This window comes from Pinus tabuliformis, chromosome 7 (genome assembly GCF_031772625.1).
Source record: "Pinus tabuliformis cultivar Carrire ecotype Pingquan chromosome 7, CPIR1, whole genome shotgun sequence".
Classification (NCBI taxonomy): Eukaryota; Viridiplantae; Streptophyta; class Pinopsida; order Pinales; family Pinaceae; genus Pinus; species Pinus tabuliformis.
The window spans coordinates 713,702,399-713,774,487 of record NC_142293.1 but is presented as its reverse complement, the minus strand read 5'-3'; the positions used below and the strand labels follow the sequence as shown (position 1 = coordinate 713,774,487).

Here is a 72,089-nt window from a genome sequence, read left to right as displayed (position 1 = left end):
TATGAATTATTAAAGCATCGGTTTCATGCTTGGGTCATCATGTTTTAGGTATGTCTTAGACTATAAGCTTTGGTACATTCATTCATTCTAAATAAATTTCTTTACATTACCAACAAGTGTTATGTCTAGGTCCTTTGAATGTTAAAGATTCTTGTTTGGGTGATTAAACATTATATTAAATCTACCCTCATTAAAACATCTTGTTTGTGGAACCCTAATAGGTTCTATGTAAAACCTTAACCTAAGGGTATGCTAATGTGAAAAGCCTAGTCTACTTAGGGTTACTGATGAAATCTAGAAAATACTTTTATTTTGATGTTTGGGGTTTTGTTGGTAATGTCATTATGGAAACCCTAGTCCTTTAGGGTTGAATGGTAATGTCTATGTTTTGAATTCATAAACCTTGAGGATTTGGTAAATTAGGGTTTATGAGAAAAACCCTTATATATCTAGAATAAGCTCCTAGGAATGAAACCATAGGTGTAACGATTTGTCTATCTGATCAAAACCCTATCCCAATCAAGAATGTTATATGTCTAGCTTTAAATGTATTGATATTTGTGTCTTGGGCTTACCTAATAGATATTGATATGTTTGTGCATGAAATCTGAGATATGAATATGTGTTAACTTAATTGTTGGTAGTGTGTAAATTCTAGGGTTTGTAACTAAGCCCTAGTAGAAGTTTGATATTCTAGGATATGATGATATTGCTTCCATTATGATGATAAATATAGGGTTCACTACAAACCCTAGTAGAAGTTGGTCATATCATTGAAACTATATATAATGTTGTGCTTGGTTTTATTTGTTGACATCTAAGGCTTAGTATCTTCAGGATGGAATCTAGGGTTTGCATTAAATCCTAGTAGAAGTCTAACATATGATTTCTAAAGTTATTGGATATATTTTAGAACTATACTTGTTTGAATTGCTTCTAGGGTTTGCAAAATATTATAGTAGATTTTGTCATAACTCTGAAAGAAATATTGAGGCCCTAGATATAATGAGACTGGTATCTTGATTGAGTGATCTAGGGGTTATAACCAAACCCAAGCAAGAAGTTGAAGTTTAAAAGTATGTGTCTTTTGTTGATTATGAACCTAACTAAGTTTAGGTATTTGATTTGTAAAGTCTAATGCTTCCATGATTTTTATGTAGTTAAAACCATGCTTCTATATATGTATTTTGGTTGTACTTATTGTTTACGTTGTGCAGATACATAATCTTCAAGAGGTTGAAGATATTTGTAAGCAAAGTTGATTTGATAAGAATTATGAAGGAATTTATATGAATGATGATGATCAAGATGACTTTAATAAGAAGGATTGAAGTCATGAAAGATTCTCTGATGTTATGGAAAAGAAGTTGATCTCCCTATGTTAAGAGGGAGCATAGGTAAAAGAAAGGGTATATCTCCCAAGTTGAGAGGAAGGAAATATTATAGTGATGATGGATACCTTGAAGAAGAAATTGGAGAATGTATATTGGGATGCTATTGAAAGAAGGAAAGCATGATCTGATTGTAGCATATGTTGCTGCATGTAAAGTAGGAAATGAAGTTGTATGGTTGACGAAACCTTTGTCAAGATTCAGGTCCTACTGTGATAAATTGTGAAGCAGAATCAGGATGTTTGAAGACCTAGAAGGTTTGTGTTTACTTATGTGTATTGTAAAGGTTGTTACTAATTGGGGTTGTGAGATTATTCAGGTAAATCTCACGAAGTTTTGGAAGCATGTTTGATGTTACCGATTGTTTTGATTGGGAGAGATTTAGAGTGTTGAGGCTTTGTGTGTACTACACATTGTCTGGGAGAACATTTGGTCAGCCTATGTGTTGATGTCTAGTTCCCAATGTATGGAGGGTGTCGTTGGTCATAGAGATTTGACCTTGCATTACACAACTAGTACCCTGGGTTGATGGTTAGCAAGCAAGTTTGATTGTACCTAGAGAGGCTTAAAGCTTTAGTCCAACTTAATCCCACTCGGATAGAATTCCCTGGTATGGAATATAGTATGTGGCACTGTGAGTGCCTAAACTCTTCATGGTTCATGTGTTTTGAGATCTTCCATGTACTTGTATATATATGAATACCTCCCTAGTTAAGAGGTAGTGTTGAAGAATGTAACTAGGTTCGGTCTTCATAAATTATATTTGAGTCATAATTAAATGTGTTTATCAAAAGAAAGAAAAAGAATTTATTATTATTATTATTATGAATTATTAAAGCATGGGTTTCATGCTTGGGTCATCATGTTTTAGTTCAAAGCCTCCATTGAGGACTTCTAAGTTTTGTACTGAGTCCTTAGAGTCATTATCCATTTTGTGAGACCCTTCTTGGGCTTTTGAATCATGTAAAAAGAATTTATATTGAGTCAAATAAGTCATTTATCACCTCCACACCAAATCGGCCCTTACCTGATCAAGTCAGCCTACATGAAGGTAATTCGAACTCCATAAGAGGCTATATATACAGTGCAATTCGATTCATTTGGAGGATCCACTCTCACAAGTTTGATACACAAGGAGCAGTAGAAAAAGTGTGAAATTGTAGAAGAAGGAGGAGAATTGTTGGGAAAGACAAGGTCAAGTTTTTGGGCTATCTCTCTCTCACACGTGTGAAGATATTGGGCTACAGTTGAGGCCGAAATTATGAATTCCACTACAAGTCGAAGTTCTGTTGTTGGGTCGAATTTTTGTTGCTTGGGAAGTCGAAAATCTGCTATTAGTGCTAGGTTGAAGTTGTTGTTGAAAGGTTACCATCTGCAGAAGAATGGAAGGGCTAACTTGGCAGTTGGAGGAAGTCTGTGTATAGGTCAAGGAGTCTTGGATTATGTCGTGAAACTATTGAAGGAATAATTGTTGACTGGGTTTTCCCCTAGATAGGGGTTTTTCCCTGGTTGTCCACCTACATCTGGTGTCTTTGATCTTCGTGTTATGGTTATTGATACTTGTTTGATGAACTAAGTTAAAAGAATAACACAAGAAATTTAATAAGAACATAAGAATATCACAAGTAATTATCAACATAAAGAAGATCTTTTTGCCTTTCTGATTTTCCAAAAACTAGAACACACATCTTGTTGAACATGTCAACTACCATGAACATGTAGTCATGTACATCCCTAGTTGTTGGTAAACCTCCCAAAAATCCATGGAAATGTTTTCCCAAGGATGAGTGGGTGCAATCAAAGGATGATACAGATCCTATTCCATGTTATTAAGCATACTGGTACACCAAAGCATGCATCCACTTATGAACCTACCTAACCTATTTTTTCATTTTTTGCCAATACATATACCTCTGCAAGTTGGCCAATGTCTTCCTTGTAACCTTAGAGTTGTCAGCCTCTATGATCCATTACAATTGCTCACCTATAGGAACACATAACTTATTTATCCTATAGAGTAACCCAATTTCTAGATGGTAGTAAATTGGGTTGTCACCATCTGCACATGAATCTAGATCTGTAACTGTTGAAACACCTCCGTGAATTCCTCATCCTCTGCATATATTTCTCTGTATGCATCATGGGTGAAGGATCCCTGTGCATCAGAGTTCTCAAAGTTGTGATCTTTGATATCGATGGCCTTGAAAGCGTGTCAAACAACTTGTTTGTGGTTCCATTCTTGTACTTGATTACTAAATGAAACTATTGTAGCAATCCCATCCACTTGTAATGCATCATTTGTTGTGGCTTACTTTAGGCCTACAAGGACTATAGTGGTTGGTGATTTGAGTGGATTACTATCTCCTTCCCCATCAAATAGTGTTTCCACTTCTTCATAGCTTATATTTCCTTGCATAGGTAGGGTAGTTAATAACCACCCCATTAAATACTTCAAAATGGTAGCATGCAGGTCTTCATCCCTGCATCAAGATTTCTATTATGAAACCAGCTCACAAAAAGATAGATCAACGCCTTAGAATTCAGCCTCTTAGAGGGGGAAACCTCCTTTACATTACACAAATGAACAATTCTTAGATGATACAAATGACAAGACCTCCTTTCTATATATAGGAGTCTAAGGGGTCATAATATAATCAGAGCCGAGATAATAATAATAATGTAAGGGCACAATAATAACAATAGTGGGCTTCTATGGGGCACAATAATAATAATATGTGGACTACATGGGTACAACAATATAATAAGGGGGTTGTACTAATAACAATAAGGGGTTACACTAGTAGTATAGGGGCCTAACATGCCCTTCTCCTTCAAAAAGTGTTTTCCTCAATGCTTGAGTAGTTCTTGATGCTTATGTATAAAATTCTTGTCCTCCCATGTGGAATCTTCAGTGGGTAAGTTCTTCCACTTGACGAGATACTCTGAAATTGATTGATTTCGTAGTTGGCGGGTTCTTGTTTCTGTGACTGCTCCAGGTTCCAATATGATTTTTCCTTCCTCTTCAAGTTTTGGCAATATTGTTTGAATTGGGATGCTTTGCAACTTTTGAATGAGCAGCAGACTTCTTCGTCCTTCTTCCATTCATCCCTTGCTTCATTATCCAATCTGGTTGGATAATAGAAATAGCACAAAACAATGCTTCCACATCCTCATCCTTTCTGGAGAGTGCATCTGCAACAAAATTTTGCTTCCCTTTTCTGTAGATGATGTCAAATTCATAACCCAACATATTTGTGACCCATTTTTTCTGTTCTTCTAAAGATAATATTTGTTCTAAAAAGTATTTAAGACTATCATGATCCATTTTTACCTTGAAGTGTCTTCCCATTGGGTAAGGTTGTCATTTCTTAAGTGCATGTAATATTTCCAACATTTCCTTCTCATAAATAGCTTGCTTGAGATATAGCCGTAAAAATACCCAATCACCTACATCAAAACTTTTTTCACTGCGATGTTGATCTACCTGTTGTTTCGTTCGATTCTACACCAAAGTGGTGTTATCCTTTAAAAGTTGGAGAACTTGTTGTTGATGCTCGATGTGATCTTTCACTGCTTGAACGTTTTTCTTCTTGATATGTCCTTCTATCTTGAGAGTTTGAGGAGTGGTAATTTCTTCCAATGCTTTACAAAATATGGTCAGATTCATTTCTTGATGCTCGATGTGATCTTTCATTTCTTGAACATTTTTCTTCTTGATATGTCCTTCTATCTTGATAGTTTTAGGAGTGGTAATTCCGGCCAATGCATTACAAGATATGGTTGGATTCATTTCTTCTTTCTCGGTGTGATCTTTCACTTCTTGAACCTTTTTCTTCTTGATATGCCCTTCTATCTTGAGAGTTTGAGGAGTGGTAATTCTTGCCAATGATTTACAAGATATGGTCAAATTCATTTCTTCTTTCTCTGGGGTTGGTTCCTGGTGTATATCCTCTTCTTTTGATTTTTCTTGATCCTTTTCTTCCTCCTCTTCATAATCTACGTAAAATAATTTCTTTAGATAGGAGGAACGACCTGTTGTAGAGTTTTAGTGAACCCAACGTGTCGGACTACCAAGTGAGTCCATCATCAGGGGATGCGTCAATAGATATTCTTCAGATCTTAATGATGTATCCAGGAGCTAGATTTAGGTTATATATATAGGAAATTGAAGAAAAGATGTAAGAAAATAGGTCGGCTAGATTTTCATTTAATTAATTAATTATTATTCTTTATTTAATTTATTTATTATGATTTATTTTATTTTTTTTAATTAACTAATTAATAGGTCTATAAATTAATTGATTTTATTATTTACTTACTATGTTTATTAATTTTATTTAAATATATGGTTTAATTGATTTATTAATTTATTTATTAATTTGATTGATTAATTAATTTATTAATTTGATTGATTAATTAATTAATTAAATTAATTAGTTAATTAATTAATTAAGGTTGATTAATTAATTAAAGGGGTTGATTGATTAATTAATTTTATTAATTATTCTTTATTAATTTATTGTATTATTCACTTGTTAGTTTGATTAATTAATTAATTTTTAGTTTGTTGATTAATTGTTATGTTTATTTCTTTAATGTAAAATTAGTTGATTAATTATTATTATTATTATTATTATTATTATTATATATATATATATATATATATATATATATATATATATATATATTAATAATTAGATTAATTACTTTTATTAATGTTTTTAACTACTAATCTAATTTGTTAGTTTTAATCATTTGTTATTTGTTAATATGTCTCTAATTTTATGTATTTATTTCGTGTTTGATTATTTATTGATTTTATTTACTTGATAAATTTATTTAATTTTTAATTAATAAATCCTAATAGGTTTGGTGAGTTAATGCTATAATATTATCTGTCAATCCTAGATGTAATTTTCATTGATTAATGTTATCAATTGATTATGGGTGAATTAATCACTACTAATTTATGTTTATGATGATGATGATATGAGAATTGATGTTTTTGGAGATTATTATATTGATATTTTTAAGAGAGGAGGGAATATGTTAATTTAAGGGATAAGGGTTAATTATTGATTTTTAAGATTTTCAAGTAAAGGTTTCCATGTGTTACTTAGTTTTAGTCCATCGTCCCGGTTCAAATTGTTCTTCCTTTTTTCTATTTCTATGGCTTCTTTGATTTTCCTTCTAAGATAGTGGTCCTCTTTTCTAACCAGTTTGACCTCTTCCATGCAGATGTAATGAGAGGAAGAGTGAACATGTTCTGCTAAGGCTGATTTAGAGGTCCTATCTCTTCTTAGGTCGGCCGCATGTTCTTTAATCCTAATATTAAGAGACCTACCAGTTTCACCTATATATTCCTTACCGCATGAGCAAGGAATCACATAAACACCTTTTTGTAGATTAGGGTTTATGGGATCCTTGACTGAGCTGATTAATTGACTGATGGTGTTAGTAGGGGTGAATGCTACATTGATGTTATGTTTATTAAGAATTTTAGTGATTTTATCAGTGGTGCCTTTTATGTAAGGCAGGGAGACCTTAGGAGTTGATAAATTTTGATTTTTCATGTCCTTGTTATTCTTGATTAGAGATAGGTGCATGGCTTTCTTAATGGTATTTCTATTGTAGCCATTTAGTTCAAACACTTTGTGTAGATGGTTGAGTTCATCATTTAAATGGTCATGATCAGATATTCTGGCAGCCCTAGTGGTTAGGGTCCTAATGATGCCAATCTTCTGTTTAGGGTGGTGATGGGAATTTGCATGAAGATATCTTTCTGTATGGGTTTTCTTTCTATAAACTTGGAAACCAAGAGACCCATTTCTTTTTGTTAGAAGGATATCAAGAAAGGGAAGCTGGTTGTTCTTTTCAATTTCAATAGTGAATTTTATATGGTCAGATAGGCTATTTAGATGATCAAGGAACAGGTCAAGTTTTTCTTTTCCATGACTCCACTTGGAAAATATGTCATCTACAAACCTTTTCCATTCAGCAAGGGTGTATGGAAATGACCTAAGAGCCTTTTGTTCGAAGTGCTCCATAAAGATGTTGGCAATTATGGGGGATAGAGGAGAGCCCATAGCCACACCATGTGTTTGTTCATAAATTTTTCCTTTGAAACTGAAGTAAGAAGATTTCAAGCACAGCTCCAATAGGTCCACAGTTTCTTTATCAGTGATGTTTCTCATGATCTCAATAGCTTCGTCAATAGGAATCATGGTATAAAGGGATACAATGTCAAAGCTAACCATAAGATCTTCGTCTTTCATTTCTATGTTATTAATCCATTGAACAAAAGAATAGGAGTCTTTAATATAAGAAGGGGTATTTCCAGACAGGGGTCTAAGTTTTTTTGCTAGGTATTTGGCGAGAAGGTAAGTGGGGGAACCTATGGTATTCACTATAGGTCTGAGGGGTATGTTAGGTTTATGGACTTTAGGCGCCCCATAAATTCTAGGAGTAATGGAACTATTAGGGATGATTTTCTTTTTTGTGACATCATCTAAAGATGATTCTTTAATTCTCTTAATAACTTCGCACATTATTTTTTCACTAGGATCCTTCTTAATAATTTTATAGCATCCACTATTGTTTAGATGTTCTTCCATTTTAATGTCATAACTGATTCTATTCATAATTACAGTTGCGTTGCCCTTATCAGCCTTTAGGATGACTATGCTTTTATTTTTTCTGAGGTTGTTTAGAGCTCTTTTTTCTTCTACGGAAATGTTAGATGCAGGAGGTTTAGAAGTTCTTAGAATTTTAGCAATATCTTGTCTGATTTCTTCACTTTCTGCTATATTTAGGTTTTTAATAGCTACTTCAACATTACTGATGACTTCTTCCACAGGTATTTTGTTTGGGGTTATGGCAAAATTTAGACCTTTTTTCAAGATGGATTCAGTTGCATAATCAAGGGTTATATCTGATAAGTTAATGACCTGAGCTTTTTCTGCTATCTTACTTTGATTGGGATGAGTGGTTAGAGTTTTTAAGTTGGTAGATGGGCTGTTTGGCAAGCTCTTTATATTATCCATGCTTATATTTATGTCTGCCCTGTTTTCTTTTAGAGTTGTATGCCCTTGAACTATTGCTGTGTTGTTTATAGGCCCCATGTTTGCTGTCACATCAGGCGGAATTGTGATGACATGAGATGAGGAGCTGGTGCTGGAATGAGTTGGATTCGACTGCGTTCTAGAGAGATTCGGAGATCTGGCGATTCTGTTCATGCTGCTTACATTTTGTGTCATCACCACATAATTTATGCCATCAAATTAGATTAGTAGTTAAAAACATTAATAAAAGTAATTAATATAATTATTAATAAAATATATATATATATATATATATATATATATATATATATATATATATATATATATATATATATAATCAACTAATTTTACATTAAAGAAATAAACATAACAATTAATCAACAAACTAAAAATTAATTAATTAATCAAACTAACAAGTGAATAATACAATAAATTAATAAAGAATAATTAATATAATTAATTAATCAATCAACCCCTTTAATTAATTAATCAACCCTTAATTAATTGATTAACTAATTAATTTAATTAATTGATTAATCAATCAAATTAATCAATTAATTAATCAATCAAATTAATAAATCAATTAAACCATATTTAAATAAAATTAATAAACATAGTAAGTAAATAATAAAATCAATTAATTTATAAACCTATTAATTAGTTAATTTAAAAATAAAAATAAAAAATCATAATAAATAAATTAAATAAAGAATAATAATTAATTAATTAAATGAAAATCTAGCCGACCTATTTTCTTACATCTTTTCTTCAATTTCCTATATATATAACCTAAATCTAGCTCCTGGATACATCATTAAGATCTGAAGAATATCTATTGACGCATCCCCTGATGATGGACTCACTTGGTAGTGTGAAACGTTGGGTTCACTAAAACTCTACAACAGGTCGTTCCTCCTATCTAAAAACTATCCTCACCTGTATGGATTCATTAAATAATTTCTTCTCAACACACTTATGACCTTTAGTGCATTTGCTATCACAATTGTAACAAAGCCCTTTTTCTCTTTTTTCTCCCAATTGTTGTGGTGTAAACCTTGTAGGTTGTGGAAGGATAGGAGAAAAAGCACTTCCATAATTATAGTCATGAGTGGTGGGATTCCTTGTTTCCATAATTTCACTTTCAAATTTTCTTGCCCACTTGAATGCCTTCTCCAATGAATTAGGTTCCCAAACATGAACCTCAAGTTGAATGTTATCCTTTAAAGTACCTATGAAGACATCAATCCTTTGCTTCTCTAGAATATCTTTTACCCTTATATTCAATTTTTGAAATTCCTCAATGTGCTCTGCCATTGAACACTTTTGTTTGAGATTTATCAATTGGTTAAAGAATGTGTTTCTCTTTGTATCTTCATAATGTGCTATCATTTCCTCCCTGAAAATTGACCACACAACAAGTCGTTTACGAGAACAAATCCCTTTATACCGTAAAAATTGATCTGATTCTAAATATGAAGATGCAATACGTACCTTTTATAACAGTTGCACCTCATGTAGATCAAAATATTGCTCCATATGTAGTATCCAATTTACCGGATCCTTTCCATCAAACTTCCTCATATCGCCTTTTCTTGATTTTAGGATCTCGATCTTGAAACAACTGTAACTCTGTAATTTAGGATCTTCCAATTCTGAAATTGTGACCTGCAGTAGCCCTCTGCATCCTCTTTCCAATGATACCAGTCTGATCGAAATTGGATTCTCAAGAAAGAGTTATGCACAATCTCCCAAGATGACCTAACTATATACCTTTTTAGAAGAGTGAACTTGTATTAAGTGCCACGTGTCACTGTTTTGACCTTTGGATCTGAACAATATACACAAGAAACTACAGTCCGTCCTCGTTCTGTAACTTCTTACGAAATTTCAATCTAATGCTCAAAGAGACAGTTATGACGATTTTCCCCAGGTCACATGTTTGGGATGTAATTCGTGAGCCTGTAGAAACCCTAAATTCCTCAGATCATATATCCAAAACTATAGCGAGAAAAGATCTGAAATTCGGACCCGAGGTTCAGCGACATTTCGTCTCAAATGGGGGTTTTTTTTAGCTTTTGAAACATCGTAGAAAAATAGTTATAGCGAAAATTCCAGAACGACCTATTTGGAGCAGCGAAACCATAGAATCCAAAGCTCTGATACCAAATGTTATGAAACCAGCTCACAAAAAGATAGAAAAGATAGATCAACGCCTTAGAATTCAGCCTCTTCGAGGGGGAAACCTCCTTTACATTACACAAATGAACAATTCTTAGATGATACAAATGACAAGACCTCCTTTCTATATATAGGAGTCTAAGGGGTCATAATATAATCAAAGCCGACATAACAATAATAATGTAAGGGCACAATAATAAAAATATTGGGCTTCTATGGGGCACAATAATAACAATATGGGGACTACATGGGTACAACAATATAATAAATGGGTTGTAATAATAACAACAAGGGGTTACACTAGTATTATAGGGGCCTACCAATTTCTCCCATGGCATACCCACTTGTATCAGTCTCCACTTCGAAGGCCCTACAAGTTCAATAATCCTAGAGCTAATGCTTGACTAATATTCTTCTTTAACCCCTCAAAGGCCCTCTACTAAGTCTTTTTCCACTAAAAAATCTTGTCACTTACTCTTACAGCATAGAGTGGTGTTGCTACTATTGAAAACGAGGCTATGAATTTCCTAAGGCATTGTGCTACCCTAATGAAACTCCTAACTTTAGAAATATTAGTAGGCACTAGCCACTTCATGATGGCATCAATCTTAGTAGTATCTATCTTAAACTCTCCTCCACCTATCACATACACCAAATACACCAATACTGTTGTGAAAAAACAGCTAGTGCTTCTTTAATGTCTCTAGCACTTGCATCAAGTGTGAGATGTGCTCCTCCAAAGTAGCATTGTATATCAATAAATCATCCAAATATACAATAACAAATGAATCTATAAAAAGGGCATAGTATATCATTCATTAATTCCATAAACATAGTTGGTGCATTACATAGGCCAAATGGCATGACTAACTACTCATACAAACCTTGTCTGGTTTTGAAGACGGTCTTCCAGGTATCTTCTTATTTGACTCAATCATGATGATATCCAAACTTTAACTCCATCTTGGTGAAGTATTTGGCTTGTTGCAACTAATCCAACAAATCATCTATCATAGGCAGGTGGTACATATTCTTGAGCATAATTCTATTTAACACCCTCTAACCGATACAAATCTGCCAAGTCCCATCGTTCTTTGGCACAATGATCATGGGTGACCCACATGGTTGATACTTTTTCAAATGACATGATGTTCCAGTAATTGTTGCAATTGATTCTTCACCTTACATCTATAATTAATTGTGGGTACAACCCAATGTTTGGCAACGAGGGGTCCATCCACAGCTAAATCTTATGCTCCACTTCCCTCTTAGGTGGTATCCTTTTTAGGCTCCTAGAAGACATCCATATATGCTTGTAGAAACTCTACTAGTTGTTTATGTTTCTCAGTACACCCTCTAGGGATGATTTTTCTCTCACTAACTCTTTTATTGTTGATTATCTTAAAAATAGTAAAATATACTTCTTGCTAGAACTCACCAGTATCTTGGCTTATTGGCACTTACCAGTGAGATTTTAGACTTGCTTTTGTGTGCATTGATGGTGAAAGATTTTTCATCCTTGATGAAGCAGTCTCGCTTGGCTCTTCGCATGAAGATTGCATCTCGCATGTACATACAGAGAAATCCAAACGCCACTCCACATGCATCAAGTGGAACTACATCTAGTTCTACGTTATCAATAAAATCAACATTGATAGAAAATTTGATTTTGCATTGTTTGGTTCCCTTTATTTTTGCATCCTCATTTACCCATCCAAATGGATATGGGCTTGGATGATCACGAAATTCCAATCCCAATTTTTTGACTATCTCTATTGCAATGAGATTTTCTTGTGATCCTAAGTTGAACAGAGCATCAATCTTTGTCTTCTTGACTTGTATCATTATATGGAAGAGTTTGATCTTTTTGTTTTTTCCTTTTGTTGAAGGCTACTCAAATTCACCTACTTTTGCAACAATTTATAGGTAATCTTCTCATCCACATTTGATTTGTTTTTCACCTAGTTACTCAAATATGTGGCCATAAGATTTTTCTTCTTAGTATCTTTCTTTTTTTCTTCAAGTTGAGCTATGGATGCAACTTTCATCACTTCTTCTTTGTATGATCGTCAATGGCATAGTGATTGCAGCGGTTGCAGTGGTCATTGGGATATTTGTGTTGATGTGTTGTAGTTATTGTCCTTTTGTATTTTCACTCCTTCCATTTATTCTTCCCCTCTTTGGAAGCTTCCTAGTGCTCCTTCTACTTTGAACCACTTGATTATCCTTTCTTCACACTTAAGTTCTCCAATTATTGTAACTATACACAAGCCTCATCCACCAATCAAATATTGAACAACATCACTTACTTACATAGATGGCAGTATAGACCCCACAGATGTTTCAGGAGTACGTATGGGTTCTTTGGACAAATAGCCAACATTTTCTAAATTCAGTGGTGTACTCATGTACATTTTTCCCTTATTTTTGCCTAAATTAATGTCATTGGATCCATTAGCCCTGTACATACTCAATAAGGTAAAATTATGATTTTATGAGTTTACAAATCCTCCCACTTAGTCACTAGAGGATATCCCTCCAAGGTCAGGGTCTCCATATGGATTTCCTACCAGGTCAAGGCATGGCTCTTTATTTTCGACCAACCAAATGAAATGTTTTTCGCCTTTTATATCATGAATGCTAAAATAAACTTATAATTGTTACAACTAGTGATTTAACTTTGGAGCATCGATCTCACCTTGATATGGCTTGAAGTCGAACTTTGCTTCCATTTTAAATAGGGAATTTGAATGGGTCGTGACATTGGAACTAGGTTATTCCTTTTTGAGTTCTTTCTTAGATTTTCTCTTTGGTTTTTCTCGATCTATCTATTTACCCTCCAATCCAACCTCCGAATTATAACCTCCATCTTCTCTAAATGACTTGAGCTTATTGGCTAGAGCCATCATGAGTAGGGTCACATTACAGTTTATATCTGCGACTTGTGCTTTCAACTATGCAAACCTCTCCTCTGTGCTACAACTTGTCAGCCATGGCTAGATTTTTATGACTTTTAACTTAGCCAATTTGGATCCCTTGCAAATCCCCTCAATATACCCAAATAAACTTGATTTGATATCAATAGGATTTATACATTTTCGTGGATATTCCACTAGACAATTCATCACAATATTCTAATGAGATTATACTTAAATCGAAAATCTACGCTATGAGGGTTAACTTGTCCTTATATTTTTGGATTATTTAATTGTTGTGTTATGCATACAATAGATAAAATACGCAAAAAAAAAAAAGAGAATAGAGAAATAAAACTCACAAACCAAAATTAACACAACATATATCCTAGAAAACTCTTTTAAGAGAAACCTCGGTTGGAAAGTGAGGGTGCCCTGCTCTTTCTCTAAAGGGAAAATGGATGCAAGTACAAAGAGGTGAGACATGTAGCATATGGGATGCTACATTGCACAAACCCTCTCTATTTTCTCTCACTCTATTGACTCTCAACTACTCTAAACATTTATGGAACAAAATGTACTCGAATAGAATAAAACCTCTTTTCCTCCTAGTGGCCCAAACACAGCCTGATAGTCTACTAGTGGTTAAGTTTGACTCATTTGACTCTTAACTGGAGTTACAATATTGACTCATTTAGAGTCTTCTTCATCATGATCATGTTTCTAGCCCCCTTTCCATGTATTATTGGGGTTGAAGTGAAATCCTCTAAAATCTATGGTGGTCAAAACAAAAAGGTCAACTTCTGTGTGGCATAAATTTTGCATGTAGACTCCATTTGAGGCAATTATTGCATTGTTGGAAAGGTATATGTGTGTAAAATAACAATAAAAAGTTTTGCAAAAAAAAAAATAGCCCCCAAAAAATGTCATTTGATGCCTCAAATTGCTTCGGGAAGGTTTCAAACCTCAATTTTCCAAACTGAATCCACCAAATAAAATGGTCATGTAAGTTGATTCCTCCACTTTTTCCACTCTAAAAGCATCGAGATGGATGAAAAATAATATAAGTGATCCAACCCAAATCGTTTGCAAAGAAAACTAATATTTCGACTTTCTTCACACAAAATATAAATTATGTGGAGGACTACAAAATTATAGTTTCACACTGATCATCATTATTTTATTGCAAAATCATTTCAACGTCAACTAAATGTTACATTAAATCTTGACTTGGATAAAGTTTGTCTTTTAGAGTCACTAAGCTTTTGTTTTTTCTGTTGCAAAATTAATTTCGAGAGAGGAGAGTAGTTTGCATAAATACATGAGAGTGCGAAGTGTTACATTTTCTGTTATATACATAGATTTGTTTTCATTTAGAATTTTACCCCATGTTTTAGCTTCTTAATTTATAAGCATCTAGGTTTGGTAAATGCAAATTTCATCTTATTGTTTTACTCTTTCATGAATGTTTTTCTTTAAAGTTTACCCTTTGAATAGAATCAATCTAAAACATCACATTGTTGAATGAGTCATCAACTTAATATTTTTTCACTAAAATCCCCTTTCCTTTTTGTTATTAATCTATTTTTCCTTTTTTTGGTTGCCTTCTCAATTCCTATAGCTACCGAGTGTGTTGCCCTTTTATCCTTTGATGTGAAAGAAATTATTTATACAGACAACTTATTGGTAAATGCTTCATCCCTTACAATGTTGTAACCACCATTATATTTCAATATCTTGAATGTCAAATATAAGAGAGCTAGAGTCTTTAGTAAAAATTCTAAACATATTGTAAGAGTTGTAAATTCCTTCCAACTTCAACATTTAAAATCTACTGACCTTTATTTGAAGGTCCATTTAAAATCTCTATTGACCTTTAATTGAAGGTCATTTAAAATTCATTAAACTAATTTGATTCAAACTTGCATATACGTAAATTGTTGGCATAGCATATGTGAACTCTTGATGACAAGGAGATTGACAAGACTCTTCACACAAAATATAAATTGTTTGGACAACCATGACGTCGTAACTTCACCTAAATAAACATTATTTTATTGCAAAATGCTTCAAGCATCAACTAAAATACCCTATATGAACAAGGTAACTTACTAAAATTGAATTTGTGGAATTCATACCATAGTAATAAGGTAAGCCAATTACTACTTATGAGGTGTAGATCAATTGGTTTGTGCGGGGTTTAGTTCCCACAAGGGCACAGGTTCAAATCTCATGGGAGGGGTTGACGATGGGTGTAACACCCCTACTCGTTTTGACATGTAAATATATGTAATTTTGATATTAGGTTGTTGAATCGGATACCCTTGACTCTTAGGTTGGTGAACCGATGTTTTATTATGTGGTATGTGTGCCCATATAGTTATTTTTATGGCATGTTTTTGGGGTCATCATGCTAATTATTGTGAATTTGTACATATTATGATATTAATAAAATAATATTGGCTACGGAGCCCACTCCATAGAAAGAGTATGGGGGACGCAACTCCATGGACAAAGCAACAATCTTGTATTTTGGGTGAAAAGTGTATCGGGCCCACGTGGATTCTAGAGGGTGCCAGATGGCAAGTTAGGGTCATGCATACATAAAGAAGTGTAGTTGTTTCTAAGAGGGGAATTCAATCAGCTAATCATTCAGTTGGTTACTGATTATTCAGTGAGTCATGGGGTGGACTATGAAACTAGTTAAGGTGTGATTATTCAGTTAACTGTATTTTCATAATGCAACTTTTTTATGATATGAGCCCCTTTACTAGATATGAGAGCTTGGTGGCTCCAAGGGTTTGTTGGACCTATTTATGGCTTGGTGGCCATGGAGTTCTGGTTGGGGAACTAGGTTCGGAGCTTGCTGATGATTCTGGGATGGGGCTTTGGCATCGACTATGGGGTTAATTTGGTTTGATTATTGGTACTTGGACACCCGGACAATAGAAAATCTCCTAGAGCTGCGAGCTAAGATCGTCCTAACTGACTGTAAGTTGCTTTGGAAGGTGGGCGTCGTCGAGAGACTCAAGTTGCGCCATTTGGATGTCGGTCAAGGGGGCATGAGCATGTGGCTGGAGATTGAGGATGCTAGGTTTGGTGCCTCAGCCAGGGTTTTGTATTGATTTTGCAATTGTTTCCTATGGAGTTGTTGTCGCAACTCGAGGGTGATCGGTGGTTGAGCTTATGAACCATTAGGTTTATGGCCGGGAGGAACGTGGAGAGCTTGTAGCCAGTCGGCTCTTATTTCTCATATAAGTAACCACATTCTTATGTATGGAAGTTTATTTATGTGTTGTGTTTAGTTAATATTTTTACTTTTAAACATTAGATTTTGGGTTCAGACTTATTGATGTTAATGCGAATTTATATTCCATTGTGTTATATAAATTACATTGTATGTGATGCATAATGCTTGTACGGCATGTAGAACTGCATTCATGCTATATTTATTTTCCAAGTGCGGGATATAAATTAAGACAGATTTTAGTGTTTACATACTCCCACAAATTAAATTAATTATAATTATGGAGTTATGGATGAGTGGTGTTGTCTAGTTGAGGGGCCAGGGACATTACAAACTGGTATCAAAGCCCAATTTCAACATAGATTTTGAAATTGGGCCAAAATTACAAGTTGTCCACCAGGTGTTTGACGAAAGTGTCAAAGGTGGAATTAACAAGAATTTTTATAAATTCGATAACAAATTGCCAAAAAAAAGATATCACGCAGATTAAAAGGGAGTAACAGTTCAAATCCATGGGTTTTGGGCTTGAATGAGACAAATTCAAGTTAAATTTAAAGAAATACAGGTAGCTTTTCAAATGTTTAGAAAAATCCCAAGGGTGGGAATGGTGAAAATCCTCCTCTGAATCAGATTACAAGGGACAAAACGAAAGGGCTTTGTGATCATTAAATTGATTCATTTATAAGACCAACTAGGTACAATCGACTAATTTTAACCTCAGACAGAGAAATTTTGTGTAAATTGGGGTTTTAATTATTTTATATATATATATATATATATATATATATATATATATATATATATATAGTGAAACATGAAATGATATGTGGCATTAGAAGGTGGGATAGTCCGTGTGGCAATGTGTTGCATATATAAGGTCAAATATGAAACGAAAATATAGAAAGAAAGAAAGAAATTATTTTAACGTCCACGAGGCTAAAGATAGCCTATGGGACAGATTGCTTCTTCATCTGCTTGATGTATTCGGCCCTTTTTTTGTGAAGCTTCACAATAAATGCTCCCATCTTCCCGACAAACCCCTCGTTAAATAGATTATCCCAAGAGCTAGCTGCCAGCGTATCTGCATAACTTTCCCTGTTGTCTTTGAAGGCCTCACATTCTAAAATGAAATGTTTTTCTGTTTCCACTTTTCCGGAAGAACAAAAAATGCATACCCTTTCCTCCCACACTTCCTTTGGCCTTTTCCAGTGCCCTGTTTCACAACGGAGTTGATGAGAATTAGTCCTTAACTAAGCAATAAGAATTTTGGCTCTCCAAGAGATATTGGCCTCTATGTATGCTTTTGGTTGATGATTATGAGTGGGATTAAACACTTCAATATAGTAATTTTTCTTTCTTCCTAGCTCCTTATCCCAAGTACGTTTGTGGAACTTTTCCATAACAAAAGCTTTTATCTCTTTGCTATTTATGGGACACACATTCAAGCAAATACCCCATTTACTAAACCATTTGTTATTTTGTTGCATCCAAGTTTTTTTGCTCTTGCACAATCTATAATTAAAGACAACCTTAGGCCATCTACCCTCTTCCATTTGCTCAATTTTTTTTAAATACCTTATGACTCGCACCATAGCAATTGCTTCAATAGGAGCAGTCCATGTTTCACTTAACAAGATATCATAAGGAACTGCACTTTTAATCTTAAATTTGTTTGTAATCAAACGCTTCTGAATTTTCTCAATTTGTCTCCACTGCATGTCGAAGGTACTGCTAGCCCACAGTTCACAAACATAGAGAATCACCGGAATCACTAGAAGCCCAAAAAGAGTTTGAGTGGTCTTCCAGTCCCATAACTCTGCCTCTCTACACCTATTTTGAAAAGCATAAAATGCTTTCCAACCCCCCAAAGTTCTTTTCTTTCTACAACCATTCCAGCTTAGGTTTTTGTTGAAGTCAATTCTGAGGTATTTGTAATCCGCAACTTCTTCCAAAATGTTGCCTTCAAAGTAGAACTTATGTTGGTTATGTTTTCTTTTCTTAGAGAAGACCACTACTTTCGTTTTGCTGATATTGACTTGCATCCCCACACTTCTACAAAAATGCTCAAGGGATAGTAAGTGCCCTTGCAAACCAAGAGCCGATTTAGCAATCAGAGTAAGGTCATCTGCATACAAAAGAAGCCTTATAACAGACTTGCACAAATAGATACCATCACCCCCTTACAAATTTAACCACTCCTCAAGCTTGTCGATATATAAACCAAAAAGGGTAGGAGACAGTGGGCAACCTTGCTTGACCCCGATATCGCTTCTAAAACTTTCAGAAATGCCTGCTGAAGTTCTAATTTTGACTTTCACCTCTTCATACAGCCTATGCACAGCTGCTCTCAAATGTTTAGGAACCCCAAGTTCCTCCATTCTTTGCCAAAGTTTATCCTTAGGAACCGATTCAAACGCTTTTCTGAAATCAACAAAGCAACAAAAGACTTCTTCCTTTTTCTCCCAAACTTTTTCAATGATGTGCCTTAAAGTTATGCAATGATCAACTGTGGAATGCTTAGGTCTAAAACCTGCTTGCCCTTTAGCACGCTTATCTCTTTCTTCTGCCCACTTGCTAATTTTGTTTTCTAGCATGCTTCCAAATAGATTTGCAAACAAAGGGTTTATCATGATGGTCCTATAATTGGAGGGATTATTGATGTCGCCGCTCTTGAAAAGAGGTATTGCCAGACTAGTTGTCCAATCTGTGGGGAGCCCTTGTTGTATGATGTTGTTGAAGATTTTTGTAATGTGAGGTGCAAGAATCTTTGAGCCCCACTTTAGATATTCTGCTTGGAGTTCAGCTAAGTCTTTTGCTTTTCCAACACCCAACTTCTTGATACCCATCTCTACCTCTTGTACCGTGAAGAGTTTAGTATCCGTGTTGACCAAGGGGGGAGGGTCAACCTTGGGAACTTGCTCGTAAAGTTGTCTTGCATAGTCAAGCCATTTAGAAGCTGTAATATTATTTCCAATTTGTATCTTTTTCGGTTGGAGCTCCTTCCAAAATAATTTGTATATAAAGTTTTGCAGATCGTGGTCAGGGTTGGACGGGCGATACCCTTTGTCGTGGACATGGGTCTCAGGTCGTGGGAAATGGAGCTTTTCCAAATGGAATAGGTGGCGGAGAAATTGTGTTGACGTGGGGTAGCCTGCATGCCACGAGGGCAATGATGTCGATCCAAGAGTGGGATCGTGACGTGGAAGACAGAACCCCAAACCCATCGAGCAGTGAGGAGCTCATTAACGAGCCAGCAAGTTGTGACCAGAAGGCAAGATCATCCATTGGATGAGGCTAATCTGAGCCATCAAATCCATCGAGTGGCAACTTGGTGCTAATGTCTGTGCAAGTACCGGACCCAATGGTATCTTCGCCGTCGGATTACTAGTGTTCGTCTATTGATTGCTCACGTGCTTAGCGGGTGGGGTGAAGTTTAGTAAAGTTAATTTATGAATTCAAATTTTTGTGATCTATAATGAATTAAGAAAAAAAATTCGATAGAAATCACATAATAGATTTTTGGCCAACAAGTTTCAAACCAACAAATGTGGTTCATCATCAGACCAGAGGAAGAGGCAGAGCATGACAAAAGCTTAAATAAAGAGTAATGTAAAGACAATAATTTCAAGTATGATAATTTTTATTTTTTAAAAGCAATATTAAATGGTTAGTTTTTGAAAAACTTTTTTTAAAAGTTAATTTAATTCCATCATGGCAATATGTGCACATTGTAATGTTGGGTGTCGTGTGATTTACGGGACGCAAGGGAAGGCATGGAAGGGCCCGCGAGAAGGCCCACGTAATTTTTTCTTTAAACATATATGTTATACAATTATTGTGAGAGGGGTCACGGAATTCTGGGTTTTTTAAATATTATTTAAAAATGCAAGCAACCGGATATATATATATATATATATCAATTAGTTAATAAACATGTACATTAATTTAACGTGGGTTTATAAATAATAAAATTTTAATATATAGAAATTTATATAGCTTGAAATGGTATATGTATATAAATATGGATATTTGGAAGTTGGGTTAAAAAAGAAGTTAGCATGTTGATCACATGGAGGAAGAGGCTAGAAAGCTAGTTTACCTTCAATGAGGAACTAGAGGAAGTTTCAGGAGAGCAAATAATTACAAAGATACATAAGTAGAAGCTAGTATGCTAAGTACAAGTACTTATTAGCAAAAGAGAATAGTTACAGGCTTGCGGATAAGAGTAGAATTTTAACTTACAATGATAGAAGAAATTGGGAAAAACGGGTTGACCTTCACCGAGCTCTAATTCTCATCTCGTAATCAGAATTTAGCATATGACCAGTGATTGGAAAGATAATTCCAAGCAAAATACAGCCATCCACCAAGAACTTTGGTTTAAGGCCAAAAATTCTAGGGGAAAAAAAAACTACAATTGTTTTTAAGGGGCAAGAACAGCTTAACAAGCTACAATATTTCAGAGGGTATAACTTTCAACTTGGGTATCAGAATAATGAAAATAGACAGTCAATAGAAATCTATTGATGAGGAGAACAACCTGATGCAGGAGCATTCAACCCAAGTGAAAATCATTGAAATTAAGTAGACATAGGGGGTCATGTATTTTAAAGAAGTTGGATTCCTAAGTGATGAATTAATGTAATATTTAAACTTTTGAGTGCATAGAATAGGAATTAATTAGATGATAATGTGAGGTATCTTGTAAATGCTCTTGAATAAAGGAGAACATGAGTGGTTAGTAATGACAAAAGAGTTAGAAGTCAATTATAACTCTTAAAGCAGTTCATGATTCGAGGAACTAGAGAGAGTTCTTAGGAATTAAATGAAGTTAGAAGTGGACATAGAGGATAGAGGACATTTAGGAGTCAGTTCAGTAGATCTAGGATTTGAACCAAAATTAGTTAAAAGAACCTTTCTGGTATAAATGTAAGCCTACGGGTAGAGTGAAAGGAGGAGGCCACTGATAGTTGAAGATCAGGCCTGTGAGAGACACAAAGTCTCGAATGTAATCATTTGTTTATACTTATGTATACAGAGGTTTATTCCTAGTTGTGTAAATGTGTGAAATGAGTATTTTATGAATGAATTACATATGAATTCGTAGGTTTTGTAACAGGGTTGCAAGCAGAATTCTGCAAAACATGCAGAGGAGAGAATGATTCAGAGGAATCATCACGGGTCTTTGAATCCAATTGAGGAAACAGAGTGAAGCGCTGGAGAGGTAGCGAAGTGAGAATTCACTGAGGAGTTAAGCTCAGAGAAGTTGAACCGCGGAAGCGGAAGAATGAAACCCTTTGAAGAAACTTGAACCACAGAGGAAATGTTGAAGAAACAGTGAAAAACATAAAGAAAAGGACTAAGGAAGAAGTGAGTCATCGAAGCATAAGAACCGTTGGATCTCGAAGATCAACGGCGCAGGCGACAAGGAACGAAACCCATCGATCTCATAGATCGACGGTCTTCGAATGCTAAAGGAGCGCGGAGGATAATTGGCAAAGAGCAGTTCTCAAAGGCAGAGAAGTGGATTTTGGGCAGAAGGAAAGTCATAAGCGGTTTTTACCGTTTGGCTCCGATTCCACTAATCGGAGGACACGTAGCAGCGGAGGAGTGAGGGGAAACCGCTTTATCGGGCGGTTAACCCCCATGCCTGTTGTCTATCTGAATTCATGGTAGACCGTTGGATCTACTAAGTGTAGATCAACGGCGGAGGACTGTCAGGCGACTTTGCATTAGGAAAGGATATCGACCGTTGGATCGAGAACCGATCAACAGTCGCGATCTAATTGCAATCGCATTAGACAGAGGTCAAAGGTTGGTGGACTGTGAAATGTCGATGTGCCGATAGCGATAAAGCGTTGATCGACGATCGGAGGTGGTCAGAGATCAAGAGTGTAAAAGAGCAGCGCAGCGGACCCGACAATTTTATGAACGTTGGTTTAATGAATTTGAAGTCCGGCTTTATGGTTCGAAGTAGGTTTCCCATGTAATCCTTTGTATTGCATTAAAGTGCAAAGGAGCGATAAGAAGCGGACCCGAGAAGGTTTCTATGGGCGTGTTTGTTATATTTGAAGTCCGATAGTTTAATCACATATCGGATGCGGAGGGGATGTGTGTTAAGGTGACCGCGGAGAGCCCGATTGCAATCAGCGATAAAGGGAAAACCTCGAGAATTGTGCTGATGCTTTAAAAAGGCGGATAAGGTAAGTTATGCATGTTTGTGTATATTTCTATTTATAATAAAAATAAAGCGCTGATGGAGGGTTTTTGTGGTTAAGTCCATATTAACCAAAGGTTAAAGAGGGGTTTGTTATATATATGCGGCAACAACGCTGTGAAGGCCTAATGCGCGAATAAGGCTTAAACTAAAGTTTATAAGGGGTGATTGAGTTCCGATATAAAGGAAATGGTGAGTTAAGGGTTAGACTTTATTAGTCTATAAATTATTCCACTTGAGACTATGAAAGGGGCCTAAAACCTTAATAAATGAAGATTGGACTCCTTAGAGAGTTAAATTCCTGGGACTAATGTGCTTATGCATTTTATATGCACACTGTGGGTATAAGCGGGGGTAACCCTGGCATCACAACCTAGTACACCTAGATTTTGGAATTCAACAAGAATTTCAGGAAAATTTTGCAGGTAATTAATGGGGAAAATTGCATAATGGCATATAAAAGTCTAGAAGATGTCCAAGGGGCTTACAATGAAGAAGAAGCAGTCATGGATGCAAACATAAGCATGAGTATTGCTAAAAATGAATCTAATGGTTATGGAATGGACCAACCAGAGGGTGGAGATATGGAAGAAATTTTTAAGAGTCTCAAATTGGAATCGCTTAGCTACAAAACTGAGAATGAAAAGTTGATGAAGGAATAGCAGCTTATTAATAACCAAATTTTCCAAAGTCTGAACAAAATTCAAAGAGAATTGGGTCAACAAACGGAGTCTAGACTAGCACATGAGCATAGTGTCAAAGCTATGGAGAGAGGCGCCAGAATTTTGAGGCATTCCAGGAGTGTTGCTCATCAACACCATTACTTAGCAAGGAGGACCAGTGAAAGGGCTTATTCTACATCTAAGTCCAACAACATCCCTAGTGTATCACTAGTGAAGAAATAAAGCAGAAAATCAGATAGGGAAAATTTGTGAGGTGAGTTGAGGAAAATCAAACCTCCCACCTTTAATGAAGAGGGGTTTGAAGTCTAATTGTTGGAGATGAGAAAATATCTCAATTGTATAATTACTCTTCAAACCTGGAGGCTAGAATCGCCATATATCATCTGAAGGAAAAGGCTAATCTTTGGTGGGGGAAACTCAAGGCAGTTAAGCATTTGGATGAAAGGTGGATCACTTGGAGAAAATTTAAAGAATATTTCCGAAGGAAGTATTTACCATATTGATATTATGAGTGGAAAATGCAGGAATTCTTCGATCTTCAACTAGGACACGTGACCATGGAAGAGTATGATTGGAAACTTGTTGAGTTATTGAGGTATGTCCACTTTATTAAAGATGAGAAACTTAAAATACAAAGATACAGCAGTGCATTGCCATCCTATTATGTTGATAAGTTGAAATATGACAAACTTAAAACCTTGGAGATAGCCATGAGGAAGGTAGAAGAGTTGTATGAGCATAACAAAAATATATTTGTTTTATACAGAACATTGGACAGTAAAAAGAAGCATTTTATGAAACAGAGGAAAAAGGGTTTCAAACCCTTGTCATTAAAGAACAAAGCTCAGGTACGCCAATAGGCTACACAAGCTTCTAACCAGCCACAAGAGGGGGATTTTGCTGACAAAAAACTTTAGTTTTCACCCATCAAATGTTGGGGTTGTAAAGGGGACTATAGATATAGAGATTTTTCTCATAAGGTAGAGAAGATGAACATTGTGCACAACATGCAAGTGTCAACTATTGTGGATGATGCGGGCAAGTACATGCCCAAAATTTATTCAACTTTGAATAATCAACAAGTGGAACATCAAGCTCACATGATAGAGGTTGAAGGTAAGCTAAACAACTAGTCTGTTATTATTTTAATTTATTCTAGAGCCAGGCATAGTGATATTAATGCAAATCTAGTTGAAATTTTTAATTTGAATAAAATTAAACATTCCGAACCTTGGTTACTACCACTAGCTACAGGGAGGAAGATAAAAGTTACAAAATTAATCAAAGAATGTCCAATTGAAATGAATGGGTTGAGAACAACAGTTGGCTTGAATGTAATTTAATGGGTACATATGGTTGTTTGATTGGAATAGATTAGCCACAAAAGCACCATGTAATACTTGTTTTCTATAGCAAGTAATTTAATTGTATTGATGATGAGGGACAGCGGAAGCAAGTCCAAGGAATTCCTAGGTCGATATCCATCGGAGAGATATCAGCCATGCAATTGAAAAAGAATTTTAAGAAAGGATGCCAGATTCTTGTAACTCATTTTCATAGAAAACTACCCAATGCTACAAGAATTCGTTGATGTATTTGCAAAAATACTTGGATTACCTCCAAGAAAGGATATTGATTTTTCTATTGACCTAGTGCCAAGAGTTGTTCCGGTATCTAAGGCACCATACAAGATGAGTACTCTGAATCTTAAAGAATTACAAATGCAACTGGAGGAATTATTAAAGAAAGAATATATACGCCCTAGTGTATCATCGTGGGGTGTTCTGGTTCTTTTTGTTAAAAAGAAAGAAGATATATTGCAGTTATGTATTGACTTCCAGTGATTAAATAAGGTCACGATTGAAAATAAATATTTGTTGTCAAGAATCGATTATCTGTTCGACCAACTCCATAGCAAGAAAAGTATTTTCTAAAATTGAATTAAGATCCAAATATCACCAACTACATATCAAAGAAGAAGACATCAGTGAAACGACATTTCAGAGTTGTTACGAACATTACGAGTTTGTAGTACCTTTCAAATTATCTAATTAATAGAGAGTTTGTATGTGTTTAATGAATGGAGCCTTCACAGGATATTTAGATAAATTTGTCATTGTTTTTCTTGATGACATTTTAATATATTATAAATCTATCATGGAGCATCAGCAACATTTGAGATTGGCTTTGCGAGTACTCTGAGAAAATCAACTATATGCTAAGTTGAGTAAATGTTCATTTTACTAAAATAAAATTCATTATTTGGGTCACATTATTTCAGAGGACAGAATAGTTGTGGACCCAGAGAAAATTAAGACTATCAAAGAATGGCCAACTCTAAAAAATGTTACAAAAGTTAGGTCTTATGGGCGTAGTTGGGTATTACAAAAGATTCATCAAAGGGTTTTCCACAATAGCATATCCAATTATGTCATCACAGAATAAGGGTGTAAAATGTGATTTGACACGTTAGGGTGACGTAGTTTTTCAACAATTAAAAGATTTATTAATTAGAGCTCCAATATTGAAAATTGATGATCCAAATGAGAATTTTCTGGTGTGCACGAATGCATGTAAAGAAGGATTAGGCGAAGAGCTCATGCAAAATGGTCAAGTAATCTGCTACGAGTCTAGAAATTAAAAGAACATGAGAAAAACTATGTTTCACATGACTTGGAACTTGCAGCTATTATTCACACACTTAAAATGTAGAGGCATTATTTCATAGTCCGGAGATTTGAATTGTAGACAGATCATTATGGGTTATGACATTTATTTTAAGAGTCAAATTTAAATGCACGGAAAATTAGCTAGTTGGAATTACTAGCATAATACAATTTGAAAATAAATATATCAAGGGAAAGGAGAATTGAGTGGTTGATGCACTCGCTCGAAGAGTGCATATTATGCATGACGCAACAATTAGCATCCATGAAACAGATTTGATGGGAAGCATTGTACAAACTAGAAAGTTGGACCAGCAATATATGCAAATTAAGAATAATTTACAACAAGGTACAACACATTTAAAATACCAAAATTACGAAATGGGCCCAAAAGATACTCTTTTATATAAAGGTAGAATTTATATGTCAAAAGTGTAAATTGTGGAAGAAATAATTTTATAGGAAATGCACAGGGTGTCGTATGTTGGTCACCCTAGGTACCAGAAAACTTTGACAATAGTCAAGGAGCAATTTCACTGGCCAAGATAAAAAGGGGAAGTGGCTAATTATTTATCCAGCTGTTTAGAATGCCAACGGGTGAAGGTCGAGCATAAACACCTAGTTAGTTTGCTTCAGTCAATTCTCATTCAAGAGTGGAAGTGGGAGGTGGTATCAGTGGATTTTATTCCCAGTTTCCCCTGAATGACAAGAGGGCGTGACTCTATAATGGTGGTTGTGGACAAGCTTACAAAGTCTGCTCATTTTATTCTGGTAAAATTAGTGCAACGCATCAAATATTGCATATACTTTTATGCGGGAAAATTGTCAAGCTTCACCAGTCGCCTAAGGCAATAATTTCATATAGAGATCCAAATTCACATCCAACTTTTATACCATCTTATTTAAAGGACTAGGTAACAATTTAAGCTTTAATACAATGTATCATCCCAATTTAAACTTTAGTACAGCATATCATCCCAAGTTTGATGGACAAACCGCGCAGGTAAATTAAATAATTGAATATATGTTACAAATGTATGTGATGGATAAACCATCCAAATGGGAGGACTTCCTCCATTTGGTGGAATTTTCATATAATAACAGGTATCAGGCACCATTAAAAATGATCCTGTCTTAAGCTTTGTACAACAATGTAATACTCCTATGAGTTGGAGTAACCTAATGGATAGAATTATGGTGGGTTCTTAATTGCTCAAGGATATGGAAGAGCATATGGATAAAATCAAACGAAATTTGAAAGTTGCCCAAGATTGGCAAAAAAGTTAATGTAGAGAGGAACAAAACATACAAAAGGCAAATAATTCAATAAAATTGGGCAATTGTGCCACATTGGCAAACAGAGATTGTGGGGCCAATTGAAATCTTGGAAAAGATCCACCCTATTGCATATAGACTTGTATTGCGTGCATCTCTACATATTTTATGATGTTTTTCACGTTTTATCACTTGAGAAATATGTGTCTAGCATTAATCATGTTATTGATTGGAAAATGGTTCAAGCGGAACCCAAAGGAGACGTGCAAGTTCAGTCGGTGAAGATCTTAGACAAGGTCAAAGTGCTCTAGAATCAAGTTGTATGCATGGTAAAAGTGCAAGAAATTGTGCTCACTCCTAAGGATGTGACTTGGGAGCAAGAGGAACTCATGAGGGTAGACTACCCTCACCTTTGTTACTAACATATTGTATAATTTATATATTTGTATATACGATGCACTAAGGACAGTGCATAAAATAAGTGACGCGGGGACGGACAATGTAATACCCCCACATGTTTTGATGACGTAAATATATGTATTTATATTGGGTTGTTGAGCTAGATACCCTTGACTCTTGGGCTGGTGAGCCGAAATTTTATTATGTCACATGCATGCCCATGTAGTTATTTTTAGCCATATTTTTGGGGCAATCATGCCTGCTATTGTAAATTTGTTCATTTTATGATATTAATAAAATAAGGTTAGCCACAAAGCCCACTCCACGGAAAGAGTATGGGAGACGCAACTCCAAAGACAAGGCCACAGTGAGGCATTTTGGGTGAAAAGTGCACTAGGGCCCACGTGGGTCTTAGAGGGTTTCACATGGAAAGTTAGGGCCATTCATACATAAAGAAGTGTAGTTGTTTGAGAGGGGAATTCAATCAACTAATCATTCAGTTGGTAAATGATTACTCAGTGACTCCTTCGGTGGACTATGAAAATGACTAAAGTGAGATTATTCACTTAACTATGCATCATGTTTATGATGTGAACCCCTTTGTTGGCTTCGGGAACTTGGTGGCTACGAGGGTTTGTTGGCCCTATTTATGACTTAATGGCCATGGAGTTCTAGTTAGGGAACTCAGTGCAGAGATTCCCTGTGAGTCCTAGGTGACGCTTTAGCATTGATTGTGGGGTTAATTCGGATTGGTTGTTGGTACTTAGACGCCCGAATAACAACAAAGCTCCTGGCTCCTGGCGCTATGAGGTGAGGCCATCTTGGCCAACTATAAGTCGCCTTGGAAGGTAGGCACCGTGACAGACTCAAGTTGTGCCACTTGGGTGTCTATCAAGGGGATGTGAGCCAATGGTTAGACACTGAAGTTGCTAGGGTTAGTGCCTCGACTAGGGTTTTGTATTGGTTTTGTGACTATTGCCTATGGAGTTGATGTCCCAACTCGAGGGTGACCAATGGTTGAGCTTATGAACCACCAAGTTTATGGTTGGGGGGGACGTGGAAAGCCCATAGTCAGTGGGTTCTTATTTCTCATAGAAGTAACCACGTTCTTATGTATGGCAATTTATTTGTGTTGTTTTTAGTAAATATCTTTACTTTTAAATCCCAGATTCCAGGTTCAAGCTTATTGATGTTAATGCACATTTATTTCCCTGTGTTATATAAATTACATTGTATGTGATGCATAATGCTTAAACAACGTGTAGAACTGCATTCCATGCTATATTTATTTGCCAGGCACAAGGTATAAATGAAGACATATTTGAGTGTTAATATGTTTTCGCGGACTAAATTATTTATTATTATGTAGTTCTTGATGAGTGGTGTTGCCCATCTAAGGGGGTCAGGGACATTATAATAGGAGCCACCTTTGGGGGAATTAAATTATCCAAAGGGGCATCCAAGCTCAACTAAGCTTCGCACAATCTCAATGAAAGCATCCCACTAGTGGGTAGATCATTCTTTCATCCAACATTGGGGTTAGCCCAACCTAGGCTCAACGAATTTAAAAAAATAGAAATTAAAACCCAAAAAAAAGATAAGCCAACAACTACCACTTAATTCATTAATATGTGAGCACCATTAATTGATCTTGTTCACTCTCTCGATAGCCAGTTGTATAACCCCTTTTATCTCTGCAAAGAGTGCATAATGCATTTATTAAGTTCATTGAGTGAATGTGGTATAGATCATCTCAACTGGAAGGATTTTCATCATCCTTTTATGGGTGGATTTCTTCAACATTATATTTGAGACCTTTCCGTTGAAAATTAATAGATCTTACAAATTATTGGGGTAATGACCCTCTCATGGGCCTGGTTGTCATAAGTGATTTCCAAACTCTAATTGAATTGTACTCATGAGCCATCAAAATATCTTTATAAATAGCATTGACCTACCATTTCCTAATATTCCAATAGTGCTTTGAAGATTAAAAACAACAATTATGGTCGATTTACAATGATTGGTTATTTTAGGACCTCCTATATCACACTCTCTTGCAATACATCCATTCATTTTACCTATTCTAGAACACCTTTTTTTTAAGTTTTCATCTTCCATCCGAAAACAAATCCTTGATCTTTGAATAACATAACCAACTTGACTCACTTCGGCATTCTCTACCCCTAGCTTTGAGGGCATGCTAGTAATATAGTCTATCTAATTAAAATTGAAAGTTTTTAAAAAATAAAATCCAAGTACAAAAGTTTTACGAGTACAAATTTTTCACATGATCAGAAAAATTCAAATAAAATCAAGCATTAAATTTTATTTGTTTGTAAGGTTAGTGTTAATAGGCATAGGAAATATTTCCAAAACTTCAAGTCAACTCCATCATATTTAACTAGGCCTAGTCATAATTGCAATTTTGATTATTCACAAAATCAAACAAGTCTAGCTATAGTTAACTCTTAAGTCTAACATACAAGATTCATTAGTCTAAGTCGAACTAATCCAAGTCTAGTGATCTCTTAAATCTAACTCACAACATTAATTAATCTATATTGTTTATAACAACTAAAATGAGATTGACTTGATAATCTAATTTCATAGTAAACTAGTGAATCTGTTTACTACCCAAGATCCATAATGTTTGTAACATAATGTGTTCTTTGAAATAAATTGTTATTAAAATTAAATGTACATTTTTTATTAATAAATATCTTTACCATCTACAATCCATAGTGTAAAAATTTGCATTATATAAATATTGTACATTTTTATATTCGTGAAAAACGTTAAACTGATATTCTATTTTCTTTAATTTTTTCCCTAATTTTTCTTGCACAGAAACAACTCTTACATTTTTACAAATTTTTTTCAAATCCCAAAATCCAGTAACTTTAGGAGCAACTAACACCTTGACAGCTTAAAAAACAAATACCAATACACACTCTTCTTAAGTCTCATTTTTACAAATTAATTTGGCAACTCTTACATTTTTACAAATTTTTTTCAAATCCCAAAATCCAGTAACTTCAAGAGCAACTAACACCTTGACAGCTTAAAAAGACAAAAATACCCATACACACTCCTCTTAACTCTCATTTTTACAAATTAACTTGTTCCCATTCCCAAAGACCGATATCTTTAAATGCAACTAACACCTAAACAACAAAACAAAAACCCCCATACATCTCTGCTCAATTCTGTTTTTTCAAAACAAAATACCCCGTACAACTCTGCTCAATTCTCTGTTTTCTTTGTCAAAGTTAAATATCACCTCAGTAAAATATCCCCCCATACATCTCTGCTCAATTCTGTTTTTTCAAAACAAAATGCCCCGTACAACTCTGCTCAATTCACTTTTTTCTTTGTCGAAGTTTAATATCACCTCTCAGTGTTAAGAGTGCTGCACCCCAAAAGCGCAACGACCATGGGCCATAGTTACTAATTTTTTCTTCACCTTTCTTACAATGGCGGAGGTGTGGTGACAATTGAGCATATCTACTAATTTTCCCTCAATATTTCTTACAATGGTCTTTCCTAGCCTTTTGAGGAAGATAATATATTTGTTCTTACCAATCAATTTGCTTCTTCAGTAGCTTGACCTCATATTTCACATATATGTGTACAGATTGTATTTCACATAGAAATACATCCCAAATTATGACAGAATTGAAGAACAACTTATAAAGCGTGAAAAAACCTAGAATTATTGAGAACCTTATATATGTAGAGCTTGAGTTCACGTTTCACATGGAAATACATCCCAAATTATGACAAAGAATTGAAGGACAACTTATAAAGCGTGAAAAAACATAGAATTATTGAGAACCTTAGTGTAGTGTATGTAGTGTTTTTTCAATATACACCCACTTTCACCGGGTGAGGGTCAATTCCTCCTGAAGCGTGAAAAAACGACACTAATGACCTTGTTAATGCAAGATATAGGTTGATTTTCATGTATTTTTAGTGATATTTAAATAGTTAAAAGTTACATTTTATATATTTATAGTAAAACTACTTAATCCATGGTTGTGTTTCAAGTTTATATTTGACTAAATTTTCCATTGCATTTCTAAAATTTATTTCTTTAAATAGAGAGAAAGAAAGAAAATTATTTTAACATCCACAAGGCTAAAGATAGCCTATGGGACAGATTGCTCCTTTCTTCTTCATCGGCTTGATGTATTCGATCTTTTTTCTGTGAAGCCTCACAATAAATGCTCTCAGCTTCTCAACAAACCCTCGCTTAATAGATTATTCCCAGCGCTAGCTGTCAGCGTATCTGCATAACTTTCCCTGTTGTCTTTGAAGGCCTCACATTCTAAAATGAAATGCTTTTCTGTTTCCACTTTTCCAGAAAAACAAAAAATGCATACTGTTTCTGAAATATCATTACGTATACCTCGGGTGTATTGGGTTCTGATATGTCAAACATGTCAGTCAGGATTTCCAGTTTTATAATCCAGGATTCACAGTTACATATCCCTCTAAAAATCGAACCTCGACCACTAATGGAAAACCCCCGCTACTTTTGCTAAATTTAATATCTGACCACAAACAAATAAAGCATCCATTCTACATATTAATAAATATAAGGCTGGCGCCCCCAAAATATTGGACAATTTAAGCTGTGGCAGACTGGAAATGTGGCCGTGTTATTGGAAGAAAGCGGGGGAAATAAGCGAGCTAGCGAATTGGATGGGGCCATTAGGATATTCCAGGATCAAAGACGTCTCACAATGGAATAGGCAAGGGCTGTGGAAAGGCTGGAAATATATGCATATCTCCTGGTGATCTTCAGCCTCAATGGGAGATACAAGTTAATTCGCTGAAAGGTTTTGCTCCAATTCACTCCTTCGAATCTGATCAGCGTTCATGGACGGGTAGCCCAAAACAAACGTACACAGTTAAAGCTGACTACAAATTGCTGGTCAAGAAATTGCCGCATCTACTGCTTCAAAGCTGTGGAGTAAACTATGGCACAGAGCCGGTCTCCCCAAAATTAAACATCTTCTGTTGGGGATTGGTTCATTGAAAAAATTTGACAGCACAAGAACTTCATGATGTGTTGCTCAGCAAAAGAATACCCTCGTTTATTCAGCAGGAAATGTCCCTTTACCTTAACAGCGTGGCGGAAAGCATTAAAAAAAAGTCAGACCCATGGAAGGCATCCCGTTTAGTTGGGGACGGAAATGTTTGTTCTATGGGAAAAACAAAATTCCGTGTCCGAGGAAAGCCGCATCAGTGATAATGCGCTGCTGGATGGCTCTTCTTAAATATCTATGTTAGTCAATTTGGATAGCACGGAATAGTGTCATTTTCGAAGGAGAAAACCCTAACTAAACTTCCGTTGCAGTCAAAGCCCTGAATCAATTATTTGAATCCATCTCCGCTCGTGGATACAAATCTTCTGATTTGGAGGATATGTCTTCACAAGAAAAAGATTGGGAACAATTTAGGCTCAAGTTCGTTTTCACGATTCAATACAAAATTGGTCAATTTCAAATCAATTTTCAAATCATTTTGTATTAGAATAGATATTGAAGAATTTTCAAAATGGAGATTAGAAAAGAAATATTACTTTTTTTAATGGACCTTTGAAAAGTAACCCAGGGTGGCAGAAGTGGGAGAGGTTATTTTTCGGCCCTATGAAAGAAGTGGACAGAAGTGGGAGGTTATTTTTCGGCCCTATGACCAAAGTAAGATAAAATATATTTTGGGATTTGGGTTTTTCCACCCATAACCAAACAGAGAATATCTAGCAGAATATCTAGTTTTGTAGCTAGGCCTAGAATTGGGCATTATAAGGAAAAATATACCCAGATCAATCTGGTCTTTAAGGATTCTATGATAATCATTCTAGTTTTGTAGCTAGGCCTCGAATTAGGCATTATAAGAAAAATATACCCAGATCAATCTGGTCTTTAAGGATTCTATGATAATCATTCAACAGAGAAACAAATTTCAAGAAAAAATAAGTCCCCATCAAATCCTATATTGCAAAGAGTTACAACTCAATTGAAAAGCTTTGAAACAATAAAGTTTTACAATGTTAAAAGACATTTGATGTTAACAAATGCTGAAAAGTTTTACCATGTTAAAATACATTTGAACACAAAGGCAGATATGGTAGCTAACAAAGGCGTAAACCTGAATCAAGGCAAGTTGGATCAAGACGATGGCATAACAAAATATCATTCATTACCATGACTATGAGCATCATCTATATGGCAAGGCAAGAGGCACACAATCGGCGAAGGGATATATGCGTTCTCATTTTGCAGTACGGTGCTCTTCCAAGAGCCCCCAGAATGGCAACCCACCAAACTTGACGAACATGCTTTGTCCGTTGCTGTTACAAGGTATTAGCATGCGGGACATCTGGACGATTGACCACACGCAAATATTGGGAAAGGGGAACATAAATAACTCGACCGGGATGGCATGCACGCTCTGTAGAGTTTTAATGGGAACCAGAGAGATATCAAGGCAACAGTCAAGGAGGAGCTCCATGAATGCGGCAAGGCCAATCATAATTTCCATTGAATAGCCGCCCTGATCGAGGAGAGCCAAAACTCAAAGCTGGTTAATTTATAAGAGCCATTGCTCTGTCTCAATTGAGGAGATGCCAATGGACAGCAATCAATATCAGTCGTGATAGCAGAGCTCGGGACAAGCAGGAGAATGGAGGTAGATATGCAGACTCTTCTGGTCAGGAAGCAGGAGAAAATGAACCGCCATCTGGATCACTTAGAGACAATGGAGTTAACTCTGCTTAATAGACGAAGTGAGATGGAGGCAAAGGAGAAGCAAGCACAGTTGGCTTAACTGTTGTATCACACGTGAAATGCTGCAAAGAAAATATGAGAAACTTCAGGCAATTCTGGAAGCAGAGGTGGCGATTCTAGACCTTAGGCTGAAGAAGTCGGAACCGGACCTGAATAAAGCAGCAAATGACCTTCTAAAGGCATCAAATATTCCAGGAGCATGGAGTGGCAGAGCACTCTAGAGTTCAGAGACAGCAGGAGAAGAGGAAAGCGGCTGCACTAGCCAAGAGCAACTCTAAAGCTGGGCCATCCAAGTAGGCTTAACAGTATGTTTTTGTGGATATATGTATTGCAGATATATTTCGTATTTAGGTGTTTTTTGGAAGTTAATTAGGAGATATCAGTATACATAGTAAATATAAAGCACAGTAGGATGAAAGAGAATTATTGAAAATGTAAGTCGTAACCAGCTCATGTTTACACTATAAGCTTTCCTCATTTTATATATATATATATATATATATACAAGTCTAGCATCTTCCTCTAAAAATTTGAATTGAACCTGGACTAATAATGGAAAACTCCACAAAACTAAATTTACTATCTCACCACAAACCAACAAAGCATTCACTCTACATATTAATAAATATTAGGCTGGCTTCTTCATCTAAAAATTTCACAACTTGCAAAATAATAGTTTTACAATATAGACCTCCATTTCCTTTGGAATCAAGAAAATTTTGCTCTCCTCGTGCATCATACGATTACTTCTCATCTTTGATCTAGTCTTTCTGGTATCAGAGCTAATGTAACAAAATTTATGTTTTCTTTATCAATAGACTTCTCTATTCTCCAAGCAAGTCGTCTGTGATGGCTATAGGAAAACGTTCTCTGCTCTCACATTGCTCCATTTCAATTAATATCAAATTGAAAATGATTTCATTCCCAAGATTGCTTACGAGTAGTTAAGCAGCTTAAGAATGTACTGACTAGGCGTAGGATTGCTTCTAGTTTTACAATTAAACTGAATCGATCGAGTAAAGCAATTGAAGGTAAATTCTTGGTGAAATTTCTATTTTGCTGGAGTCCCCAACTAGGCGGACACGTTGCTTACTTTTAGAATACATGTACTTTACAGCCAACGTCAATCAGATCTGGGTGGCTCTTTACGATGACATTTCAGCTTGCGCCTTCGGTAGAAATACTCTTTAAGTTCTCCAAGTCACTTCTTACATGAATTGAGATTTTTTCTAAGGCTCTACCACGAAAGTCACTCGGCATGGTTACCATGATGCCTCAACCAGTGAAGTCACTCAACATACTTCACATGCTCGCCAGACTCATCTTTAGCGTTCGCACGTGATATATTCAACAGTATAAAAGAACATTTTTATGTAGGAAAACTTACTAAGTTACTAACATTAAAACGATAATTGGCACGTTGTACTCAGAATACGAGCACAGATAGTAGTGACGGGTCAATATTTGGACCAAACTGAGTCTAACAGAGCTCGAGAGCATATTGAGCTGAGCACTTTTGGCAAGGCCATACTTATCATGCTTGGGAGAATTGAAATTAACTTTAAAATGTGTTCAATCAAGCTTCATTTGTAAATGACACTCCTGCTCATTTCATTCACCAAGCCATCTAGTAGTGCTTACTTCAGATTTGTTCAGATAAAGACAGAGGAACTCCTTATCCTCTACAGGGTACACCACATACTAGCATGGGACTGAATGTGGATACGTGTTCACGGAATCATTGAGATTGCTTTCCACAATTATTGCAATCTCAGAGAGCTCTCGGTAGAAAATATTGTGCGAGGAAGGACTCTGTGGGTAGATACAACACTCCTACTGCCATTTTTCAGCCGGTGATCTATAGCACAACATATCAGAAATTCCAAAAACTTGTGCTCTCTGCAAACTTCGTACAATCTATTAGGGAACATTGTACAAGAGCCACTGGAAGTACCTCAATCTTCAATGTTAGCGGAGTTATTAATAGGCATTCCAATAATATTATGCAGACTGTTGGATGCAGATTCCCCTACTATTGATAATCACGAGGCAGAGGGCCTGTTAGTGGAGTTATTAATAGGCGTTCCAATAATATTATGCAGACTGTTGGATGCAGATTGCCCTACTATTGATAATCACGAGGCAGAGGGCCTTACTTTCCAATGCAGAGTGAGTGTTGGATGCAGATTGCCCTACTATTGAAAATAACGAAGCAGAGGGATTTCCTTTCCAGGCTGTGGGTACAAATAATGTATATAATACAGCGGTTGACTCCTTTCCAATTGTACCTTACTATTACAGCGGTTCCATATATTTGCACCCTTAAGCTACACCAGACATGTCGCTTTGTGTAACTCACCAGTGTGTTGTATTGGGACAGAAATCTGTCTTGCTTTTTTCAGATATATAGGTGGTGTGTTCATGTTTAGTCTGGGTGCATGTGCAAGTTGTATATGATGCATTTGTAGCTGCCAGACCATTGAGTCATCTCGATAAATCTAATAAGTTCCTATTCCTCTACCTGTAAAAATATTAAAATCGAATCCAATATTACACATACATCCTCCTTTCGGTGGATGATTGCCCTACTATTGATAATCACGAGGCAGAGGGCCTTGCTTTCCAGGTTGTGGGTACAGATAGTGCATATAATACAGCGGGCGACTCATTTCCAATAGTACCTTACCATTACAGTGGTTCCATATTTGCACCCTTAAGCCACACCAGACATGCCGTTTTGTGTAATTCACCAGTGTGTTGTATTGGGACATAAATGTGTCTTGCTCCTTTCAGATATACAGGTGTGTTCATGTTTTGTCTGGGTGCATGTGCAAGTTGTATATCCTACATTTGTAGCAACCAGTACCATTGATGCATCTACCTACCTGTAAAAATCTTAAATCGAATCCAATATTACATATACATCTCTCCTTTTGGTGGATGATCCCTTCATGTGGATTATGTGCTCTACTGAGCAATCAGGATTCCATATTGCTGGCCTGATGCAAATCGGTCGTGATAAATCGAATCCAATATTACATATACATCCTCCTTTTGGTGGATGATCCCTTCATGTGGATTATGTGCTCTATTGAGCAATCAGGATTCCATATTGCTGATGCAAATCAGTCGTGTTAAATCTAATCCAATATTACATATACATCCTCCTTTTGATGGATAGATCCCTTCATGTGGATTATGTGCTCTATTGAGCAATCAGGATTCCATATTGCTGGCCTGATGCAAATGGGTCGTGTCATCTCCCATGATCCACCAACCCCTCCAACGGAACCAATTTCCATAGTTGAGAAGCTTGGAACTATAATATACAAAATGTAAGTAGCACAGATGGCAGTTATAGAAGTTGATGGTTCTAGTCTATTTCATAGCTTGGAACTACAATATACAAAATGTAAGTAGCGCAGATGGTAGTTATAGAAGTTGATGGTTCTAGTCTATTTCATAGAACTAATCAGGACTAGGACTATGTGCTCTATTCAGCAATCAGGATTCCATATTGCTGGCCTAATGCAAATCGCTCATGTCATCTCACATGATCCACCAACCCCTCCAACGGAACCAATTTCCATAGTTGAGAAGCTTGGAACTATAATATACAAAACGTAAGTAGCGCAGATGGTAGTTATAGAAGTTAATGGTTCTATTCTATTTCTTTGAGAGATGGGTTTCAAGACCTGGATATCCTCGATTTCCTAAAATATTGACAGGAGACAAGGCAGAACTACTTTTCGTGGACAGAATGAAAATAGTGAGTTCTTTGAACCTAATTTAGATATATTTTTGTTGGATTAATTCATTCTCGATATAGTTATCAAAATGTCATACAGGCACTTTCGTTGATACATCAAGATGCTGACAAATTTGCTTGAACAATCTGCAGATCAACGGGAACTGCAAGAAGGAAACCAGAGAGCACTTCACTATATATACCCAGATTTTTGTAGTTTGGATGTTTTTCAACAGTACTTTGTGGTTTACAGTTCTATGTGACCTTCCTCTTGCATCCCTCTTACATCACGATATGAAATCAGTTTGTAGTTAATTTTTTATAATTAATGCACAGAAGATAGTATATGATATATCTAATGATATCCCTATATTTAATGATAGTGCTTAGTAAACGCAAGGGGTTAGCTCAGCTAGTTGCCACTATTGTTGCTGGGCATTTGGCCAGTTCTATGCCAGGTGGCTGGCTGGCTTGAATCCCCGGACTCCCCATGTTACTGGTGATACACCTAAAATGTGGAGAAGCATCACTGTTTCCCCACAATGTTTTCATTGGAAAATATATAATATATGCTTAGTGACGAAACAGGGCTTACTCCATTCACTTCATATATTATCCAGAAGTAAAGAGTGAGGATGACTAATCCTTTGATTCAGAACCATCAAATGAGGATTAAAGATTGAAATCCTTGCAATGATGACTTTTACTGAGGGGAAAAACAAAACGAGCAATAATCATTAAAATCAAATACTTAATAAACTATGGATGTTCAAGTGACAAAAGGGGCATTACAGCCTTTTGAAAGCACGTTTAGAAATAAAACTAAAACAAAATGGCCTATACAAGTTCCATCCATACAACAAGGCAGAGAACATGTTCATCTCTGATGCAACATGGGTTCTCTCGTTGTTGGGAGTCACACGTTCAACTGACTCAATCACCTTGAGGTTAGATGACATAAGCCACACCATTGATTACCCAGTTACAATACATGAATCACGGGAAGTGCTGAGAGGCTTTCACAAGGTTTCCTTGGAAAAATAATATATGAAAATACAGGCCAGCTTTTAAAACTACCAATAGAGTCAAGGAGATACATGGTTTGATACTGTTTTGAATCGTAACAGTGTTAAGAATGCATCTGAAACTAATCCATTACAACACCAAAAAAATGCTTACTTAACTACACTCAACTGCCTAAACATTACAAAAAGAAAATGTTTTAAATGGTTTCTTTGGGAAGTAGAACAATCCACTGACATCTCATCGTTGACTGCTTAAACATATACAAAGATTAAATTTAACTAGCTCCCAATCACATTTAGTGAGCATAGAAGTGTACGGCAGTCCCAGCATATTATCAAAACCCAAATAATTTTCTGGAAGATAATGGAAGACAAGAAACTACAGAGATCAAATTTCACGGACGTCAAGTTTCAACCCAAAGGAAGGTCTTTCATAATGAATGACAGGTAAAATGAAGTAGCAATCTCAACATGTATATGTAAAGGACTGATATGATAAGGATTCTGAAATGATTCAGATGAAAACAAGAGCATTGAGATAAAATAAATCAAGTTCAACTCCAAATATGAACGTCAAATTCTTAATTTGAATACAAAAATGTTAAAATTCTTCAAAAATTGTTTCCTCTCAAAAATAACCACCATGAAAACCATTCCTAACCTCCACAGAGTATAATAGCACTAAATGCCTCTAATAGAAAAAACCCAAAATTTTTCCACCAGCATTCTTTCTCCTGGCTTCATCATGATCCATGATGCCGGCAGATGTTGTCAGCACAATGAACCCAAACTGCAAGCACAAGAGAGGCAAAATGTCTATTGAACATTGAAAATAAATCAAGATGGAAAAACAAAGAGAGAAGAACGCTAGGTTTATTTTATAGATGTGCGTAACTAATTTAAAGGTATTAATTCAACTGTAACACGTAAGACAGCACCTGTCGAGAAGGAAGCAAACGAGCAGTCCAGGATTCAATTTCTTTAACCCCAATATTAAAACGCGGACTGATGACTCCACACTTGTTAAGTCTTCCGTTAAGCTCCACAACAATTTTACCTGCTCTGTGATCGTCGACAAGCTCAAACTCTCCAATGTAGCCTGGCAGAAAACAAAAACAGTTATCAGATGTCTTGCACCTCTGTACCAGTTCTCAAAGAAAAAAGATAAACAATGCTTTCGCACCAAATAAGAACAGAAAATATCATGCCAAATAGAGACTCTGAGCACGTTGCACAAATCAGAGTAAGTACGAAACAAATAAAAACTGAAAATAGACATACCATGCTTTTGCATGACTTGAAGGAACTTGATGATAACTTTTGATGATGGTCTGATCATCACTTGCCGTTTCCCCCGCTTTTCAGCATTATACATGCTCCTAAGTGCATCGTTCAAAACACTTATCCTCACCATCGTGACTTACCTCTTCCTACAAAAAGAACTCTCGGCAATGAGATAACTTCCCCTTTTGCTCCATCAATACATGAAACATGAGTTATATTACTCCACGAACTCAAAATTACCTATCAAGACAACTACAATAATCTTTCATCTATCAAGTGCGCTTCCAAATCAAAACAAAAATAATAATATGAATTCTGCTCTGATAGAGCCTTGCATTGCCCAAGATCCAAGGAAACTGTCAGTGACAAGGGAGGAGCCCTTCCAATGCTCCGAAAGATCGCATATGTGCCACAAACTTTGATAGCACTAAGAGTGATAAAAAAAAACAATCTCTTATCTCTTCTTACAAAAAGGGCTTTCTGAAATTAAATAACTCTCCCTCCCCAAATTGACCCATTGATACATGAAACGTGAACTATATTTCTCCACATACTCAGAAAATCATATTAAGGCAATTATAATAATGTTTCATGTGTCAAGTAAGCTTCCAAATAGAAACAAAAATAACAAAAAATAGAATCTCAATTCTCCTCAGACAGAACCTTGCAGTGCACAAGATCCATGAAAAAATACCAAAAAATAGAATCTCAATTCTCCTCAGACAGAACCTTGCAGTGCACAAGATCCATGAAAACTGGCCGTGGCAAGTAAACCCCTCCAATGCTCAAGGCTCCTACCGAAAGACAGCATATGCGCCACATGCTTTGATAGCACTGAGAGTTATTAAAAAACAACCACTACAAGAGCACAGAAATCCCTCTACTGAAACCCTAGCATCACACCAAAAACACCCAAATTTCTAAGGTCTACTCTTCCGAAACCCTAAATCTCAGAAAAACCCGGAGTCCTGATACTCATAAAATGCGTTCGAGGAAAAACTCAATTTAAAACCACAAGCTCAATATTACAGAAGTAGATATATATGAAACCGATGTACGAAAATACAACATCATATTTCAAGTGATTGGTAATTGCAGTGTTCGACTGGCCATGCTGTTACAGAAAATTACGTTGCAGCACAATGGAAGAAGGCTAATATCAGTCCATACCTTCTGGATCTCCTCCTGCTACTGCTGCCGCCACCTGCAAACGCTCGCCGTTTTGCGCTTGTAGTGCTCTGGCTCGTAGAAATATCTAACTTGAAGAAACCTTGCCACAAAACCCTAACACTACTTTAGAGAGCTCCCCTGGACAAGAGAGGCGTATTCTCAAACCCTAAGTGGGAAAAATAATAATTTAAATAGAATGTGTGTTTTACAACTAGTTAAAGGATGAATCATAACATCGTTGAGGTCATGCTATAAATGACTTTATTGTATTAAATGAGGTCCTTAAAGCAACTTGCAAGTAAATACATCAATCAATATTTGGTTCAAGAGGTATTGGGTAGATGGGTAGATGTGAAAAGAGAAAAGAGAGATAAAGGTAAAGCATTAAGTTTTATGAAAGATTTATTGGAAATATTATAAGGGGGTTTTTCAAAATTAGGTTAATTTTAAAAGTAGTGAGTAATATGTTTTTATGAATAGTTTGTGGAGTAATTTAATTGGTAAGTGTTGTGACAAAAGTGTTATGTATTAAGAGATTTAAGTTTTAAATTCTTCTAATTTTTTTGTGCCTGCTTAAGGGGTATATATAGGCACCTAGGGTTTATAGTGGTAGTGGTCGGAATCGACCTTGTGTTACACATGTACAAAATTGTCCAGTGGTTGATTCCTCTAGTCACAGGCAAAAAACAAAAACAAAAAAATAGAACAAGTTTAATGTTAAGTATTTTTTTGCACCAAGAGGTGATCTCCAACCCGTATGGTAGAGATGTTGTAATGTTTAACATTTTGACTCAATCAAAAGAAAACAAAATTAAATTAAATTAAAAATAAAATAACATAAAATTCCCCAACTCATGGTTTTTTCTCATGGTATTCTTAACCCATGATTTTTTCCCATGATATTTTTCTCTAGTGTTGCCTATTTAAAGGTTAAATTAAATCAGCTTAGATCCATCATAACTCTATATCTACCAAGTGCCAAGAGGGATCAAACCTCTTTTCACTCTAAAAGAGATTTGCACCTCAAGAGGGAGATTTGATCCCTCTAGGCACTTGGTAGATCCAAAGTTAAGATGGATCTAGGCTAGTTTAAAAATCAATAAAATTTATGTGTTTTTTTCTGATTTGAATGGGATGTAAGACAAAAGTTCTATAATAGAATTAGGTTCATCAATATGTAGCAACTCGTTTTAAGATTAGGTAAGTTTTCTAATGAAGAGTGTTATACATCGTTATTCTTCATAGAGAATTTAAAATCTTAATGTGTGAGGGTCATTAATAAGCATCAATATTTAATATGCATTTCATAATGGACAAAATGAAGTGTTCACTCAAGCATTGCATAACTTAAATATACTTTAGTTATAAGGTTTTGGATTCTCAATCTATATAGCCAAGTTTTTACCCCTGTAATATATTGGAATAGATTGTGTATAATTGTAAATGCAAGCTTGTAATGATGGGAATTAAGCATTTGAGTTTAAATAAATGACCTTAGTTGTAATGATGTGAAAATGCTAGTATTAATTCTTTTTGTAAAAGCTCAAAGCTAATGCCCCATGAGTGAATGGCTAACTATGTAAGATGTAAACATACCTATGTGGACCATGTGGTAGGCTTGCCATGGTAAGTTCAAGTTATGTAAATATTAATGCTAAAATATAATATAGAATGGTCTCAATTTGGAGATGAAGATAATCATCATTGTTCTAAATGAGAGGCGAGGTAACAAATGTCCATGAACAAGAAGGTTACCTCATTCAACAATGTGTGGTCTCTATGCTAGATAGAGAAAAGTTGATGGCTAAATATTGAAGGTTAAAGAACTCAAACATGTGCAAAAAGGAAAGGGAAGTTTGATCCTCAAATAGTATAGCTAAGATGTAATGTTATGGAAAGAAAACTCATATCACAGGAAGGATGGAGGAAGCTGAAGAAAAGGACAAAGGAAAGAGGGAGTAACAAATCTCTACTATGACTGAGATGATATCCCTGACAAAAGGATCCTATCATAAGCTCCTAAATCTTTTGTTACAGATAAGACCATGATAATAAGATGTATCGTGTCATCATGGAAGCATTAGAAACAAGAGACCATGACATCACCATGGGAATCATGAAGGACAAAATCCATGACAATCAAACATGAAGGATATAGCCCTTGGGAACCTCATTGGACATTAAAGGAAAGGAAGAAGTCATCCAGGACAAGGCTCATCATACATCAAGTCAAAAAGGAAACATCTGCCAGATGAGGATATGCAAGATCCTCAAGATTCTCTGATGGAATCCTCAACGGAGGGTTCACTGATCTAGAGAGGAAGAAAGTGTTTCATCAGGAAATCCAACCTATGGAATTCATGAGATGATGGTATGTTGACATGAGAAATGAAGCAGATCAAGGGATTGAAGATCTTTTCAATCGAGGAAGCTGTTAGAAGAAGCCTAGATGACCTAAAGGTAAAATGAGGTATGTATGCTTGTATTTAATATTATAAAGTCATATCGTATGGTTGTAGGTAACATGGATCACTACTTCTATCTTGAGAAGCATGATCAAGAGAAAAAGGATCTCCTCCTTTGAAAGGATGTAGGAAGACATAAATCACACTAGATGAAATCAACATAATATGTCCTCATATGAAGTATGAGGTGGTTGACTACAATCAAGAAACTTTGATTGAAAGCTCCTGGGAATGGAATGTGTGAGGAAGGAAGAGATCGTGAGATATGCAACCATGCAACCATGATGAAGGCAATCAACATCCAAAGACCAAGAAGATTTGACTAAGAAATCTCCCAAAAAGATATAAAGACTCTGATGGAAGTATGAAAAACATGAAGACCCTTGACAATGGATATTTTTAGGAGATGTGTTGACATGTATGAATGATGTTGATACCTATAGGAAGATGTCATGATGAAGAGCCATCTCGTAAGGTACTATTTGATTTAATGTTATGTTTTGATTTCTTGAATAATATATGAATGGAAATCCCTGAAAGAAACATGATGAGAAAGAAGTAGCCATATGATGAAGGTTCCAGACATGTATCAAGAAGGCCACTTTCCATGAAGAAAGGAATTACATGACGAACCAAGAAGGAAAGTGATGGATGGCTAATGCCCTACAAGGAAGAAACTCGGCTGAATTTCATGACATCAAGGAAATAACTTGATCAAGCAGCTGAAGGACCCACGAAGAAGAATTTGTTGATGAAAAGGAGAGTCCCTAGTTAAGAGGGAGCTCTGACAAGTCCCTAATTGAGAGGGAGCTTGGGCAAGTTCCTGGTCAGAGGGAACTTGGGTACATTCCTTTATAGGAATGGGCATATCCTCCCTAATTAAGAGGGAGAGATAGACACAACATTCTTGCCTTCATCTCGGAAGAAAGAATGGAGGATTGGGTAATCATTTGGCATCTGATGCTCTTTGAGGATGTGTAGGGCATCTAAGATAAGAGTAGGCAAGAGGGCTGATATTCTTTGAGGGCTGGGAACCTAAGATAAGAATAGTCCTAGAAGGTCATACTCAGTGAACACCCAAGTGGGTATGTACCTTGAGAGACAATGATGAAGGTGGCTATATTCATTGGTCTTGCCAACATTGTGCTCTGATCTAATAAGAGATAGAGCTACTAGTCAAGGCCTTGTTGTGGAAACAATGTTGGTTACTATGATGCTATACAAATGGGTTACCAAACTGATTCTTCTTATGAGAAATTCTTCAGATTGAGAATGAGCAAGTACCATTATGAATACCTCCCTAGTTAAGAGGGAGTGTTGAAGAAAGTGTAACTAGGTTCGGTCTTCATAAATGTAATTTTGATCTTTGTAATTATAAAATAAAAGAAATATTATTTTTGTAAATCATAAAATGAGTTTCTTGCTCATTACATAGGTCCAACACATGTTGAAGTGCTATAGGAAAGTCAAAGAGTCAAAGAAAATGTTAAAGAGATCTTCTTGAGAATTTATGTAATGTATATGAGTTAACCTAGTGTCTAGATCAACCCTCCAAGACAAGCACGATCCTCTTGAAGAAGGCAGTCATGTCAGCCTCAAAATATATATAAAAGGCAAGTCGGCTCATATATGGAGATATATGGAGACACAACAGTGCACTGTGACATGTCGGCTTATTTATGGAGACAAAACCACTATATATACCCCATTAGGGTCTACGCAAAAGAGCAAGAACAAAATCTCGGATCCTTCGTAATATCGATCAAGTATAGGAGTGCAGATCTTTGGATAAGTATAGGACCTCAGATCCTCTCGGATGGGTACAGGAATCTGAACCTCGCATTACAAGAGGATACATCTCGGATACCCTTGCAATTTCGTGTATAAGTTTAGTAAGAAAATCACAATCTTCTCCTCGGTGGTGACAGTCTAAGATGCAAGGAAAGAACACTCTCATAATCTTGTGATAGATGTGATGATGAAGACATCAGTGCTGATTATTGTCTCGGCATGTTTTTTATGAATAAGGTGAAGATGATACATTGGTCATTGTCTCAACATAATTGTGATCCTATAGTAATGCTCTCCCAACATACTATACATGACCTCGGCATAATGACCTTGATGAAGACAAGGTCATGATGAAAATCTCAGTGCATTGATGAAAACATGATGATGATATCAGTGAAGAGTGCAACAATGATCTTGGTGAAGGAATAACAATGGTGCAACGATAATGACTTTAGTAATGCAGTAAATTATGACCTCAATTATGCAACAATGATGATGATCTTAGCAGTGATAAAGAAGAGGATTGGTGTCTTGGGCTTGGAGTGGCCTAATATGTCAGGGGTCATGGTCTTGGTACTCATCAATTGGAATCTCTATAAGAATAATTTTGTGTGGATTTTCCTCTCAAAGAGTGAGGGGTTTTAGCCCTAGCAGAAAGCCAACATCTTATGTTCTTATCTCTTTGTTTTGGTAGCTATTTGATGAACTAAGAAGACACACTCTAATATTAAAGCTGATTGTGCTAATAAGAAAATTAAAAACACCTCACAAATAATTATCATGACTAGAAGAATCTCATTAACTCTAATTGCCCTAGATTCTTCAAAACATGCATCACACACCACAATGAATATTTTTTGTGAAGTCAAGCATTGCCAAAATGAGAGGTGTACACATAACCTCTTTAAGTTCTTCAAATGCTTTGGTTTCTTCTTTAGTCCAAGAAAATGCTTCCTTCGTAAATAATTTTGTTAGAGGTGTCGTAATATCCTGTCAATCCTAAGAATCTTCTTGTGTTTCTTTAAGGTATTTGGGATTGATCATTCCCTCACAATTTTGATTTTGTTAGGATCCACCTTGACACCATCGTGTGATACAATATGACCCAAATATTCCACTTCTTGAACCCCAAAGGCACACTTGGAAGGATTTGCATATAGTTGTTGCTCTTCCAATAGTGTCAAGACCTTGTCAACATGTTGTACATGCTCTTCCCAAGATTTGTTGTAAATTAGTATGTCATAAAAAATACTAGCACAAATTTTCTAAGGAAGGGTTTGAAAATAGAATTCATCAAGCTTTGAAATGTTGAAGGTGCATTTGTAAGTCCAAATGGCATAACCAAAAACTCATAATGACCTTCATGTGTTCTAAAGGTTGTTTTGGGAATGTCTTCTTGCCTCATTCTAATTTGATGATATCCAAAACAAAGATCCAACTTAGTAAAGAAAATTGTTCCATGCAATTCATCTAATAATTCATCAATGACAGGAATAGGAAACTTATCTTTGATTGTCATTTTGTTGATTTGTTTGTAGTTTGGACATTTATGCCACGAGCCATCCTTTATAACCATCACCACTGATATAGAGAAAGCACTCTGGTTAAGCTAAATGATGCCCGCATTTAACATTTCTTGAACCATATGCTCAGTCTCGCTCTTTTGTGCATGTGGATATCTGTAAGGCCTAATGTTAGGTGGCACACTTACAACTTGCAAATGAATAGCATGGTCATGTTCTCAAACAAGTGAAAGACCCTTAGGCATTTCTCTAAATACCTTAGCATGATTGTTGATAACTTTTCAAATATCCATTGGAGCATAGGATAGAGATGTTTGAACATTTAATGAACACAATTGTGCAAATACACCTTGATGTCCCTTTTTATCAATTTTGTCATGCTATTAGAGCTTATCACTTCACTGGGTTTTCGTTGGATACCTTTGAGCTCAATTTCCTTTCCTTCTGAGAAAAATCTCATGAAAAGATATTGGAAATTAAGGGCCAATATTCCCAATGATTGTAACCGTTGGATCCCTAATACAACATCAACACCACCTATTTGGATTATAATCATGAGACGACCTGATAAATACTCCCCCATTTTCAACTTAATCATATTGCACTTCCCTGAACACTTGATGTTACCTCCATCTGCAATCATTACTTGAAATTTTGGTGTCAGATATACAAATCAATTAAGAAGTTTTTCCACTTTGTAATTGATGAAGTTATGGGCACTATCTAAATCAATTGATACTATTACCCTTTGCCTTTTTATATATCCTTCTATCTTGAGGGTTTGTGGAGTATTGATGTCGGCCAATGCATGATAAGAGATTGTTGGAGTAATTTCTTCTAGCTCTAGACCTTGTGAAGTTTCCACTTCATGATCTTCTTCATCTTCACAGACTATGTAGAATGATTTATTCCCATTGCATTTATGCCCTTTAATATACTTGTCACCGTTGAAACATAGTCCCTTTGCTCTTCTTTCATCCCATTGTTGAGGAGTCAACCTTGTCAGTTTAGAAAAGGGAGCATGATTTTCTCTATAGTTATTAGTGACCAATTTTCTAGTGGTCATATGTTTACTTTCAACTTTCCTTTCTTGACTAAAAGAATGCTCTAGAGATTTAGGTTCAAATAGACACACCTCATGTTGGGTGCTTTCCTTTAAAGTACCCATAAATAGGTCTAACAAGTTGTTATGAAACCAGCTCAAAAAAAAGATAGAATGGATAGATCAACGCCGTAGAATTCAGCCTCTTCAAGGGGGCAACCTCCTTTACATTACATAAATGAACAATTCTTGGATGATTCAAATGACAAAACCTCCTTTCTATATATAGGAGTTTAAGGAGTCACTTTATAACCCAACCGACCTAACAATAATAATATAAAGCCACAAAAATAACAATAGAGGGATTCTATGGGGCACAGTAATAACCATATGGGGACAATAGGGGCACAACAATATTAATAAGGGATACAACTACACTAGTAATGGAGTAATCATTAGTATTATAGGGACCTAACATGCCCCTCTCCTTCAAAAAAGTGTTGTCCTCAACGCTTGAGTAGTTTTGGATGCTTCTGTATAAAATTTTCATCCTCCCATGTGGAATCTTCAACGGATAAGTTCTTCCACTTGATAAGATACTCCGAAATTGATCGATTTCGTAGCTGTCGAGTTCTTGTTTCTGTGACTACTTCCGATTCCAATATAATTTTTCCTTCCTCGTCAAGTTCTAGCAATATTGTTTGAACTGGGAGCTTGTCACCTATAACCTTCTTTAAACATGAAACATGGAAAACTGGGTGCAATCGAGAAGTTGCATGAAGCTCCAATTTGTAAGCCATAGTACCAATCTTTTGCAACACCTTGTACAGATAATACTTTAGTGATAATTTATTATCCTTCTTAGCTTGCTTGAGGGACATTTGTTATATGGTTGTAGCCGTAGGAATACCCAATCACCTACATCAAAACTTATTTCGCTGCGATGTTGATCTGCCTGTTGTTTCATTCTATTTTGTGCCAACACGAGGTTATCCTTTAAGAGTTGGAGGACTTGTTGTTGATGTTCGATGTGATGTTCCACTGCTTGAACCTTAGAATTTTCTCTTAAATATGATGTGATGGATGGTGGCTGATATCCATAAAGTGCCATAAATGGGGTCATTTTTGTTGTTGTATGGAAGGAAGTGTTATACCACCATTCAGCCAGAGGCAACCATTTGACCCATTGTGTCTGTCTATCAGATACAAAGCAACGAAGATATCCTTTCAAACATTTGTTTACTATCTCAGTTTGCCCATCAGATTGAGGATGATAAGATGAGCTATGAGCTAATTGAGTACCAAGACAAGAAAATAATTCTGTCCAAAAATTTCCAGTGAAAATGGGATCTCTGTCACTTACAATAATATTTGGGTTTCCATGTAGCTTTTGAATTATTTCCATAAATGCAGTAGAAATTGTACTGGCTTTATGTGGATGTGATAATGCACAAAAGTGTGCATACTTGGTAAGTTTGTCAACTACCACAATGATGACACTCTTTCCCTCATACTTGGGTAAACCTGTGATAAAATCCATTGAAACCTCCTCCCAATGTTGGCTTGGAATGGATAAAGGTTGTAATAGACCCAGTGTCTTAATTGTTTCAACTTTATTTTGTTGGCAAACCAAACATTCTGCCACAAACTTTTGAATATCTGATTTAAGGCCATCCCAAAAAAAATCCTTCTTAACCCTGTGGTAAGTTTTTAAAAATCTTGAGTGCCCTCCTAAGGGAGAAGTGTGCAATTCCATAAGAATCTTTTGTTTTAGTTGGGAATTCTTACAGAGGTATAAGTGATCTTTGTACCATAATGAATAATTTTGCGAGCTAAATGTATCAGATGTACTGGAATCTTGTTGTAACTTTCGAATAAGTGCCCACACTTCTTCATCATTCTTCCATTCTTCCCTTGCTTCGTTTATCCAATCTGGTTGGATAATAGAACTGGCGCACAACAATGCTTCCACATCCTCATCCTTTCTTGAGAGTGCATCTGCCACCACATTTTGCTTCCCTTTTTTGTATATGATTTCAAAGTCATAACCCAACATCTTTGTGACCCATTTTTGTTGCTCTTCATAGGATAATATTTGTTCTAAAAAGTGTTTAAGGCTATCATGATCTGTTTTTACCTTGAAGTGTCTTCCCATTAGGTAGGGTCGCCATTTCTTAAGTGCATGGAGTATTGCCAACATTTCCTTCTCATAAATAGCTTTGTGTAAAAACTTTCCCTTGATTGGACGACTTTCAAAAGCAATGGGTCTTTCATCTTGCATTAAAATAGCACCAATTCCATTTCCTGAAGCATCACATTCCACAATAAAGGTTTTTGTGAAGTCCGGTGTAGCTAAGACCGGTGCTTGGCACATTGCTTCTTTAAGATGTTCGAATGCCTTTGTTGCTTCTGGAGTCCATGAAAATGCATCTTTCTTCAATAATGTTGTTAGAGGTGCTGCTATTCTCCCATAATTCTTAACAAACTTCCAATAATACCCTGTCAACCCAAGAAATCCTCGCAGATGCTTTATGGATGTGGGGATTTTCCATTCCTTAATGGCTTTAATTTTGCTAGGGTCTACCTTAACTCCTTCATGAGATATAATATGACCCAGATATTCCACCTCTTGTACTCCAAAGAAGCATTTGGATCTTTTTGCATATAATTGTTTCTCCTCTAATAGTTGTAGCACCCTGTCAACATGTTCAACATGATCCTTCCAAGACTTGTTGTAGATTAGTATATCATCAAAAAATACTAATACAAATTTTCTAAGGAAGGGTTTAAAAATGGAATTCATCAAACCTTGAAATGTAGAAGGTGCATTGGTAAGGCCAAAAGGCATGACCAAAAATTCATAATGACCCTCATGAGTTCTAAATTTTGTTTTCGGAATGTCTTCAATCTTCATTCTGATTTGATGATATCCTGAATGAAGATCCAACTTGGTGAAGTAAATTGATCCATGCAATTCATCTAGTAATTCATCAATGACAGGAATGGGAAACTTATCTTTAATAGTGAGCTTGTTGAGCTCCCTATAATCCGAACACATGCGCCATGATCCATCTTTCTTGTGCACCAATACTACTGGAGCAGAGAAAGAACTCTGACTCGGTTGAATTATACCCCCTCTAGCATTTCTGCAACCATACGTTCAATTTCACTCTTTTGGGCATAGGGATATCTGTACGGCCTGATGTTTGGAGGAACACTTCCTGGAATCAGATGAATAGCATGATCATGATCACGAATAGGTGGGAGACCTTTGGGAGTCTCAAATACCTTGGAATGATTTTCCAAGACTTTTTGGAGATCTGAAGAAATAGATGATTCCAATGTGGAAACATCTAGCGAACATAATGTGCAATGACACCTCTTTGTTCCTTTTTTAGAAGCTTTGTCATACTGTTAGAGCTTATTATCTTTCCCGATTTCCCTGCAATACCCCTTAATAAAACTTCCTTTCCTTCCACAGAAAATTTCATGAAAATTTCTTGAAAATTAAAAGCTATTGTACCCAAGGATTGTAGCCATTGGACTCCTAGTACAACATCATCACCTACCATTGGAATGGAAAGCATTGGGCTATTCAATACATATTCTCCCATGGATAGCTTGATATTATGGCACTTTCCAGAGCAATTTATCGTTCCTCCATTTGCAACCATCGCTTGACACTCTGGTGCTGGATATAGGAAGCAATTCAATTCTTTTGCTATCTTACAATGAATATAATTGTGGGTACTTCCTGAATCAATCAACACTATTACCTTTTCCTTCTTGATTTGTCCTTCTATCTTGATGGTTTGAGGAGTGGTAATTCCAGCCAATGCATTACAAGATATGGTCGGATTCATTTCTTCTTTATCTAGGCTTTATTCTTGGAGTATATCCTCTTCTTTTGACCTTTCTTGCTCCTTTTATTCTTCCTCTTCACAATCGATGTAGAATAATTTCTTCTCAACACACTTATGACCTTTAGTATATTTGCTATCACAACTGTAACAAAACCCTTTTGCTCTTTTTTCTTCCAATTGTTGTGGTGTCAACCTTATAGGTTGTGGAAGACTAAGGGCAACAACACTTCCATCTTTATAGTTGTGAGTGGTATGCTTCTTGGTTGCCATAATTTTGCTTTCCATTTTTCTTGCTAACCTGAATGCCTTCTCTAATGAATCAGGTTTCCAAAGGCGAACATCATGTTGGATATTATCCTTTAAAGTCCCTATGAACACACCAATCCTATGCTCCTCTGGAATATTTTTTACCCTTATGTTCAATTTTTGGAACTCCTTAATGTGCTCCATTATTGAACCCTTTTGTTTGAGACTTATCAATTGGCTAAAAAAAGTGTTGCTTTTTGTATCTTCATAATGTGCTGTCAATTCTTCCGTAAAAATTGCCCAAGTGATAATTTGTTTACGAGAGCAAAGCCATTGATACCATACAAACTGAATTGGTTCCATATATAAAGTTGCAATACGTACCTTTTGTGTGTTTTTGCACATTATTGAGATCGAAAAATTGCTCCATTTGTAATATCCATGTTGTGGGATCCTTGCCATCAAACTTCCTCATATCTATTTTTGGAATATGGTGGGTCTTCGGTCCAACATTAGAGTATATGAAATCATGATTAACATTTCTTTTGTTCTCATCATGAGTTTCATTTACTACCCTTTTACCATTAGTAAGCATTTCTTGTAGAAACTTTGTCAAATCTATCTTCAAATCATCCATCTTAGCTTCTGTGCCATTCATCTTAGCTTCCACACCCTTTATCTTAGATTCCACACCATTTATCTTAGCTTCTGTTAGCTTTTGTGAGAGTGACATTTGTTGCACTTGGTCTTGTAATTTTGATATATCATGTAGCATTTCTTCCTCTTCTTCATGAGTCATGCTAGGGTTTCAGGTTGCTTACTAGGTGTTTGCATTTTCTTTCCTTGGGGCATCAGTTACCGATAATAATGCTCTACTATGCCCTTTTAATTCTTCAAAATAATTTTTCAAACCAAGCTTAAGAAATTTTTTAAAAAAATCTACACACCTTTTTTCACTTTGTAGGAGCTTGATATTGCCTCTGGTGTATCTCTGTAATTTCAAATCATCCAGTTTGAAATTGCGACCTACAGTAGTCCTCTATGTCCTCTTTCCAATGCTACCAGTCTGATCGAAATTGGATTCTCCAAGGAAGAGTTATGCCAAATCTCCCACAGTGACCTAATTATAGACTAGTTCAGTAGTGCGAACTTGTACGGCATTCCACGAGTCACTGTTTCGACCTTTTTATCTGAAAAATATATACAAGAAACTATAGTCCATCCTCTTTTTGTACCTTCTGATGAAATTTCAATCCGATGCTCAGAGAGAAAGTTATGACAATTTTCCCCAGGTAACCTGTTTGGAATGTAATTTAGGAGTCTGCAAAAAGACCAACTTCCTCAGATCATATCTCCGCAAATATAGTGCGAAAAGCTCTGAAATTCGGACCCGAGGTTCAGTGCAATTTCTTCTCAAATGGGTTTTTTTTTTAGCTTCTAAAACGTCGCAGAAAAAAGTTATAGCGAAAATTCCACGATCACCTATTTGGAGCAGCAAAACCTTAGAATCCAAACCTCTGATACCAAATGTTATGAAACCAGCTCAAAAAAAAAGATAGAATGGATAGATCAATGCCTTAGAATTTAGCCTCTTCGAGGGGGCAACCTCCTTTACATTACATAAATGAACAATTCTTGGATGATTCAAATGACAAAACCTCCTTTCCATACATAGGAGTCTAAGGAGTCACTTTATAACCCAGCCAACCTAACAATAATAATATAAAGCCACAAAAATAACAAGAGAGGGATTCTATGGGGCACAGTAATAACCATATGGGGACAATACGGGCACAACAATATTAATAAGGGATACAACTACACTAGTAATGGGGTAATCACTAGTATTATAGGGACCTAACACAAGTTTTTCTCTAATATCCTTTACTCTAAGGCTCAACTTTTGAAATTGTTGAATGTGCTTTGTAACAGGGCCTTTTTGTCGAAGATTTACCAATTGACTAAAGAATTTGTTTCTCTTAATGTCCCCATAATGTTTTATCAATTCCTTTGTAAAAATGGACCAAGATATTGTGAATTTTTTTGCTATTGCAGCAACTAGAAATTATTCTTCTAACTGAATATTATTATGTGCAATTTATTTACTATTATGATAAACTATGAATAAAATCACTACTACAATTTTCAACAAAAATAAAATGCACTGCGGAAGTAAAATTGGAACTAAGAAAACAATGCACACACAAAATAAAAATGACACTGTTGTTTTTGAGCAAATATCCCGGGAAAAACCCAATATGGGAAAATTGATGCAACAGATGAGGGTTTTATTATTATTATTCAGCAACAAAATATGAGTACAATATTTGGATGCCAAACTGGAAATCCTCTCTGAGAAATCATTGGCAAAATATTTCAAAGATTTTTCTCTCTCTCCACAAGCAATACTAACCTGATTTGGCCCCACAATCAGCTCCCAATTTGCCTTTGTGTCAACCACTGCACAGGCTGAAACTCGCACTACCTAGAATAGTTGTTATCTACCTCTACTGATTGTCTTTGCCACTAAGAAGGATTTGTTAGCCCTCTGGAAGAATTTTCTCGGCGCTCTACTACTAAGTCGATCTCTCCTCTAGCTGAATCAAATTGCCTCCTTGAGGCTCTGTGCAACCTCTCTGTCGAATAACTCAACCTCTTTTTGTTGACTCTTCTGGCAATGGAAAATCCTTTAGAAGCACTCTATTGTTGCTCCTCAATCTCTGCTCAATCATTGGTTCAAATTCTTCCCTAGTTGAATCTCTACTCTCTGGGAAATTCAATCTGCCTTAATCTTCCTCTCACTTTATGTGTCCATCTCCATACGCATCGTCCTGCTCTTATAATTTATCGTTGGTGAGTCAGCAACCATGATTAGATCTCCATCAATGGCTATGATCATCTCACACTCAATCTCTGTGAATTTATAAAGCATTCTCACATTTCCTTAATTAATTGTTATTAATTGACCAGTTTTCCTAAGCTAGACTTAGGAAAATTTTAAATTATGGTTAATTAATTTAATTAAGGCATTTCACAAGCTTATCTCATGAAACCTTTTATGGGTTTTGAAGATCTCATGTTCTTAGCCTCTCTGACACAAATCGAGACTAGAACACTTGTCTGATGCTACAAAAAAAATAACACTCTTAGCAAGGAAGGTGTTATATTGTCTTTACCTGTAACATCTTCCCTCATGCTATTGATGTTTGACACCTGTAACATATTGTCACTGTCCACCAAGATACTGTGCATATTTTGATTCATTTGTTAACCCTATAGTTAAACCATTTTGCATTTGTGTTGTTGCTGACACTGCACTGTGTCACCCTACATTTTTGCAACTAACCTCATTTTGTTATTGCTACTACAACTATTGCAATTGAGAACCAATCTTTGAATCAACTGTGTCCCTATGCTAGCTTTGCAACTGTCTTCTGAATATTTGACTGTAACTAGTATCTTCATTTTCTATTGAGTAACTATTTGCACCCTGGCTGGTTCTGCGCCCCTCAAGTAACTGACTGCAACTAGTCTTTACAATTGTCTCTCAAGGTCTGATTGCACCATGTTAAACATCATGATTCATTTGCTACTGAATTGGGTTCTCCATTATACCCATATGTTCTTTGAAATATACGAAATTAGTTCTCCCTAGAGTTTTTGTGAGTATATATGCAACCTGATCTTTCTGTGGGAACATGTTGTAGCTGGACTACTCCATGTTGTATATAATCATTGATGAAGTGATATCGAGTGTATATGTGTTTCGACCTATCATGAAACACTGGAATTTGCAGAGAGCCTAATGCAACTCTGATTATCACAGTAGATACGGGTTGCCTCCAACCTTTGATTGAACATGCTCACTAACAACATTCAAAGCCATATTTCTTCGCACATAGTTTTGCTAGCTGCCATATACTTTGCTTTTGCATAGCTTAGTGCCACAAACTTCTGCTTCTTGCTGCACCAAGATATAACCCATGATCCAACGCTGAAGTGGGACCCTGACGTGCTCTTTCTGTCCGCCGAACTACCTACCCAATCTGCATCTGTGAATCCACATAGTCTGACACCATCACCTCGAGTATACCTTGATCCATACTCAATTATGTCGTGCAAATACCTCAGAATGTGTTGAACTATTGTCCAATACATTGCCTTAGGTCCCGCCATAAATTGACCGAGGGTGTTGACAGTGAAGCAGATATCTGGTTTAGTATTAACCAGATACATGGGGGAACTGATAAGTTGTCTATACAAGGTTGGGTCAACGTCCTTGTCCTCTGATGCATTGATCTTCCGCTAGTTCGTAATCATAGGCATGGACATTTGTCTACAATCCTACATCCTAAATCTCTTTAGGATTTATGTAGCATATCTCCCTTGACCAAGGAAGATCTCCATTTCCTTCTACCATACTTCCAAGCCTAGAAAGTAATGCATCAACCCCAAATCCTTCATGTCAAATTTTGCTGCAAGGTTCCTCTTGTAGTCCTCTATGAGCCCCGGTGACCTTGTCCAGAAGAGGTCATCCACATACAACACTAAGATGAGTGGCTCATCCTCTACCATCAAATAGTAAAGGTTTGGATCTGTGTCACTCTTAACGAATCCCATTTGCTACAATTAGTTGTCAATCTGACCATACCATGCACTAGGAGCCTACTTGAGCCCATATAGAGATTTCTTTATTTTGCACACCCTCTCATATGTCTCGAAGCCCTCTGGTTGTTATATATGTACTTCCTCCTTATCACCTCATTCAAGAAAGTTGTATTGACGTCCATTTGGTGAATCTGCCATCCCATTTGTGCTACTAGAGATATAACCGACCTGAAAGAAGTATATCTAGAAACTGGGGCAAAGGTCTCCTCATAGTCTATACCTTCTTTCTGTGCATACCCTTTTTCCACGAACCAAGCCTTGTACTTCTCCATCTATAATATGCTTGAACTTATAGATCCACCGAGAGCCCACAACTAACCTACCCTTAGGCCTCGACACTACCTCCCAAACATCTTTTGTCATGATGGAGCTATATTATTCCACCATGGCATCTATCCACACCTGATGTTGTGTGACCTCCTGAAACTTGGAAGGTTCGACAACCTGTGCCACCAATGCTTGGCACCTGTCTAGCTATTTGTGCTCTCTCTTGTTTGTCCTGAGAGCTCCTATTAACTCCTCTGCATCGCTCACTACCTGACAAACTTCTCTGCTGGTTCAACCACTAGTGGTGGGAGGGTCAACTAGCCCCTCATCTTGCCTCTGATGCTCTGTCTAGTGCGGAATCACTAGATCTCCTACACCTGAGGATGTGCTAGTACTAGTGACAATGCAAGATCCCTGTGATTGTCCTTGCAAATGTCCCTAAAGTTGTCCCTGTGGTTTCCCCTACTACTGGACTAATGGGCCTTTTGTTGGACCATTTGGATCACCTGTTGGCAACTTGAGAGGTTTCTTGAAGGCTTTGTCCTCCATAAACTTTACATCTCATCTCACAGTAATATTCTGATTTCTAGGAATGTAAATCATGTATGCCTTAGATGTTTTGTTATACCCAACAAAGAACCCCTTCTCTGTAGTCTAATCCAACTTAGTGTGCTTTTCATATGGTATGTGGCAATAAGTTATGTTGTTAAAGATCCTGAAGTGATTGACTCATGGTTTCCTCCTTGAGAAGACTTCTTACGGTGTTATCTTCACCAATTCTATGTGAGGAACCATGTTCTATATATTAACATTTGTGTTACATGCCTCTTCCCATAAGAACTTGGGTAAATCTTAGTCATATAACATCACCTTGTAGCCCCAACTATAGACGTGTTCTTCTGCTCCGCTACCTCATTTTTTTGTGGGTTATGTTATCCATGATAACACTTAGGAATAGTTTGTGAAGTCTATTGGTCAAATTAGCTAGGGTTTTCAAATTTTCTCAAAATAAAGTTCATGATCATAGTGTTTTTGGTCATCATGTCATGATGTGGGATCCATATAAGTTCAAAAAGGGTCAATCATAAAAGTTCAATTCCAAACTTCCATGTGTGTCGAGCTTATTTGTTCATGATTGGCATTTTGACAGTTTTGCAGAAATTCGTAGCAACTCCAGTTAGGTAAACCGAGGGTTTGCTATGAAAGTTCATGACACTTCCATAGCGAATCTGTCTCTTTGAATACCTGTCCCACTACGGAATTACGTTGAAGTACACAATTGTGTTAAATGGTGGAGTAACGGTCCTTTTTGTTTGAAAAGCATGATTGGTCAGTCTTATGGTGGGTCACGGATGCACTTTATCAGTCTTTTGTCCATTTTCCCTACATATTGACACCGTGTAGCTTCTTGTTGCTAACTCGTTCATTTGTATTTAGCTTTGTTGCCATAAGCTTCACGTTGTCATAGGAGTTGGTTTGTTGTCTCTCACACAGGTCTTGTTGTCTCTAGGTTAGAGTCCACTATTGTCTAGCTGTCTCTAGGTTGATTTGCAGGTGGCAAGAAGGTGACAAGGAGGAACCCTACATGTTGCAGCCATGGCACACAAAAACAGTATAAAGGAGGTTCAGTGGTGCGTTATGAGCCCGTGGACATGAAATTGTTGGAGGAAGACCCTACCTTCGTTCAAGCATTTTCTAGCGTGGGATGCCTACATTTTTTGCCAAAAGCTACAGGGTTTCCATGCACAGATTGCCAAAGACTTTGCTGTAAAATTCACTGGAACAGAAACAAAAGTTGGTCTTCTAAACTTTGCAGTGTCCCCTGACACAATTTCCCATGCTACAGAGATCCCTAGGTCAGGAGAAATGTGGTTTAAAGTCCAGAAGATCAAGCTGCAAAACTGTGATGAATTTCTCAAGGAGGAACACAAAAGGATTGATATGACTGCAGGCATTCCCAGAACTTGCCTTAAAGAATTTTTTTCCAAGCTCTTAATGGTCATCCATAAGTACTTCACATGTGAAGGAAGATTTAACATGGTGTATCAATATCATTTCATATTGCTACTTCATTTCACAGGTAAGCAACCTCTAGACATTCCATTTTATCTGTTTAGAAGTTTGGGAAAGATGGCAGACAAGGTCCAAGCCAAACCTGATGCAAGTGACACCTCTATTTTTCACCATGGCCTCATCAAACTACTGGTTGTAGAAGAGCTAAATAGGCTAAACAGAGATTGGCTTACCTTCTTATTCTTGAGTGGCTATGAGTTAGATACTGCCACCCCTTCTAGGAAAACTCCAAAGTCTAAATCAATAACCCCTAGAGAAGAGCAGCAACCAGAGGTAGAGAAATAACCAGAGGCAGAGCAACCTATAGTAAAGGCTTCCACAAGCACCGAGAGGAGGATGACCAGAAGACAGAGTAAAGAACAGAGTAAAAGGAAGGGTAAGCTAACTGATATCCTAGAGGCTATTGAGATTGAAGAAAGCCCAATTGAGCAGCCTATAGAAGTGACCAAGACTGAAACTAAGAAGAAGAGAAAGAGGGTTAAGAAGTTGGACTTCTCACAAGAAGAACATGGTTTCATCTTTAGGCCAAGGAAACATGTTACAAGGTCAATGCAACAAGTTGAAAAGATGCCAGAAGTGCCTTTAGAAAAGACAAAGCCATCAAAGAAAAAGAAAGGCAAGGAGCCTGTACAAGAATAAATTGAAATCGAGGTTCTACAAGAACAATTGAGAGAGGCTATATAAGAAGTGATTAATTCTAAACTTGAGTTTGAGGAGAAGCAAAGGGAGGTGTCAAAGTAGATAGATTTCTATGATGAAACTGCAGAAAATCGAAAAAGATGATGAAGAGGCATTTTCCTTTGCATAGAATGTTGAAACACATGTACAAAAGGAACAGTTGGCTACAAGCTGAAAAGAATAAGTTACAAGGACAAGTCAAAGCATTAGAAACTCAAATTGAAATAATCAAAGCTGAGCTCTTAAAGAGAAATCTCAGGATTATTGTTGAAATAGATGCTACTCCTTGAGTATGGTAAAACTTTCAATGTTGTATTTACTATGTTTAACCAGTAATTTCTACCTTATGTATAGTTGAACAAGGTATTAGAAGTAATAAGGAGGCACAATAAACTATGAAAATAAAAAAACAAACTCAGAAATCTCAAATTTCGTAGCAACTCCCCGTAGTTAAGCTGAAAATTTGCTATGAAATTGTTGCAGCTTTTCATGTTGGAGAAGGCAAACTAAAAACACAACAAAGAGAGTTCTAAGGGCATGTATTTAGTTTAAAAACGTCAAGGAAAACCTCAGAACTTGTAGAAAGAGTAGAGGGGTAGCATAAAGGTGTTATTTGAATTTGCTACTGAAGTTTGATACAAAACTATCAAAACTCTATTTTTCTGCGTTTTGGAAGTTTTTGGACATCAAACAGTGAGGCAGCTAGATGGATTACAGGTCATGAAAGTGTCCACATCAACTCCTAATTTTCAAGGAGACAGGTCAGAAAGTCAACCAAGTCAACATCCACGTGGCATTAAACACATCATCAGCTACAACACATTCAGAAAATCAATTGGCTTCGATAAGCTCTATGAACAGAATTTGGTTGAGTTCATTAATGTTGGAAGAGTCCAACTTGTATTCAAAATGTGGAAAACCGAAATCCTTAAGATTTCTCAATAGGTGTCAAGTAGGATAAGGTCTCTAAATAGATTGATCGAATCTAGCCCCAAGTGGCAGATTTTTGTAATTAATGATATGATGGCGGTCTTACTCTATATAAGTATAATTTTCTAACTCTAAAGGGGTTGATCGATAATGTGAGATGCTGACCCAATGTAAACTTTTGATCCAGCTAATATATATTGCAACGACTCTATTTTTATACCTGAGATTCATGTTATGGATTTATGTGTTCTTATCATGTTTTCTATTTTGCTATCAATGTTTATAGTATTTTGATTACTTAATTAAAAAACATCAAGGAAAACATCAGAACTTGCAGAAAGAGCAGAGGGGTAGTAGAAAGGTGTTTTTGGAATTTCCTACTGAAGTTTGCTACGAAATTGTCAAAACTCTGTTTTTATGCATTTTGAAAGTTTTGGTCATCAAACAATGAGGCTACTAGATGGATTGCAGGTCATGAAAGTGTCCACATCAACTCCTACTTTTTAGGGAGACAAGTCAACAAGTCAACATCCACATGGCATTAGACACATCATCATCTACAATGCATTCAGAATATCATATGGGTTCAATAAGCTCTATCAACAGAATTTGGTTGAGTTCATTAATGTTGGAAGAGTCCTACTTGTATTCAAAATGTGGAAAATCGAAATCCCTAAAGTTTCTAAATAGGTGTCAAGTAGGATAAGGTCTCTAAACTGATTGATCGAATCTAGCCCAAGTGGTAGATTTTTGTAATTAATGATACGATGGTGGTCTTAATCTATATAAGTATAATTTTCTGACTCTAAAGGGGTTGATTTATAATGTGAGAAGCTGACCCTATGTAAACTTTTGATTCAACTAATATATATTGCAACAACTCTATTTTTATACCTGAGATTCATGTTATGGATTTATGTGTTCTTATCATGTTTTCTATGTTGTTATCAATGTTTATAGAATTTTGATTACTAGTTTAAAAACATCAAGGAAAACCTCAGAACTTGCAGAAAGAGCAGAGGGGTAGAAGAAAGGTGTTTTTTGAATTTGCTACTGAAGTTTGCTACGAAATTGTCAAAACTCTATTTTTTCTGCGTTTTGGAAGTTTTTGGTCATCAAACAACGAGGCATCTAGATGGATTACGGGTCATGAAAGTGTCCACTTCAACTCCTACTTTTCAGGGAGACAGGTCAGCAAGTCAACCAATTCAACATCCACGTGTCATTAGACACATCATCAGCTACAACGCATTCAAAAAATTAGTTGGGTTTGATAATCTCTATCAACAGAATTTAGTTGAGTTCATTAATTTTGTAAGAGTCCTACTTGAATTCAAAATGTGGAAAACCGAAATCCCTAATATTTCTCAATAGGTGTCAAGTAGGATAGGTCTCTAAAATGATTGATCGAATCTAGCCCCAAGTGGCAGATTTTTGTAATTAATGATATGATGGTGGTCTTACTCTATATAAGTATACTTTTTTTACTCTAAAGGGGTTGACCGATAATGTGAGAAGCTGACCCTATGTAAACTTTTGATCCAACTAATATATATTGCAACAACTCTGTTTTTATACCTAAGATTCATGTTATGGCTTTAAGTGTTCTTATCATGTTTTCTATGTTGCTATCAGTGTTCATAGTATTTTGATTACTTGGAATTCATGTCAAGTGCTCCAAATTCCTTCATTTTCTATGTATGATTGTGAATGTTTATTTGACATCAGTTTTAAAGCCAAAAATGCCTCAGTTTCCATTAAACATTGTTGTTTGCCAATTATTTTATTTTATTTTATTTGACTCCATGCCCAATGGTGGCAGCCATCACATTCTCCTTCACCTATAAAACCACATAAAAAGAAATCAGAGTTAGTCATCTGTAGTTTTGAGTTGATTAAAGTGAACTTGATAAGTGTTTTGAGAGAGCCCTCTTAGATTGGAAGGGCTAACTTCCAGTCAAAGTGGTTTGAAATAGTTATGTTGGGTTGAAGGTTTACACAAGCCAACTCTTTTAGCTCAGTGATAACAGATTGTATGGAGTTGTCCACTCCTTCCTAATGCCTTCCTTTGTATAGAAACCTATGAAGTCACTATCTGTGTACTCACCCCCATTATCTAAGTGAAGCACCTTGGTCTTCTACCCTGTCACATTCTCTACTAGAGCCTTAAACTCCTTGAAGCGATTGAATATCTCATCCTTGGTCTTCAAGAAATAGATCCAAGTTTTCCTAGAATGGTCATCGATGAAAGTTATGAAGTACTCATACCCTTCGAGAGATCTAGTGTATATATAGCCATAAATATCTAAGTGTATAAGTTGCAACATGCCATCTAATATGTTGTCACTTATTGGGATCGTTGCCTTAGCATACTTTCCAAGTATGCACCCTTTGCACACATCATCATGTTTTTTGCCTAGTTTTAGAACACCTATTACTATCTCCCTAAGCATTCTAAGTGCTCCATGATGTAAATGTCCCATTCTTCTATGTCATAACTCACTCAAGCCTCTCCCACTATTACTGTCATTGCTAATTGGTGCCATTGCAGAGTTGAACTGCAACCTATACAATCTCTTGCTTCGTACTCCAATGTGTTTCACCTTCTTCTAGTTCTAGTGTTTGATGAACACCTTCTTTCCTACAAAGTGGACATCATATCCATTATATTGTAGCTAGGATACTAAAATTAGTTTCATACCTAGTCCTCGCACATGCAATACATCTGTAACACTGGTGCTTTATCCTAACTCCCTTTGAATGTCAATGGTACCTCTCTCGACTAGAATGAATTTAGTCTTGTTTCCCATCGTTATCTAGAATTCCATCTCCTCCTCATTATAGCTAGAGAAGTATTCTCTAACTCTTATCATATGAGCTAACGCTCCATTGTCTATATACCAGACACCCTGTGAAGTTGAGCCAGAGAGGTAAGTTATCTAAGCAAATTTCTCCTCCAATCTGGAAGACAAATCTGTAATCTCCTGAACGTTGAATCTTTCAGTGGCCATACTAGAGTAATCTGATATTTCTACTGAAGACATCCTGAGTATAATTTCCATGTGTGCTTTTCTCTTCCACCCAACGCTAATTTGTTTTTGCAAAACTTTGCTGTAAATCAACTGCACCCATATATGCTCAACAAAATTACTAATCTACACACTGGAACCCTCTATCTGGAAAATTATTCTCCTAAGGCTATTTGAATTTTCCTCCATCTGGAACTGGAAATCAAACCTCACAGCCTCTAGAATTCATACTATTGGCTAGCCTGCGCAGATCTGGAGAAATTGTGCCCAGATCTCCCTCTGAAGCTTTAAAATCTCTCCTCCTCTTTTGAGCTTTTGATGTGTCTTGAAACTCACTCTGATACCATGTGAAATTTTTACTATTGTAGCAACTGAAAATGATTCTTCTAACTGAATATTATTATGTGCAATTTATTTTCTATTACGACAAACAATGAATAAAATCACTACTACAATTTTCACCAAAAATAAAATGTGTTGCAAAAGTAAAATTGGAACTGAGAAAATAATGCACACACACACAATAAAAATGGCACCATTGTTTTTGGATGAATGTACCCAGAAAAACCCAATGTGGGAAAACCAGTGCAACAGATGAGGGTTTTATTTTTATTACCTAGCAGCAAAATCTGAGTACAATATATGGATGCAAAACTGGCAATCCTCTCTTGAGAAATCATTCGAAAAATGTTTGAGAGATTTTTCTCTCTCTCCACAAGAAATATTAGCCTGATCTGGCCCCACAATCAGCTCCCAATCTACCTTTGTGTCAACCAATGTGTATGCTCTACGCAAGATGAAACTCACATTGCCTAGAATTGCTATTATCTTACTTTGTTGATTGTCTCTGCCACTAATAAGGATTCGTTGGCCCTTTGGAAGAATTTTCATGACACTCTGCTACTGAATCGATCTCTCCTCTAGTTGAATCGAACTACCTCCTTGAGGCTCTACGTAGCCCCTGGGTAGCCTCTCTGTGGAATAACTTGGCCTCTTTCTAATGACTCTTTCAACACTGAAAAATCCTCCGGAATCACTTTGTTATTGCTCCTCAATCTCTGCTTGATCACTAGCTCAGATTCTTCCCTAGTTCAATCTCTACTATTTGGGAAATTTGATCTGCCTTGATCTTTCTCTCACTCGATGTGTCCATCTCCATCCCCATCATCCTACTCTTATAATATCTCTTTTGTGAACCAACGACCATGATTGGATCCCATCAATGACTAAGATCATCTCAAATTTAATTTGTGTGAATTTCTAGAGCATTCTCACCTTTCCTTAATTAATTGCTATTGATTAACCAATTTTCCTATGTTAGACTCAGGAGAAATTTAAATGATGGTTAATTAATTTAATTAAGGAATTTCACAAACTTAATTTCCGAAGCCTTTTTTGGGTTTTGAAGATCTCATGTTCTTAGCCTCTCTCACAAATCGAGAGTAGAACAATTTTTCGATGCTACAAAAACTAACAGATATAACATAATCATTTTTTCTTTCACAAAGCCATTGATACCATACATGTTGGCCTTGTTCCAAAACATGGATGCAATATTTATCTTTTGTAAGGATGCCACTCAGTGTAGATCAAAGTATTACTTCATATGAAATATCCATGTTACAGGATCATTACCATCAAAATTCCTCATATCAATCTTCGGAATGTAGTAGTTCCTTTGTTTTGACTTCAAGCCCTGATGACGTGGATATTGGATTGAATATTCATGATTATGGTTCTCTGATTTAGAATATGTGCTCTCCAATTGTGATATAATACTCCCCAATTGAAATTTATTATCAACAACATGCTTCCATTATGTTCACTATTTCCTTGGATCTCTACATCCCTTTTAGGAAGTCTCTCCAAGAGAATATTTTCTATGGCAATCATAGATTTTTGTATTTCTTCCTTGTTTTTGTTCATCTTCTTTCATATTCCTTCGTTATTTTCATTCATCTTATTTTCCATTTCTCTTTTAATCTTTTCTTGAGAACCTAAGAAATCCACCATTTTCAACATATTGCCATCCATTTCATTAACTTTCTTCTCTAATTGAGATAACCTAAATTCTAAGTCTTCACTGTAATAGCCCTGGGTTAAAAGTTCATGTAATAAAGTTAATAAAAGCAAAATAAGACCAAGGTCATGGGACATGTATTCCAAGATGAATGTTGGGCAAAACATCCTAGTGGGTGTTCATTTGGTTTATTACGGCTAAGGGGAAATTGGCAAAGCCAATGTCAAAGGATTTGAAAAGATAAGAGGCGTTAATTGGCAATTTATTTATGAAAATTAAGGAAATTAGGAGAAAAGGAAGGTGAAAGGTCACAGGTTGCATGTGAGGAGGAAATTTGAAGGAAAATAATGTAAATTGAAGAAAATAGAGGCCTCATTAGTAAAAAGGTTTATGAGGATCAGTTCACAACCTTTTGTCAGTTTTAACTTGGAGCTCTCTCTCTATTCTCTCTCTTATACTCTCATACACTTAGAGTATTCTTGGAGCACTCTAGCATTGGAGGAAGGAAAGACAAGGAAGGACAAGGAGGCAAGGGAAGCAAATATCAAGCAAGGAAGAGTTGGATCAAGCGATTACAATGAGATTACTTGTAGGTATCGAGTTGCATGTATGATTTCCTTTCTAGTTTTGGAATGCATGGTACATGCATGCGTGTATTTGGTTCTTTTGCTGTCATTGGCATGGGTTTTTCCAAGTGTGATAGTGGTTTTCAACCTTGCCTTTCCATTTCTAGATAAGCATGGTGTGATGGGGTTCTTTTACTTGGTTGAACTGGATTGTCGGATGATTTCGAAACTGAGTGGGGTGGTCTCAGGAAAATTCTCAAAGGCCTAAGAATCCCTTGACCAGTAATGGCGGGATACACAGTAAAGTCTAAGGGTGGAGATGGGAAAATTCCTCACGGTTTAGGTGGAGAGATCCAGAGGCATCCATTCTTGTTTAGGGCCTAGTGATCCCTTGACCGGTATATGGTGGGATTGCGGTAAAGCCTATAGTGTATGTTTCTTTGTTTGGGCCCAGGAATCCCTTGACCAGTAATGGTAGGATACATAATAAATCCTGGTGGTATAGGTGAGGGTTTCAAACCTAGGAATCCCTTGACCAGTAATGGTGGGATACACAATAAAGCTTGAGAAACCCTACGTGGTTTTGTTGTGAGTCCCACATTCATGCTTGGAATATGGCACAGGGGTGATTGGTTGAAAGAAAGATTTGGTTTAGCCCAATCTATGGTTAGGTGGTATGTGGAAGTCCTCGACTTGGTTGGCTTTTACATATGTTAATAAAGGCTCTTTTCCTATTGTATTTCATGAGTAAATGTGCTTGTTATTATGTGGCTTTGATGGTTGTTCTACCATTATTATTATGCTTGTTATATGTTGGTTATAAGCATGATTTTATGATAGACTTTATGCCTCTCATCATGTTTTGTTTAATAAATGAAATGTTAATGAATGTATGACCTAATAGATGATAACACAGCTATTGTGAGAGGGAATCAAACCTTCTTGACGAATCTCATATAAGTATGAGGTCCCTATGTTCAGATGTGTTTATATGACTTGTACAGTACATGTTTATGATGTGTTTGATGAAATGCTTGTCATGGTTAGGATGAGTCTGGCCAATTCCTGGTTCAAGTTTTGTGTTAAAGGCCTTGTCTTCTTGTTATTTATCATTTCTAAGAATTTCATCAAGTTCTAGGCAAAGGCCTGAGTCTTAGCCCTAAAAACGTGGTTCATATTTCAGGGTCATTGGCACAAAACTGCCTCAAAAAGATTGCATTTGCATGGAGGCCTTGCTGTGAGAGTTATTGGAGGCTTTTAATCGCATGGAGGGCTTGTCATGGCAATGACTAGGGTCTTAGGTCAATAAAAAGCAAGTTAAATCAGGGGTTGGGAATCTAGAGTGGTTGGTTAGCCCTTAGGGACCTTGTAGCTCATGAGGAAGGTCTGTTTGGATTTTGTTTGTCAATTCCACTTCCTTAACTGTACTTGGGGAGTTGAATCATATCATAGAAACTTTTCGTCACATGTTTACCTTGGTGGACCGGTTAGATAGGGTAAATGTGGGAGGAGGGTGTTACAGAGTGGTGTCAGAGCATGGTTCACCCCTTGGACTGGATGGGAGGAATATGGTTGTCATGCATGCACGTCAGTTGAATATGCATTTTTTGTGTTTGTTTGTTGTCTATGTGGATGTATGCATGCATTTTCATGGTTATAGGTTTCATGCATGGGTCATGGTATGCGGTTGGTATGGTCATGAATGGTAACTGGATGATGTATATATACTGCTATTATTATGTTTATACATGTATTGTGCTAATCTGGTTGATCTTGTAGATGCGATATCCTCCCCAAAACCATACTAAGGTATGTTGATTATGTTTATATTTTAGTTTAGCTGACATGGTATACTTGCAGGAATAAGATCAAATATGACTAAGATGGCATACTACAGTTTATGAGACCCTCTCTATAGATCATATGAGCAACATGGTGATGAGTACTCCCCTCACATAGCAAACACTTTGAGAAGTTTGAAGGCAGAAATAAGGAGTTGCAAAGCGGATAATGACAAGATAATTGAGTAACAAGAGAGACTTGCCAGAGCACAATAGAAACAAGCAGAGGTTAATGCAATGATTCTTCAGAGCTTGTCGGACTTACAGAGGCAGGGACCGCTTAGGATTAGTCATGGATAGGAGGACATGATTAATGGAGCCTATGGTGGAAAATCTCATGATGGACATAGGTCAGACAAGGATGATATTACCAGGGATGACAAATTCTTGGATACACCTGATAAGAGAGGTAGTGGACATGGGCATTATTTTAGTTCTTGTTCAGACAATTACCATGGGTTTCATCACCATCATTCGTACATGAGGAGTGAAAGGGGATATTTTCCAGATGAGTTCAAGAAAGCCAAGCCACCTAAGTTCGATGGAGAAATGTAGAAGTCACATGATGCAGAAGTTTGGTTGCTTGGGATGAATAAGTTCTTGAAATTGCATGATTACTTAGAGAACATGAAGTTCAGAATAACTACATTAAGTATTGAAGGTAAAGCAAGCATTTTGTGGGAAGACGTGAAGAATGTCAAAGGCATTCGGGAAGAGGAGTTGACTTGGAGGGAGTTTGAAAGACTTTTAAGGAAGAAGTATATATTAGAGAGATACTATGATGACAGGGCGAAGGAGTTCTATGAGTTGAAGATGGGTTCCATGATCGAGGAGGAGTATACTAGCAGATTCTTGGAGTTGTTGAGGTATGTGCCTTATTTTAAGGAGGAGAAGGCAAAGATTCAAAGATTGATCAATGGGTTTCTAGTAGCATTCATAGACATGATCGCATTTGATGAGCCTGGATTATTGGAGGAAGCCATCAGAAATTTGAAGCATTGTTACGAGTAATCAAAGCATAAGGCAAAATATCATAAAGGTTGGAAAGGGAAAGACAAAGCTAAAGGCAAGTGGCCACCAAAGTGAACAAGACCTTAGGATGCAGGTGAGAAAGAGAATGTGGTTCCTTACAAGAAGTTTAATGTAGTTGGACAAGGACATGGGTCATAGCTTAGAGGGCAACAAAATAAAGGTGATGGTAAGGGACAATTGCAATGTTGGATATGTGGCAAGGAGCATCTCAAGAAGGATTGTCCATCGTATCAGGGTGGTAGGCCTTAGATATACAGTGCATAGGAAGCGTAGTAGTTGGGGACGTTGTACAGAGCATTCCTCGAATCTATGCAGGATTGGATAACAAGCAGGCGGATCACTATGCATCTATTATTGAGATGGACGGTAAGCTTTGTGATCAAGTTGTTTCTATTTTGATTGATCCTAGATCTAATTATATTTATGTTAATCTTGACTTGGTGGATAAGTGTGGTTTGAATAAAGAAGTAAATGCAGAATCTTGGTTAGGGTAGTTGGCTACAGGTATAAAGAAAAAGAGTTCATCATTGGGTAAGAGCTTGTGCATTTGAGTTGAATGGTATGCCTACATCAATGCACTTGAATGTGCTTTCATTGTGATCATACAATATGTTGTTGGGTATGGATTGGTTGTATCTTCATAGGACCAAGGTGGATTGTTATGAAAAGGCTATTGAGTCCTTGGATGACAATGGAGAACAAAGGATCTTGTAGTGTAAGAAGAAAACAACATTAGTTAGAATGGTTACAACTATGCAGGCGAAGCACGGTCATAGGAAAGGATGTGTATTGTTTGTAGTGCATATTTCTAGTGATAAGGGTAAGGATGTTGAGGATGCGGAAGTTTCGAAGAGGTACTTGGTCTTACAACAGTTTAAGGATGTTCCCAGCAGAAATTTCAGAATTACCACCTCATAACGAAGTGGACTTTTCTATTGAGTTGGTACTAGGGGCAACACCAACATCAAAGGCACCATATAATATGAGCACACCAGATTTAGTGGAATTGAAATTGTAGTTGAAGGAAATGCTTGACAAAGGGTACATTAGGTCAAGTGTATCGTCGTGGGGTACACCGATATTGTTTGTGAAGAAGAAGAATGATACTCTCAGGTTGTGAATTGATTATAGGAAGTTGAACAAGGTAACCATCAAGAACAAGTACCCGTTGCCTAGGATTTATGACTTGTTTGACCAGTTAAAGGGAGCAACAATGTTCTCAAAGATTGATTTGAGATCAAGATACCATCCGGTACGCATTAAAGAAGAGGACATCTACATGAGTGCTTTTTGGAGCAGGTAGGGGCATTATGAGTTTGTTGTAGTTCCTTTCAATTTGACTAATGCTTCAGCTACTTTTATGTGCTTGATGAATAATGTGTTGTGTCCTTATTTGGATAAGTTTGTTATTGTATTCATTGATGATATCTTGATATATTCTAAGAATGAGGAAGAACATGTCGAACATTTAACATCAACATTGAGATTGCTAAGAGAGCATCAGTTGTATGCCAAGATTAGCAAATGTAGTTTCTTTCAGACATAGGTGCATTACTTGGGACATGTTGTTTCCAAGGAAGGCATAGCAGTGGATCCAGAAAAGATAAGGGCTATCATGGAATGGGTAGCTCGTAGGAATGTGGATGAGGTAAGGTCATTTATGGGATTAACATGTTACTACATGAGGTTCATTAGGAACTTCTTGTCGATTGCATATCCTATCACATAATTGCAGAGAAAAGGGAAGAAATTTGAATGGATAGAGGAATGTGCAGCGAGTTTTGAGCAGTTGAAACCACTGTTGACAAATGCTCCAATTCTAAAGATTGTAGATCCGAATAAAGAGTTTGTAGTGTGTACAAATGCTTGCAAGAGATGACTTGGTGGAGCCTTCGTGCAAGAGGGACAGGTGGTATGTTATGAATCAAGTAAGTTGAATGAGCACGAGCAAAATTATGTTACACATGATCTTGAGTTGGCAGTTATCGTACATGCATTG

The 72,089-nt window shown here is 36.4% G+C and overlaps 1 protein-coding gene across 1 annotated transcript; it reads right to left on the bottom strand.

The window, feature by feature from the left end:
- Positions 1 to 40,135: 40,135 nt before the first annotated feature.
- Positions 40,136 to 42,247, bottom strand: LOC149249514 (small ribosomal subunit protein uS8z/uS8w). Its single transcript, XM_089458726.1, has 4 exons — positions 42,057 to 42,247; positions 40,884 to 41,032; positions 40,541 to 40,701; positions 40,136 to 40,392 (listed from the first exon to the last, which is right to left on the bottom strand). Exons 2-4 carry the CDS (start codon positions 41,014 to 41,016, stop codon positions 40,294 to 40,296), a joined length of 393 nt encoding a protein of 130 aa, XP_089314852.1. The 5' UTR covers positions 41,017 to 41,032; positions 42,057 to 42,247; the 3' UTR covers positions 40,136 to 40,293.
- Positions 42,248 to 72,089: the final 29,842 nt, after the last annotated feature.

What these genes read in the sequence shown, in the direction of transcription:
- LOC149249514 (XM_089458726.1), bottom strand. Translation starts at nt 41,016, where the DNA reads ATGGTGAGGATAAGTGTTTTGAACGATGCACTTAGGAGCATGTATAAT. An exon ending in TCAAGTCATGCAAAAGCATG is followed by an intron (nt 40,702 to 40,883) that starts GTATGTCTATTT and finishes GTTTTCTGCCAG; the next exon opens with GCTACATTGGAGAGTTTGAG. An exon ending in GTTTGCTTCCTTCTCGACAG is followed by an intron (nt 40,393 to 40,540) that starts GTGCTGTCTTAC and finishes TTGTGCTTGCAG; the next exon opens with TTTGGGTTCATTGTGCTGAC.